General features: G+C 42.8%; 1 protein-coding gene across 2 annotated transcripts; it reads left to right on the top strand.

Moving 5' to 3' along the window:
• Positions 1-18862: 18862 nt before the first annotated feature.
• LOC311111931 (malignant fibrous histiocytoma-amplified sequence 1 homolog) lies at positions 18863-31821 on the top strand. 2 transcript variants are annotated; one of them, XM_084154856.1, is made up of 10 exons: positions 18863-19382; positions 20546-21431; positions 23218-23515; positions 23617-23803; positions 24076-24257; positions 24635-25134; positions 25292-25446; positions 30937-31111; positions 31261-31328; positions 31419-31821. In XM_084154856.1, exons 1-10 carry the CDS (start codon positions 19367-19369, stop codon positions 31445-31447), a joined length of 2496 nt encoding a protein of 831 aa, XP_084010982.1. In that variant the 5' UTR covers positions 18863-19366; the 3' UTR covers positions 31448-31821. The 2 variants fall into 2 exon arrangements, with proteins under 2 accessions (XP_084010982.1, XP_084010981.1); XM_084154855.1 differs by having other exon boundaries at positions 19314-19382; positions 30934-31111.
• Positions 31822-72089: the final 40268 nt, after the last annotated feature.

Here is a 72089-nt window from a genome sequence, read left to right as displayed (position 1 = left end):
ATTGTCATGCTGGAATACTGAACAAGGAGCTGAGGCAGTGTAACCCATTTTCAATGCCTGGCTGAGGGAAGGAGGTTCTCACCCAAGATTTGATTGTCCCTTTGATGCAGTGAAGTTGTCCTGTCCCCTTAGCAGAAAAACACCCCCAAAGCATAATGTTTCCACCTCCATGTTTGACGGTGGGGATGGTGTTCTTGGGGTCATAGGCAGCATTCCTCCTCCTCCATACACGGCGAGTTGAGTTGATGCCAAAGAGCTCGATTTTGGTCTCATCTGACCACAACACTTTCACCCAGTTCTCCTCTGAATCATTCAGATGTTCATTGGCAAACTTCAGACGGGCATGTATATGTCCTTTCTTGAGCAGGGGGACCTTGCGGGCGCTGCAGGATTTCAGTCCTTCACGGCGTAGTGTGTTACCAATTGTTTTCTTGGTGACTATGGTCCCAGCTGCCTTGAGATCATTGACAAGATCCTTCCGTGTAGTTCTGGGCTGATTCCTCACCGTTCTCATGATCATTGCAACTCCACGAGGTGAGATCTTGCATGGAGCCCCAGGCCGACGGAGATTGACATTTATTTTGTGTTTCTTCCATTTGCAAATAATCGCACCAACTGTTGTCACCTTCTCACCAAGCTGCTTGGCGATGGACTTGTTGCACATTCCAGCCTTGTGTAGGTCTACAATCTTGTCCCTGACATCCTTGGAGAGCTCTTTGGTCTTGGCCATGGTGGAGAGTTTGGAATCTGATTCATTGATTGCTTCTGTGGACAGGTCTCTTTTATACAGGTAACAAGCTGAGATTAGGAGCACTCCCTTTAAGAGTCTGCTCCTAATCTCAGCTCATTACCTGTATAAAAGACACCTGGGAGCCAGAAATCTTTCTGATTGAGAGGGGTTCAAATACTTATTTCCCTATTTAAAATGCAAATCAATTTATAACATTTTTGACATGCGTTTTTCTGGATTTTGTTGTTGTTATTCTGTCTCTCACTGTTCAAATAAACCTACCATTAAAATTATAGACTGATCATGTCTTTGTCAGTGGGCAAGCGTACAAAATCAGCAGGGGATCAAATACTTTTTTCCCTCACTGTACATATACATATATATACATATCCTTAAAAATATGTATATATTTCCCTTTATTACTTTCCAACCCCACCACCCCTTCCATAATTGGAGTAAACTAGTGAACAACAACACTTAGGCCTCTACTTCCAGCTTATACATACTATATACATTTAATGGACACAGTGAATTTTACAATAATTCTATTTAGTTGGTTTTTACTCCTGAACTTCCTCTACCCTCAACCTCTCCAATCATTTATGATGTCCATCCGGTTTGCTTCTATATGCCATATCTTTCGAACTGTGCTCTTTCACAAAAGCTCTCACCTGTAACCTATATACTTATTATGGACACAGTATGCTTTACATTAGTTATCTTGTTGTTATTAGTTGTTGTTAGTTGTTATTAGTCCCATCCTTCAGCTCCATTCAACACCTCCCATCTACAGTGGGGAAAAAAAGTATTTAGTCAGCCACCAATTGTGCAAGTTCTCCCACTTAAAAAGATGAGAGAGGCCTGTAATTTTCATCATAGGTACACGTCAACTATGACAGACAAAATGAGAAAAAAAATCCAGAAAATCACATTGTCCCTGGCGGCGTAGTGTGTTACTGATGGTAGGCTTTGTTACTTTGGTCCCAGCTCTCTGCAGATCATTCAGTAGGTCCCCCCGTGTGGTTCTGGGATTTTTGCTCACCGTTCTTGTGATCATTTTGACCCCACGGTGTGAGATCTTGCGTGGAGCCCCAGATCGAGGGAGATTATCAGTGGTCTTGTATGTCTTCCATTTCCTAATAATTGCTCCCACAGTTGATTTCTTTAAACCAAGCTGCTTACCTATTGCAGATTCAGTCTTCCCAGCCTGGTGCAGGTCTACAATTTTGTTTCTGGTGTCCTTTGACAGCTCTTTGGTCTTGGCCATAGTGGAGTTTGGAGTGTGACTGTTTGAGGTTGTGGACAGGTGTCTTTTATACTGATAACAAGTTCAAACAGGTGCCATTAATACAGGTAACGAGTGGAGGACAGAGGAGCCTCTTAAAGAAGAAGTTACATGTCTGTGAGAGCCAGAAATCTTGCTTGTTTGTAGGTGACCAAATACTTATTTTCCACCATAATTTGCAAATAAATTCATTAAAAATCCTACAATGTGATTTTCTGGAGAAAAAAAATCTCAATTTGTCTGTCATAGTTGACGTGTACCTATGATGAAAATTACAGACCTCTCTCATCTTTTTAAGTGGGAGAACTTGCACAATTGGTGGCTGACTAAATACCTTTTCCCCCCACTGTTTGTTCTTTAATGCTGTGCCGACAGACAAGTTACTTACTTTTTCCCCTTCCACTTTCCTCTTCCATTTTTGCGGTAATGCTGCAATTATTTGGTTGTAATTTTGGGTAGAGCAGACATGTTCATATGTTTTTGTTAGCCGCATGTGCGACATAACTCCACCAGTCCTACCTATGATATCATTTACGAAGATTATACTTGGTTTATTTTATTCAAAAAATGATGGTTTTTTATCAATTAGTATATTTGAGTTTAACCACAATATTTGTTGCATTATTTGTTCTCTCGTTTCTGTAGGATTAAATTGAAATTGCAACCAACTTTCTATGGCTTGTTTTAGAAATTGTGATATTTGGGAGATTATTTCCTTTTCAAATAACTGAAAGTGAGAGGTTGTAATCTGAATAAAGGGAAAAAATTATCATGTGCCTATGAACCAGAGTTATAATGTTAGCACTGAGGCGGTGTGCCTAGTAGGAAGTCCACTGTGTGCAGCTCACCCTGCACTATCAGCTCAAACATAAATGACATGAGCATGTCTACTTCTGATACGCTTCCCAGTAAAGCAATAAGAACAACCAAGCATCCCAGAATAGAGCTAAAAATAACCCACATGAACATATGTAGCCTAAGAAACAAGGTTCATGAAATCAATAACTTGATGGTGATAGATAACATTCATATTCTGACTATCTCTGAATCTCACTTAGATAATACCTTTGAAGATACAGTGGTAGCAACACATGGTTATAACAGCTACAGAAAACACAGTAATGCCAATGGGGGCGGTGTTGTGGTCTATATTCAGAACCACATTCCTGTAAAGCTCACAGAGGGTCTCATGTTAAATACTGTTTAAGTAATATGGCTACAGGTTAATCTGCCTCACCTAAAGCCCATTCTTGTGGGAAGCTGCTACAGACCACCAAGTGCTAATAGTCAGTATCTGGATAATATGTGTGAAATGCTTGATAATGTATGTCATATCAACAGAGAGTTATAATTTCTCGGTGATTTCAATATTGACTGGCTTTCATCAAGCTGCCCACTCAAGAAAAAGCTTCAAACTGTAACCAGTGCCTGCAACCTGGTTCAGGTTATCAGTCAACCTACCAGGGTAGTTACAAACAGCACAGGAATGAAATCATCAACATGTATTGATCACATTTTACGAATGCTGCAGAAATGTACTTTAAAGCAGTATCTAAATCCATTGGATGTAGTGATCACAATATAACAGCCATATCTATGAAAAACCAAAGTTCCAAAGTCTGGGCTTAATATAGTGTATAAGAGGTCATACAATAAGTTTTGTAGCGATTCCTATGTTGATGATGTAAATAATATTTGCTGGTCTGTGGTGTGTAATGAAGAACAACCAGACGCTGCCCTTGACAAAAATAAATGATATAAACAATGAGCACCTTAAATGACATTTTGGGAAAAAAGACAAACTCAGCTTCATGTCACGACTTCCTCCGAAGCTGCCTCCTCTCCTGGTTCGGGCAGGCTTCGGCGTTCTTCGTCACCTGCCTTCTAGCCACTGCCGCTCCTCATCTCATCATTCCATTTGTTTTGTTTTATTTATTACACACACCTGGTTCATATCCCCTCATCAGTACCTGTATAAGTGTTCCCTCTGCCCCCTTGTTTTTGTGTGTGATTGTTTATTGTGAGGAGAGTGAGGCTCGGTTGAGCTCCTTGTATTTTGTATTGCCGGGTTATTTTCCCTGTGTGCCTTGTTGGTTCCAGTGCGCCTGTTTTGCGCACTGGACTGTTTTGATGCATTACTGCGTAACTCTGTATTCCGGAATATATCCTGTTATTCTGTGATTTACCCTCCTGCGCCTGACTCCTTCAAACACCCATCACACTTCATCATTAATTGAATCAGATGGCTCATTCATCACAAAACCCACTGATATTGCCAACTACTTCAATTACATATTGATACAACAGTAGCTAAGATGGGGAGAAGTCTGTCCATAATAAAGCGCTTATCTGCCTTCTTAACAACACTATCAATAAGGCAGGCCCTAGTTTTGTCGCACCTAGACTACTGTTCAGTAGTGTGGTCAGTTACCACAGTTGCCACAATGAAGCAAATTGCAGTTGGCTCAGAACAGGGCAGCACGGCTGGCCCTTAAAAGTACACTGAGAGCTAACATTAATGATATGCATGTCAATCTCTCATGACTCAAAGTGGAAGAGAGATTGACGTCATCACTACTTGTTTTTGTATGAAGTGTTGACAAGCTGAATGCACCAAGCTGTCTGTTTAAACTACCAGCACACAGCTCGGACACCCATGCATACCCCACAAGACATTCCACCAGAGGTCTCTTCACAATCCTCAAGTCCAGAACAGACTATTGGAGGTGCACTGTACTACATAGAGCGATGACTACATGGAACTCTATTCCACATCAGGTAACTGATGCAAGCAGTAGAATCAGATTTTAAAAACAGGTAAAAATACACCTTTTGGAACAGCGGGGACTGTGAAGAGACACACACAAAGGTACACGCATATGCATACATTGACACACGCATACGCATACATTGTAATGTTGTTGTATGGTGGTATTATACATTTTGTAATGTACATTTTGTATTGTAGATATGTAGTAGTGTAATAATGTTATATGTACTGTTTTATATTTTGTTTTATATATCATGTAATTGCTTTAATGTGTTTGGACCCCAGGAAGAGTAGCTGCTGCCTTGGCAGCAGCTAATGGGGATCCCTAATAAATACAAATACAAACATCTAATTCCAAAATCATGGGCATTAATATGGAGTTGGTCGAACCATTTCTATTTGGACCTCGCTTTGTGCACGGGGGCATTGTCATGCTGAAACAGGAAAGGGCCTTCCCCAAACTGTTGCCACAAAGTTGGAAGCACAGAATCGTCTAGAATCTCATTGTATGCTGTAGCGTTAAGATTTCCCTTCACTGGAACTAAGGGGCCTAGAATGAACCATGAAAAACAGCCCCAGACCATTATTCCTCCTCCACCAAACTTTACAGTTGGCACTATGCATTCAGGCAGATAGCGTTCTCCTGGCATCCACCAAACCCAGATTTGTCCGTCAGACTGCCAGATGGTGAAGCGTGACTCATCACTCCAGAGAACGCGCTTCCACTGCTCCAGATCCCAATGGTAGCGAGCTTTACACCACTCCAGCCGACATTTGGCATTGCACATGGTGATCTTAGGCTTGTGTGCGGCTGCTCGGCCATGGAAACCCATCATGAAGCTCCCGACGAACAGTTATTGTGCTGATGTTGCTTCCAGAGGCAGTTTGGAACTCGGTAGAGAGTGTTGCAACCGAGGACAGACGATATTTACGCGCTACATGCTTCAGCACTCGGCAGTCCCGTTCTGTGAGCTTGTTTGGCGCTGAGCCGTTGTTGCTCCTAGATGATTCCACTTGCCAATAACAGCACTTACAGCTGACCGGGGCAGCTCTAGCAGGGCATAAATTTGAAAAATGGATTTGTTGTAAAGGTGGCATCCGATGACGGTGCGACATTGAAAGTCACTGAGCTCTTCAGTAAGGCCATTCACTGGCAAAGTTTGTCTCTGTGTGATCGATTTTATACACCTGTCAGCAACGGGTGTGGCAGAAATAGCCAAATCCACTCATTTGAAGGGGTGTCCACATACTTTTGTATATATAGTGTATCTGTGACCAACAGATGCATATCTGTATTCCCAGTCTTGTGAACTCTATAGATTAGGGCCTAATGAATTTATTTGAATGAATTTATACATCATTGTTGCATGTGTATATTTTTCTGCATATCTAAGTGTACCTCTTGAGCTGTCTGTATCGTCCTGACTGGTGGTTCTTTTTTAAAGAAACTAAATATGCATCTCTGCAAACATCTGGGTAAAATATTGAATTTTTGCTTGCTTTTCTAAAGTCATTGCCAGCAGGCATGCCAGCTAAGATAGTTAGGCAAGCTAGCTACTCAACTTCATTGATTGCCTGAAATGGCTTCTTGGTAGCTAGTTATGAAATAAAATTGCTAAGTGGCTTGTAGTATTACAGAGAAAAAACTATGTGCCCCTGTGCCCCCTATTGGCATTTCACCTCTGCCTAGGACATAACATAATAATAATAATAATATGCCATTTAGCAGACGCTTTTATCCAAAGCGACTTACAGTCATGCGTGCATACATTTTTGTGTATGGGTGGTCCCAGGGATCGAACCCACTACCTTGGCGTTACAAGCGCCGTGCTCTACCAGCTGAGCTACAGAGGACCACCATGTAAACATAAATATTTGTCATTACAGCTATTCCGTATGTTTTGTAGTGGATTTTGATGTTTTTGGTATCTTCAGAAAGCCAAATCCTGTCCAGTGGATTGGATTGGATTCAGTGTGATCTACCAAAGACAGTCCAGGAGGGGACATCAGCCCAGTTAGCAATGAGCACTCGGCAGGTAGATTGCGGTGCGACAGCTGAGTTGCCCATCGGCCTCTCTGGTGGGGCGCCTGCTACAGGCCACTTTTATTCAGGCGGCAGCCATGCTCTTCCCGCCGATGGAGCACAAAGCCTAGCCGTCCTTCTCCCAACTGAGGGCACTACATCTGCACGTCGGGGCAAATAGCTTTATTCAGCATCGATCCTGCTCCCCATAGCTGCTTATTTTACATATGTATGTTTATTTTATTGTACATAAATTGGATGCAGTGCCCATTTTAATAAATGTTTGTGGAAAAGGCTACTGTAAATTATAATGTGTATACAAAATTATATCAGATAACAATGAGGGCCAGTCCTGGTCCTCTGGGTCCACAGGTCATGAAAAATAAATCCAACCAAATTATATCACATTTATTTGTCATATACAGCGCCTATAGAAAGTCTACACCCCCTTGAACATTTTTCACATTTTGCTGCCTTAAAATTACATCTATAAAAGGATTAAACTAGATTTTTTCTTACAGATCTACACAACCTACTCCACATTTTCAAAGTAAAAGAAAGTTATAGAACATTTTCCAAATTAAACAATTAAGAAAATGGAAATATCCTAATTGGATAAGTCTCCACCCTGAGTTAAAACTTGGTGGAAGCACATTTGGCAGCCATTACAGCTGTGAATCATTTTCAGATACTGTACTACCAAATTTGCTCTTAGGACAACATATACAGTTGAAGTCGGAAGTTTACATACACTTAGGTTGGAGTCATTAAAACTCTTTTTCCAACCAATCCACAAATTTCTTGTTTACAAACTATAGTTTTGGCAAGTCGGTTAGGACATCTACTTTGTGCATGACACAAGGAATTTTTCCAACAATTGTTTACAGACAGATTATTATAATTCACTGTATCACAATTCCAGTGGGTCAGAAGTTTACATACACTAACTTGACTGTGCCTTTAAACAGCTTGGAAAATTCCAGAAAATTATGTTATGGCTTTAGAAGCTTCTGATAGGCTAATTTACATAATTTGAGTCAATTGGAGGTGTACCTGTGGATGTATTTCAAGGCCTACCTTCAAACTCAGTGCCTCTTTGCTTGACATCATGGGAAAATCAAAAGAAATCAGCCAAGACCTCAGAAAAAAAATGGTAGACCTCCACAAGTCTGGTTCATCCTTGGGAGCAATTTCCAAACGCCTGAAGGTACCACGTTCATCTGTACAAACAATAGTACGTAAGTATAAACACCATGGGACCACGAAGCCGTCATACCGCTCAGGAAGGAGACGTATTCTGTCTCCTAGAGATGAACGTACTTTGTTGCGAAAAGTGCAAATCAATCCCAGAACAACAGCAAAGGACCTTGTGAAGATGCTGGAGGAAACAGGTACAAAAGTATCTATATCCACAGTAAAACGAGTCCTATATCGACACAACCTGAAAGGCCGCTCAGCAAGGAAGAAGCCACTGCTCCAAAACCGCCATACAAAAGCCAGACTACGGTTTGCAACTGAATATGGGGACAAAGACCGTACTTTTTAGAGAAATGTCCTTTGGCCATAATGACCATCGTTATGTTTGGAGGAAAAAGGGGGTGGCTTGCAAGCCGAAGAACACCATCCCAACTGTGAAGCGCGGGGGTGGCAGCATCATGCTGTAGGGGGGGGTGCTTTGCTGCACGAGGGACTGGTGCACTTCACAAAATAGATGGCATCATGAGGAAGGAAAATTATGTGGATATATTGAAGCAACATCTCAAGACATCAGTCAGGACGTTAAAGCTTGGTCGCAAATGGGTCTTCCAAATGGACAATGATCCCAAGCATGCTTCCAAAGTTGTGGCAAAATGGCTTAAGGACAACAAAGTCAAGGTATTGGAGTGGCCATCACAAAGCCCTGACCTCAATCCTATAGAAAATGTGTGGGCAGAACTGAAAAAGTGTGTGTGAGCAAGGAGGCCTACAAACCTGACTCAGTTACACCAGCTCTGTCAGGAGGAATGGGCCAAGATTCACCCAACTTATTGTGGGAAGCTTGTGGAAGGCTACCCGAAACGTTTGACCCAAGTTAAACATTTTAAAGGCAATGCTACCAAATACTAATTGAGTGTATGTAAACTTCTGATCCACTGGGAATGTGATGAAAGAAATAAAAGCTGAAATAAATCATTCTCTCTACTATTATTCTGCCATTTCACATTCTTAAAATAAAGTGGTGATCCTAACTGACCTAAGATAGGGAGTTTTTACTAGGATTAAATGTCAGGAATTGTGAAAAACTGAGTTTAAATGTATTTAGCTAAGGTGTATGTAAACTTCCGACTTCAACTATATCCATCGTTTTTGTCAAAATTGCTCAGGTTCAGTAAATTTGGTTGGAGATTATTGAGGGAGAGTGACATTTAAACCTTTTAAGCAGATTTAAGTCAGCCCTGAGACTAGACAATTTAGGAACATTCAACACTTCTTAGAAGGCCATTATATGTAATTTGCATAAAAGTTTGTGTAATTGTCCTGCAGAAAAATAAAGGTTAGGTTTTCAGAAGACTGATTCCGGTGAGGTTTGCATGTAGTTTTGAACTGTTTGCTCAACCCACAACTCAGCACCTGAAATAATTTGGATGTGCATATAATGTGCTTGAAGGAGAGGAAGAGAATTGCCAATAAAATGAGCTGTTCTTTATTCTTCCTGACAAAGGAACTAACGATCATGTGACTGAAACTGAAACTGTCATCAAAATTGTTAAAAGGTTTAAAAAACAATTATAATAAATGCATACTATTTTTTTAATCCATCAGGGATTGACTGAATTATGGCACATTTTACTGGCACGGACAAATAATGAATGGAGTTCAGGAATTTTGGTGGGAATTCAAGTGTTCAATTTATTTTAAAATGTCACTATTTTTTCCTTGGAATGCACTCATATAATAATGTTCTAATGGTATCAGGTATTTATTTTATATTTTGTGTTAAAGTAAAGAAAATTACATGCCTCATTTCCATAAATACACTAGGTGTATTTGTATACATGATAACATTAACATAAAGGGGTGGAACACGGCTGCTACCACAAAAACGTCCTCTGTCTTGGCCAGGGATGGGCAACTGGCGGTCTGCGGATCAATTTCTCCCCAAAAGATAATATTCTTATAGATGCAACGAAAGACAATGGGCACGTTTGAGTTGTAAGCCGAAAATAGCTGGCTGTAGACGGAAGATGACGAGTAAAGTTGGGGGAGGTACATATGCACCGACAGCAAGTCGGACAACTTCTGTTATTTCTAGAAAACACGACAATGGCAGACATGGCATTTGCCTTTGTTATTACCAATGAAGTGGATACTTTCGAAATTCCACTTCTCCTACACGAAGCTGAACATGATCAACATGGTCCAAGGAATTAATATCCTGATGATAAGAAAAATGTGATACCAGCCCAAGCTCTTTCTAACATTCACAAGACTTGTTTTCTATTTTTGTGATGGTTTTCTCAAAATATAAACAGGCAGTGAGTGCATAGGCTACTAGACTGAGAACACGTGTTTTTTTTGCCATTAATACAGTGCATTCAGAAAGTATTCAGACCCATTCCCTTTTTCCACATTTTGTTACGTTACAGCCTTACTCTAAAATGGATTAAATTATCATTGATTTCTCATCAATCTAGACACAATACCCCATAATGACAAAGCGAAAACAGGTTTTTAGAAATGTTTGCAACTTCATTAAAAATAAAAAACTGAAATACCTTACTTACATCGGTAGTCAGACCCTTTGCTATGACACTCGAAATTGAGCTCAGGTGCATCCTGTTTCCATTGATCATCCTTGAGATGTTTCTATAACTTGACTGTAGTCCACCTGTGGTAAATTCAATTGATTGGACATGATTTGGAAAGGCATACACCTGTCTATATAAGGTCCAACAGTACACGTCAGAGCAAAAACCAAGCCATGAGGTCGAAGGAATTGTCCGTAGAGCGCCGAGACAGGATTGTGTCGAGGCACAGATCTGGGGAAGGGTACCAAACAATTTCTGAAGTTTGGAACCACCAAGACTCTTCCTAGAGCTGGCCGCCCTGGCAAACTGAGCAATCGGGGGAGAAGGGCCTTGGTCAGGGAGGTGACCAAGAATCCGATGGTCACTCTGACAGAGCTCCAGAGTTCCTCTGTGGAGATGGGAGAACCTTCCAGAAGGACAACCATCTCTGCAGCACTCCACCAATCAGGCCTTTATGTTAGAGTGGCCAGACAGAAGCCACTCCTCAGTAAAAGGCACATGACAGCCCGCTTGGAGTTTGCCAAAAGGCACCTAAAGGACTCTCAGACCATGAGAAACATTCTCTTGTCTGATGAAACCAATATTGAACTCTTTGGCCTGAATGCCAAGCGTCACGTCTGGAGGAAACCTGGCACCATCCCTACGATGAAGCATGGTGGTGGTAGCATCATGCTGTGGGGATGTTTTTCAGCAGCAGGGACTGGGAGAAATAGCTGTGCAGCGACGCTCCCCATCCAACCGGATAGAGCTTGAGAGGATCTGCAGAGAAGAATTGGAGAAACTCCCCAAATACAGTTGTGCCAAGCTTGTAGCGTCATACCCAAGAAGACTTGAGGCTGTAATCACTGCCAAAGGTGCTTCAACAAAGTACTGAGTAAAGGGTCTGAATACTTATGTAAATGTGATATTTCCGTTTTTTATTTGTAATACATTTGCGACAATTTCTAAAAACCAGTTTTTGCTTTGTCATTATGGGGTATTGTGTGTAGATTGATGAGGAAAAAAACAATTTAATCCATTTTAGAATAAGGCTGTAATATAACAAAATTTGTAAAAAGTCAAGGGGTTTGAATACTTTCCAAATACACTGTACATGCACTTGTACCTTCCTCATTATTATTTGTGTTTATGCAACATGGAATTGTAACGTGATTAAATGTCCACAAATATTCTTACTGTACGGTAACTGATTGCATGTCAGCATCACTACAGCCTGCAGTGTATGGAATTGTTTTAAGAAGGTCCTACCATGGATAATTTAGCTATTTGAGTTTGAATTTTAGGATCCCTTTATGTGTCTAAAAAAATATATACTTTTATTTACTACTATAGGCCATAGAAACGCATTGAATAACACATTCATAAATGGCAAAAAAAGACAGTCAAAGAATAAATCATAAGAAATAAGGTTTTGAAGTGTATCCTATATCTAGGAGATATCATGACATTTTTATTTTTCTACTTTTAGACTAGTCCCGTGACACTTTTAGAGCAAAATGGAGAACACCATCTTGTTCGTGAAAGTCTCCCCTTTCTACAATGGGTCATATTACTGTAGTCTGTAGCTCAAACGGTTCAGATGCTACAGACAAACGTTGACACACCAGCATTACTTTGTGTAGCTTGTAAAGCAAATCGGAGAACACCATCATGTTCGTGAGAGCCTCCTCTTTCTATTGTAACCATTTGGATGCTACATACATTTATGTGAGAAGACCAATTTTCAGGATGTCTCCTGGTCTGACAAACAGAGCTGTAGCTCTGTCACTTCAAATCAAATCACATTTTATTTGTCACATACACGTGTTTAGCAGATGTTATAGCGGGTGTAGCGAAATGCTTGTGCTTCTATCTCCGGCAGTGCAGTAATATCTAACAAGTAGCATCTAACAATTTCACAACATATACCTAATACACACAAAACTAGTAAGGAATGGGATTTAAGAATATATACAGTGAGGGAAAAAAGTATTTGATCCCCTGCTGATTTTGTCCGTTTGCCCACTGACAAAGAAATGATCAGTCTATAATGTTAATGGTAGGTTTATTTGAACAGTGAGAGACAGAATAACAACAAAATAATCCAGAAAAACGCATGTCAAAAATGTTATAAATTGATTTGCATTTTAATGAGGGAAATAAGTATTTGACCCCCTCTCAATCAGAAAGATTTCTGGCTCCCAGGTGTCTTTTATACAGGTAACGAGCTGAGATTAGGAGCACACTCTTAAAGGGAGTGCTCCTAATCTCAGCTTGTTACCTGTATAAAAGACACCTGTCCACAGAAGCAATCAATCAATCAGATTCCAAACTCTCCATCATGGCCAAGACCAAAGAGCTCTCCAAGGATGTCAGGGACAAGATTGTAGACCTACACAAGGCTGGAAGACCATTGCCAAGCAGCTTGGTGAGAAGGTGACAACAGTTGATGTGATTATTCGCAAATGGAAGAAACACAAAATAACTGTCAATCTCCCTCGGCCTGGGGCTCCATGCAAGATCTCACCTCGTGGAGTTGCAATGATCATGAGAACAGTGAGGAATCAGCCCAGAACTACACAGGAGGATCTTGTCAATGATCTCAAGGCAGCTGGGACCATAGTCACCAAGAAAACAATTGGTAACACACTACGCCGTGAAGGACTGAAATCCTGCAGCGCCCGCAAGGTCCCCCTGCTCAAGAAAGCACATTTACAGGGCCGTCTGAAGTTTGCCAATGAACATCTGAATGATTCAGAGGAGAACTGGGTGAAAGTGTTGTGCTCAGATGAGACCAAAATCGAGCTCTTTGGCATCAACTCAACTCGCCGTGTTTGGAGGAGGAGGAATGCTGCCTATGACCCCAAGAACACCATCCCCACCATCAAACATGGAGGTGGAAACATAATTTTTTCTGCTAAGGGGACAGGACAACTTCACCGCATCAAAGGGACGATGGACGGGGCCATGTACCGTCAAATCTTGGGTGAGAACCTCCTTCCCTCAGCCAGGGCATTGAAAATGGGTCGTGGATGGGTATTCCAGCATGACAATGACCCAAAACTCACGGCCAAGGCAACAAAGGAGTGGCTCAAGAAGAAGCACATTAAGGTCCTGGAGTGGCCTAGCCAGTCTCCAGACCTTAATCCCATAGAACATTTGTGGAGGGAGCTGAAGGTTCGAGTTGCCAAACGTCAGCTTCGAAACCTTAATGACTTGGAGAAGATCTGCAAAGAGGAGAGGAACAAAATCCCTCCTGAGATGTGTGCAAACCTGGTGGCCAACTACAAGAAACGTCTGACCTCTGTGATTGCCAACAAGGGTTTTGCCACCAAGTACTAAGTCATGTTTCGCAGAGGGGTCAAATACTTATTTCCCTCATTAAAATGCTAACCAATTTCTAACATTTTTTACATGCGTTTTTCTGAATGTATTTGTTGTTATTCTGTCTCTCGCTGTTCAAATAAACCTACCATTAAAATTATAGACAGATCATGTCTTTGTCAGTGGTGAAACGCACAAAATCAGCAGGGGATCAAATATTTTTTCCCTCACTGTACATATATGGACAAGCAATGACAGAGCGGCATGACTTCGGGAAAGTTCTATTCCTGGTCGTAATGCTGGTGAGTTACCGCTGCTCTGATATCCAATTGTTTATCCCGGCTGTATATAATGATGCAAAACACTTTCTGAGCTAATAATGTAAAAAATAATACATAAAAAACTAAATACTGCGAAGTTTCCTAAGAGCTAGTTGCAGATGCGGAAGGGCGACATAGGCGGATGCGTTGGATTGAGATGCAGCCCATGCAAAAAAACGGATATCTCTAGCTTAAATTGACAGATTTTGATGGGGATGTTTTTTATTATGTTACTTAAATTGACGCACCGGTGCGTCAATAGACTAGGGGGTTTAAGGGCCGGTTTCGCTGACACAGATTAAGCCTCTAAAATTGCCAGTGTAGAAATCCCCTACCATAACCCATGTGTAGCCTACAACATGTATTCCATTTTATTCACACTTAATAGACAATTGTACATCAACTATTGTGAATTTGGTGACAGTAATATTACAAGCAAGACAATTTGTAGGCTATAACATGGGACACAACATTACAGTAACATCTAGATAAATTGTTGCAAGTAGGATATTGCATTTATTTATGTTAGAAATTTGGATCACATGTAGGCCTATGTAATTCGATTGTAAGGATGTAAGGATAAAGATGTACAGTGGGGGAAAAAAGTATTTAGTCAGCCACCAATTGTGCAAGTTCTCCCACTTAAAAAGATGAGAGAGGCCTGTAATTTTCATCATAGGTACACGTCAACTATGACAGACAAATTGAGAAAAAAAAATCACATTGTAGGATTTTTTATGAATTTATTTGCAAATTATGGTGGAAAATAAGTATTTGGTCACCTACAAACAAGCAAGATTTCTGGCTCTCACAGACATGTAACTTCTTCTTTAAGAGGTTCCTCTGTCCTCCACTCGTTACCTGTATTAATGGCACCTGTTTGAACTTGTTATCAGTATAAAAGACACCTGTCCACAACCTCAAACAGTCACACTCCAAACTCCACTATGGCCAAGACCAAAGAGCTGTCAAAGGACACCAGAAACAAAATTGTAGACCTGCACCAGGCTGGGAAGACTGAATCTGCAATAGGTAAGCAGCTTGGTTTGAAGAAATCAACTGTGGGAGCAATTATTAGGAAATGGAAGACATACAAGACCACTGATAATCTCCCTCGATCTGGGGCTCCACGCAAGATCTCACCCCGTGGGGTCAAAATGATCACAAGAACGGTGAGCAAAAATCCCAGAACCACACGGGGGGACCTAGTGAATGACCTGCAGAGAGCAGGGACCAAAGTAACAAAGCCTACCATCAGTAACACACTATGCCTCCAGGGACTCAAATCCTGCAGTGCCAGACGTGTCCCCCTGCTTAAGCCAGTACATGTCCAGGTCCGTCTGAAGTTTGCTAGAGTGCATTTGGATGATCCAGAAGAGGATTGGGAGAATGTCATATGGTCAGATGAAACCAAAATAGAACTTTTTGGTAAAAACTCAACTCATTGTGTTTGGAGGACAAAGAATGCTGAGTTGCATCCAAAGAACACCATACCTACTGTGAAGCATGGGGGTGGAAACATCATGCTTTGGGGCTGTTTTTCTGCAAAGGGACCAGGACGACTGATCCGTGTAAAGGAAAGAATGAATGGGGCCATGTATCGTGAGATTTTGAGTGAAAACCTCCTTCCATCAGCAAGGGCATTGAAGATGAAACGTGGCTGGGTCTTTCAGCATGACAATGATCCCAAACACACCATCCGGGCAACGAAGGAGTGGCTTCGTAAGAAGCATTTCAAGGTCCTGGAGTGGCCTAGCCAGTCTCCAGATCTCAACCCCATAGAAAATCTTTGGAGGGAGTTGAAAGTCTGTGTTGCCCAGCGACAGCCCCAAAACATCACTGCTCTAGAGGAGATCTGCATGGAGGAATGGGCCAAAATACCAGCAACAGTGTGTGAAAACCTTGTGAAGACTTACAGAAAACGTTTGACCTGTGTCATTGCCAACAAAGGGTATATAACAAAGTATTGAGAAACTTTTGTTATTGACCAAATACTTATTTTCCACCATAATTTGCAAATAAATTCATTAAAAATCCTACAATGTGATTTTCTGGATTTTTCTTTCTCATTTTGTCTGACATGGTTGACGTGTACCTATGATGAAAATTACAGGCCTCTCTCATCTTTTTAAGTGGGAGAACTTGCACAATTGGTGGCTGACTAAATACTTTTTTCCCCCACTGTATTTAAGCTCTGTCACGATCGTTTATGAACGGGACGGACCAAGGCGCAGCGTGATATGCATATATGTTAATTAACGAATAAACACAACGACAAAAGAATAAACAAACGAAACGTGAAGTCCAAGGCAGCACAACAAAACATACCTTAACACAGAACAAGATCCCACAACCCACTAGTGCCAATAGGCTACCTAAGTATGGTCCCCAATCAGAGACAACGAGCTACAGCTGCCTCTGATTGGGAACCACCCCGGCCAACATAGATCTACACATACTAGATCTAACATAGAAAATCAACAAGGCAAAACACAACACAGAAAATACACACCCTGACTCAACAAATACGAGTCCCTTGAGTCAGGGCGTGACAGTACCCCCCCCCCCCCCCCCCCCCCCAAAGGTGCGGACTCCGACCGCGCCACATAAACATAACAGGGTAGGGGCCGGGTGGGCATTCCGCCTCGGAGGCGGATCCGGCTCCGGGCGTGACCACCACTTACTCTCCACCTCCCTGTTGCGCCCCTGGTCTGGTCTGGACCTCGGCGCGCTGCTTCCCCTCTCCTTCCTCCCACAACGTACCAAGTCCTGTCTGGACCCTGGTGTGGGAGACCCCGAACCTGGAGAGGGGCTGACGTCTGGGTCTGGACTGGAACCGCTGACTGGAGCTGGACCCGACGACGGTGGATCGAACTGCTCTGGCTCCGGAGTGGAGCCGCTGACCGGAGCTGGATCAGGCACCGGTGGAGCGGACTGCTCTGGCTCCGGAGTGGAGCAGCTGACCGGAGCTGAACTGGGCACCGGTGGAGCGGACTACTCTGGCTCCGGAGTGGATCCGCTGACCGGAGTTGGACCGGACCCCGGTGGAGCGGATTGCTCTGGCTCCGGAGTGGAGCCGCTGACCGGAGCTGGACTGGACCCCGGTGGAGCGGATTGCTCTGTCTCGGTGCCGGACCAGGCACCGGTGGAACAGGCACGGGCCGTGCCGGACTGGACACACGACACCACTGGCTTGGTGCGGGGAGCAGGAATGGGCCGGACCGGGCTGACGACGCGCACCACTGGCTTGGTGCGGGGAGCAGGAACGGGCTGTACCGGACTGGCGACGTGCACCACTGGCCTGGTGCGGGGAGCAGGAACAGGCCGGGCCGGGCTGGCGACGCGCACCACTGGCTTGGTGCGAGGGTCAGGAATAGGCCGGACCGGGCTGGCGATGCGCACCACTGGCTTGGTGCGAGGGGCAGGAACAGGCCGGGCCGGGCTGGCGACGCACACCACTGGCTTGGTGCGAGGGGCAGGAACGGGCCGGGCTGGCGACGCGCACCACTAGCTTGGTGCGAGGGGCAGGAACAGGCCGGGCCGGGCTGGCGACGCGCACCACTGGCTTGGTGCGAGGGGCAGGAACAGGCCGGGCCGGGCTGGCGACGCGCACCACTGGCTTAGTGCGGGGAGCAGGAACGGGCCGGACCGGACTGGCGACACGCACCACTTGCTTCCTTCTGCTGCCTAACCAGCTCCTCTCGCCGTGCCTCTACACTTTCCTTCTCCCTTTTAGCCTCCTGTAGCCTCGTCATCCAACATTTTTTCTTGGGGTTGCCTCTCGGGTCTCCGTCGTCGGCACGGTTGGCGCCGTTTCACCTCTACTGTCCTCGTTTGGTGGGATCTTCTGTCACGTTCATTCATCGACGGGTCAGACCAAGGCGCAGCGTGATATGCGTACATGTTTATTAAATATTAAACACAACGACAAAAAAAACTAAACGTGAAGTCCAACACAACACAACACAACACAACACAACACAACACAACACAACACACCTTAACTGGAACAAGATCCCACAGCCCACTAGTGCCAATAGGCTGCCTAAGTATAGTCCCCAATCAGAGACAACGAGCGACAGCTGCCTCTGATTGGGAACCACACCGGCCAACATAGATCTAGACATACTAGATCTAAACATAGAAAATACAACACAGACAATCACAACAAGGAATATACACACCCTGACTCAACATATAAGCGTCCTCTGAGTCAGGGCGTGACAGTATGAAAGGGTCACAGGAGTAAAATGAAAGGAATCAATCCAGCGTGATTTAAGTGACAAGTGGAATTTGCACCACTCAAATGCAGAAAATAGATAGCTGAAAAAGACAGATCCTCAGGTGGGCTGGGAATGCGCGTTGCTACTGAAACTAATAGAGATAAAAAGTAATGACGTATTTTTGTAGGCACTGTCTCCGTTATGGTTCGTTGGACAAAGCCTATACGGAAATGAATGCCGTTTTAGTAGTTTTTTTTTATAAATTCAGAAAATAAGGTCTTATGATATTATCTCATTGAACAAAACGTATAAGATCTCTTAAGCCTGTTTTAACTTCAGACTTAATTTTCGGCAAACCAGAGGTTACTCATTTCCGGTTTTTAGGACTACAAGCTGGCGAGCTCTATACTCGGGACCTTTAGAGTAAACGTAAGTAAAGTATGACACAGGATATCGAAACCAAAGCTTTCTAGGTTATTGAATGTTAATTAGATATATTGTCTATACTTTATCCAGTGTGCATGGAGTATTTTAAACGCATAATGCCACTTTTTTCCCTTTGATTGTCACAGAACCGCACTAGGTTCTTTATAGATGCAAAACATCTGTACAATCTTACTATTTAGATTATCAGAAGACTTGTATATGGTTTGAAAATGTTTACACAGTTTAAATGTGTATCTTGTAAGCCCCTGTATTCTTTTTTTAATACCTATTCTGTTTTGTACTTCAGAGTCTATACTTTTCTTTTATAAAAAGTAGCAATAATCTTGCATGAATGGAATGAGAAGTGAATTGTTTGGACCCACCTATTAGAGACAACCAGGAAGTAAAAAGAGTGGTGAACCCGCCTGTGTGCAGAGCTGCTGGCATACTGGTTGAGGAAGTGGGTGAGACAACGCACCACAAATACTGTCTGGCAACATGTCTCGACCTAATGGCAAGTACCATGAAGCTCTTCATAATAAACTAGCAATAGATAATAATTATATGGCTGCCTATGTAACTCATTGATGAGAGAGAGGATTGCAGCTTTTAAATGGAATTATGAAAAGCAGAGTGCTCTCTTTACTTTAGTCTCTTTACTTTCTCTTTTGCCATTGTCAAATTCAGTTTATTGTATAACTGACAACTATTATCAAATGAAGGATTGCGTAATACAAAGGTAAATAGATTAAATAATACGTGTCAGAGTCACATTCAGGAAGGTAATGCTGACTTTAACCCAGTCATAAATTATTGTAAGTGTAAAATCATAGTTCCTGGTAAGGACAACTGGGTGAACAAGAGTGAACTGATGAGTCATACACTGAGTGTACAAAACATTAGGAACATGCTCCTTCCATGACAGACTGACCAGGTGAATCCATGTGAAACCTATAATCCTTCACTCAGTGTAGATGAAGGGGAGAAGACAGGTTAAAGAAGGATTTTTAAACCTTAAGACAATTGAGACATGGATTGTGTATGTGTGCCATTCAGAGAGAGGGTGAATGGTCAAAACAAAATATTTAAATGGCTTTTAACTTTTATGGTAGTAGGTGCCAGACCCACTGGTTTGAGTGTGTCAATAACTGCAACGCTGCTGGGTTTTTCACACTCAACAGTTTACTGTGAGTATAAAGAATGGTCCACCACCCAAAGGACGTCCATCCAACTTGACAAAACTGTGGGAAGCATTGGAGTCAACATGGGCCAGCATCCCTGTGGAACGCTTTCAACACCTTGTAGAGTCCATGCCCCGACAAATTGAGCCAGTTCTGAGGGCAAAAGGGGGTGCAACTCAATATTAGAAAGGTGTTCCTATTGTTTTGTAAATCAATGAGTCATACATTTTCTCCTTATTTGTTTGTGTGGAAACCTCACACATTAATTCAGTCTTGTAACTACTGTTGATAGGAGATGTCATAGATGTTGATGCTGTTGTGGCCTTACATAATCTGTTTTAATTGTGGATAGATTACAGATTAGATTAGAAAAGTGTATTAAGTGCAACTCCTCAATATAACAACATTTCATTGTTTGTCCTGAATATATACTGTTTTAACAATGAGAAGGAGATGCCTTCTTGGCAAGGTTTCTCTAACATGTATGTCATTTTAGGTACTGGGCAGAGTAAGAAAGATTGGGACCTATCTGGTAAAAAACTGAAGTCCCTCCCTCAGAGTCTCCTGGAGCAGGCTGAGGAGGCCAGAAGGTTGGACCTCCAGAGGAACAAACTGAGACAGCTCTCTGGGATCTCCAACCTGGTCCACCTGAGAGAGCTCAACCTCTCCAGGAATGAGCTGGTGGACTTTCCCCTGGAGATCAGATCTTTGAAACTTCTGGAGCGGCTCTACATGAACCAGAACAACATCAAGGTTATCCCTGAAGACATCTTCCCTCATCTGGGGAAGCTACATTTCCTCAAACTCAGCACCAACCGTCTGCCCAAACTCCCATTGGACCTGAGTCAATGCCACAGCCTCACCTACCTCAACCTGTCCAATAACTGCCTGAAGGACCTCCAGGCACTGGTGGGGCTACCTAAACTCAAGGAGCTGTTAGTAGAACGGAATAGCCTGACTGAACTTCCAGCCCAGCTGTTCCAGAAAGGGAACTCGGAGCTGACCCTGTTCAAGGCCACGGGGAACCCGCTGAGGACCCCCCCAGAGGAGGTGTGTGACGGAGGGGTGAGGGACATTCAGAGCTACTTCGCCATGATGGAGGAGGAAGGCCCTGACACACACACCACGGCCTGGACAGTCAAGACCATGTTCCTGGGTTCCTCCATGGCTGGGAAGTCCACGCTGTGTCGCAGCCTGAACAAGGGGGTGCCCATGAGGGTAGAGGAGGAGGACAGAACGGAGGGGATAGAGATCAGTGAGATGGAAATGGAGGGGGTCCGGTTCCTATTCTGGGACTTCGCAGGGCAGGAAGAATACTACCTGACACATCATGTCTTCATCACCCCCAGAGCCCTCGTTATCCTCGCTGTTGATTTGGCCAGGTAAACATGTCAGTTGAGGGAGATCACTGTGCAGTTCGTGTTAATTTGTGGGAAACTGACATTTGTAATTTAACATTATAGTCTTTTACATTCTTCTAATATTTTAATCAACAGATAGTTTCGAAGATCATTGATAATGTTTTATTGATAGTACAGTATATTGATACATACAGTCGGAAGTTTGCATACACCAACTCAGTTTTTCACAATTCTTGACATTTAATCCTAGTAAAGATTCCCTGTCTTAGGTCAGTTAGGATCACCACTTTATTTTAAGAATGTGAAATTTCAGAATAATAGTAGAGAGAATGATTTATTTCAGATTGTATTTCTTTCATCACATTCCCAGTGGGTCAGAAGTTTACATACACTCAATTAGTATTCGGTAGCATTGCCTTTAAATTGTTTAACTTGGGTCAAACGTTTCGGGTAGCCTTCCACAAGCTTCCCACAATAATTTGGGTGAATTTAGGCCCATTCCTCCTGACAGAGCTGGTGTAACGGAGTCAGGTTTGTAGGCCTCCTTGCTCGCACACGCTTTTTCAGTTCTGCCCACACATTTTCTATAGGATTGAGGTCAGGGCTTTGTGATGTCCACTCCAATACCTTCACTTTGTTGTCCTTAAGCCATTTTGCCACAACTTTGGAAGTATGCTTGGGGTCATTGTCCATTTGGAAGACCCATTTGCGAACAAGCTTTAACTTCCTGACTGATGTCTTGAGATGTTGCTTCAATATATCAACATCATTTTCCTTCCTCATGATGCCATCTATTTTGTGAAGTGCACCAGTCCCTCCTGCAGCAAAGCACCCCCATAGCATGATGCTGCCACCTCTGTGCTTCACGGTTGGGATGGTGTTCTTTGGCTTGCAAGAGTACCCCCTCTTTCCTCCAAACATAACGATGGTCATTATGGCCAAACAGTTCTATTTTTGTTTCATCAGACCAGAGGACATTTCTCCAAAAAGTACGATCTTTGTCCCTATGTGCAGTTGTAAACCGTAGTCTGTCTTTTTTATGGTGGTTTTGGAGCAGTGGCTTCTTCCTTGCTGACGGCCTTTCAGGTTGTGTCGATATAGGACTCGTTTTACTGTGGATATAGACACTTTTGTACCTGTTTCCTCCAGCATCTTCACAAGGTCCTTTGCTGTTGTTCTGGGATTGATTTGCACTTTTCGCACCAAAGTACGTTCATCTCTAGGAGACAGAATGCGTCTCCTTCCTGAGCGGTATGACGGCTGCGTGGTCCCATGGTGTTTATACTTGCGTACTATTGTTTGTACAGATGAACGTGGTAGCTTCAGGTGTTTGGAAATTGCTCCCAAGGATGAACCAGACTACAATTGTTTTTCTGAGGTCTTGGCTGATTTCTTTTGATTTTCCCATGATGTCAAGGAAAGAGGCACTGAGTTTGAAGGTAGGCCTTGAAATACATCCACAGGTACACCTCATTTTCTGGAATTTTCCAAGCTGTTTAAAGGCACAGTCAGTATGTAAACTTCTGACCCACTGGAATTGTGAGACAGTGAATTATAAGTGAAATCATCTGTCTGTAAACAATTGTTGGAAAAATTACAAGTGTCATGCACAAAGTAGATGTCCTTACCGACTTGCCAAAACTATAGTTTGTTAACAAGAAATTTGTGGAGTGGTTGAAAAACGAGTTTTAATGACTCCAACCTAAGTGTATGTAAACTTCCAACTTCATCTGTATAGTTTGTTGGTTTTACTGACTTGGGCATGACCTTGCCTTACATGTGAAAATGTATCTTTGTAATGTCTCAGCTACAACATGGAAGACCCCCAGTCTTACAAAGAGAAGGTGTGTTTCTGGATCAATAACATCCAGCTTCGCGTCCCTGCCTCTGTGGTCTTACTGGTGGGAACTCACTGTGACCAGTGCCAAGACCAAGACGAGGTGAGGGAGAAGAAGAGACACATTGAGGAGAATGTTCGAGTCATGCTCGAAGAAAGGAAGGAGGTTTTACAACTACAGCAGAAGAACCTGAAGGACAATGCAGACCCCTCTCTGTTTTCTGAACAGATGAGCGAACTTGACCGGCTTATGGAGTATCATTTACAGGTATTGTGTCCTAATTTGAGTTTTGTAAAGAGTGTTTGATCTTTGAAATGGCCTACGGTTTGATCTGTGAGTATATTAATTGGTTTCTAATGTGTTTGCAGGTCCTGGAACTTGTACCTATTGACTGCACTAAGCATGAGGATATTGTCAAGCTCAAGGAGCACATTGTGAGGCATATCTTAACAAAGGATACATTCCCATGTGCTGAAAGGACCCTGCCCAAAAGCTACAAAGAAGTTGAGTTAGCCATTCATGACCTGGTGGGACAAAACCAAATACCTCAACACGGTAAGTTATTTGAAGTAAAAAACGGAAAAATCCTTATTGAAAGTTAAAGGCTCTTGAATTGTAATTTTATATAATTCACTTTCTCAAATTACTGAATTGAAATTAAATCAACTTCAACCCTGTTAATTACATTTTTAATAATACTATTATCAATTCTGACATCTGTCCATGTCAGGACAGTCTGAAACTGTGGTTGTCCTAATATGGACACAATGAGGTATTATAACTCGGTCACATGACTCTAATCAGACATCTCTTTTCCTCAACACCAGGAATAGTTTCTTTTGATGACCTTCTGAGTGACCTCATTCCGCACCTTGAGTTGGGCGAGGAGAACGTCCACTCCATCCTACGTTACCTCCATCGTATCGGCATCATCGTGTGGTATGAGGAGATCCCTGCTCTGAAGGACAGGGTGTTCGTTCAGCCATCTTTCCTCATCTCACTCTTCAAGGTGAGACCTGAGGGTGACAGAGGGAAAACCTTTAAATTAGTGATCAGCGACACCTGGTCCAGGAGAGCTACAGGGGTGTGGAGGCTTTTGCTACAGCCCAGAATTTTAAAAATCTACTGACCACCTAATAATTTCCTGTCCCTGTAGCTCTCCAGGATCAGGTTAGGTGTGTTTTGAGTAGTGAGCACAATTAAGTAGCAAAGAGAATATGCTGTATTCTATTTGAATTACGGTGTTGTCTTTAAAGTCTTCTCCAGTACGGTGTCCATATTAGGACATCATATGTCCATGAAAGTTGCGTCAGAGTCACTCTGACTGCTGTCCTAATATGGACACCGTACTCCTATAACCAACGTCTCTCCTTTCCCCCAACCCAGACCATCGTGAGACACGACCTGGTCAAGCAGCTGGAGGCCATCCCCAGAGACGCGCTGCGGCAAGAGGGCAACCTGTTGGTCCACCGGGGCACGTGGGTGGATGACTTCAGGGAGAAGGGCACCCTGCATAACGCGGCCACACGGATCCTGGTACGCAGAGAACTGAGGCGGCTGGGGCTGGACGATGAAGACCTGGTGGAGGAGGTGGTGGGGAGTAAGACTAAGGAGGGGACCCTACTCAGCCTCCTGCAGCACTTTGAGGTCTGTCTCCCGGCTAAGGTGGGTAGTCCCCTGAACCCGGCAGCCCCAGAGTTCAAACCTGGGGAGAAGCAGTGGAAGTCATCCAACTTGGCCAGGGGTGATACGGACGGAGCTTGTCTCTTCCCCAGCTACCTGCAGGACAATCGAATGGTGGTGCAGATGTGGGGAGAAGACAAGCTGGACGATATAAATGTCTATGTTTACTTTCTACCTGAGGTCCCTCATGGCTTCTTCCACAGGTAGCATTGGAATCTACAGTAGTCTACCATTTCACTGCTCTGATGTTTCATTTTAATTGTCACACATTTTCTAAAATAAATATTTATGTTCTATTTATATTGGTTTTACAAATAAAAGATGTGGTTATTTAGGAAATGTATTTTATTTGTATTTCAGGCTGATCATCAAGACGTGCTCCCTGTACCCGACTCACTGGATAGGGAAGGACCACTGCCTGCTCAGCTCTGGAGACAAACTGGTGCTGATGAGAGAGAACAATAAAGATGGAGATCCATACATACAGATCCGCTGCAAGAGACCTGAGACCAGCGGTACAGTATGCTATTCATCTATTTCATCTGGAGAGGCAAATTAATGAGAATATGGGGTAAATTCAATCAATGTCTGCATAGTAAGAAAAGTGCTTGTGAGGACCTTGGTCTATCTAGCGCCCAGCTGATCACTTTTGGTAAAAAAAAAAAATCCCATACTTGGTGTTCAGAAACATTTCCCAAACCGTCTTTTGCAACACTTTGAAGATGTCTTCAAACATTCTGAAACTTTTGAAGGATGACTGCGCTTCCTGATTTTGCCTTGTTTTAATCCATGCTCATGAAGAAATGGCTGAAGGCAAATAAGAGTTGTCTTGGGGGTGTGGTTTGATGTGGGTGTGCTTTGGGTGTGTCTTTGCCATTCAATCACAATAAACAAGCGCAGTAGTGAGTACAGCTAGGCAAGTTAAGCTAGCTTTGCTATGGAGAGAACACAGTTTTGAAGTTGAGGACTTCTCCCCTCCCGACTGACTCGCCATCTCAAGATAGTCAGCTAATTCAGTTCTATGTGTAGGCTAAAGTCTGCGCTTACCTTGTGTTTAGCCAAGCTGAGGGCCGCTACCTAGCATAGCTTGGTGATAGCTGCAGCTGGCTATCCTATCTAGCTGATATTTCTCTGTCAAATCAGTTATGGCAAGATAGCAAGCGCCAGTGTATGGAATGTGTTTCATAAGACACTCGTTCTACAACGCCTTGCTACGAAAGTAGCTTGTAACTTAGTTTCAACGTTTCATCACATCATGTAAATACATGTTACGTGGAAACGATATCAACTACTGCGAGTTGAATGCCCGCGCACGGTCTTCAGTCAGTTTAGCTGTTCTACAACCCAATATTCTATAACTGGCTAGTTTTGTCTCTCCTTATGTCCACTGTTAGATCATTCCCGGGAGACAAATCCCAGAACTAATATCCCTACAGGTGTTGGCTACATGTGGACATTGCACAAACATCGCCTAGCTTGAGTGTACATACAGTACATCAACAAAAAATCGATGGATGTGTTCGTGTTACAAAGACAAAACAGTTCCTGCTGTAAATATCATATTGATGTTCTTATAAAGACAGTATGCCTACACTTTACCTAACAAATCAATATCTGTTGTGTGTAGAGTACAACTTCAGCTGTGTAACCAGAACTAGAAAGGCATTTCTATTTCTATGGTCTATTTGCCAAAATGTAAGGATTTGGCTGTCTAACACACTGACATGCACAGCTCTCTGGGTGAGGTTCTGTCTTCAAGTTTCCAGAGAGTAATGAAGACCCTTTCATCTGTGTAATGTATTACAGGTTATGAACATGTGCAGTCAGGTGGCAGGAGGGGTGGAGTGCATGACACTCCATCCTGGATATGTCAGAGTTTGCCTCATGGGTCCAGCAGGCAGAGTTCAATAACTACAGGCAGATGTGAGATGCGGGAGGATGGCACTCTTCTCATACTGAGTAGCCTACAGAGTAATATGAGAAGAATGCAATTGCTAAACTCATGTAGATATTCTAAAGAAAGTGTTTTGATAACGTTGAAGTGTAACAGTTCCATGTAGAATAAACCATTCTTCACAATACTGGAGAAGCAGTGTTTTGCTAATATAACAATGTGCAAATATTACACGTCTTTCATCTTTTATTGTCATTCACAGCCGATACAGATTCTGTACCTATCAACATTTTGTTTGGTGGTGCTGGGGCTACCTTGCCAAACATGTCAGCCGTCAGACACTACATGACCAAAAGTATGTGGACACCTGCTCGTCGAACATCTAATTCCAAAGTCATGGGCATTAATATGGAGTTGGTCCCCCCTTTGCTGCTATAATTATCTTCCACTCTTCTGGGAAGACTTTCCACTAGATGTTGGAACATTTCTGCGGGAACTTGCTTCCATTCAGCCACAAGAGCATTAGTGAGGTTGGGCACTGATGTTGGGCGATTAGGCCTGGCTCGCAGAGTGCATTCCAATTCATCCCAAAGGTGTTCGATGGGGTTTAGGTCAGGGCTCTGTGCAGGCCAGTCAAGTTCTTCCACACTGATCTTGACAAACCATTTCTGTATGGACCTCGCTTTGTGCACGGGGGTATTGTTATGCTGAAACAGGACCTTCGCCAAACTGTTGCCACAAAGTTGGAAGCACAGTATCGTCTAGAATACCATTGTATGCTGTAGCGTTACGATTTCCCTTCACTGGAACTAAGGGTCCTAGTCCGAACCATGAAAAACAGCATGACCATTATTCCTCCTCCACCAAACTTTACAGTTGGCACTATGCATAGGGGCAGGTAGCATTCTCCTGGTATCCACCAAATTCAGATTCATCTGTCAGACTGTCAGATGGTGAAGCGTGATTCATCACTCCAGAGAACGCGTTTCCACTGCTCCAGAGTCCAATGGCGGCGAGCTTTACACCACTCCAGCCGACGCTTGGCATTGCGCATGGTGATCTTAGGCTTGTGTGTGGCTCCTTGGCCATAGAAACCCATTTAATGAAGCTCCCGACGAACAGTTCTTGTGCTGACATTGCTTCCAGAGGCAGTTTGGAACTCTGTAGTGAGTGTTGCAACCGAGGATAGATCATTTTTACGGCTACACCCTTCAGCACTCGCCGGTCCCATTCTGTGAGTTTGAATGGCCTACCACTTCGCAGCCGAGCCGTTGTTGCTCCTAGACATTTCCACTTCATAATAACAGAGCTTACAGTTGACTGGGGCAGCTCTAGCAGGGCAGATATTTGACGAACTGACTTGTTGGAAAGGTGACATCCTATGACGGTGACATGTTGAAAGTCACAGAGGTCTTCAGTAAGGCCATTGTACTGCCAATGTTGGTCTATGGAGATTGCATGGCTGTGTGCTCGATTTTATACACCTGTCAGCAACGGGTGTGGCTGAAAGAGCCAAACCCATTCATTTGAAGGGGTGTCCACATACTTTTGTATATATAGTGAACCTTCCTGTATGGTGTTGCCAGCGCCAGTAGCTCATCACAGATACTGGTCATGAAGGAGTCCGACTTACAGATCCGACCCAGCTCCTATCACAGAGAAAGAGAGGGAGAGAGAGAAAGACTTTCACCATATGATCATGGAAGCCAACAGTAAACACACAGTTGAACATAGCCAATCAGAGATTATGATTCACAGCTAATTCACAAGGGACATGTCCCAGCATGGTACTAACTGGTTGACATTACTAACCCTGGCCCAGGAGTAGTCCATTGCGGCACCATGGATGGAGGGCACATCCTTACAACGTACAAGACACAAACACACACAGCACATATCGGTGGTTATTTCCTCCATTATTCTGGAACGAGACTGGTGTCTGACCGTTGCCTCCTTTTCTGGTAGTTTGCTAAATGATTTAGCAGGGATCTTACAGTAGCTAGTCAGTTTAAATAGTTGGATGGTGAAGTCGATGTGCTTGGTGTACATATCCTGGAAAAGTTGACCGATCTTCTAACTATTATCTTCGATAGAAAAACTTAGCTAAATAGATAGAATCTTGAAACCGTGGAGAGCGAAACACCTATCCATTTATGGGTAGATTACCCTGATTAATTATCTATTGATTTCACAGTTTACATATTTATTAATGTCTCTACTGACTCCAGGAGAATCCTTTTTCAAATCATGCAAGAAAAAAACATTTCACTTTATTTGGAATTGCAAACCAGATGAAGTTAAACAAGATTATTTATATAACGAACATGAGTTTGGAGGGTTAAAACGATTAAATATTAAGGCATTAAACCTCTCTCTAAACGGATATATAAAACAACAATTGACACATCAATCCATTAGTTTCAATTTAAATTATTACTGTATATAAAATACTTGCTACAAAACAAATGCTCAATACATGGGGCATTGAACAGTCAGCCTTGTGCAGACTGCCACGAGGAAACAGAATCAATACAGCATATTTTTCTGCATACGGTACTGTCCATCGGTGGCTCGCTTTTGGAGTCAGGTCAAGGAATGGTTCTCTCATAATATCAGGGTTCAGATGGACCTGTAAACTGTATTGCTAGGGGATCTGAAAAAACATGATCAATCAATGGGAAATATCATTATAGTCTTGGGTAAAGTATTTATTTTTAGGGCAACATCGGTAGAAGTGTTACAAATAGGGAGGTTCAGGACCCTCATAAGACATCACAGTAAAATGGAGGGATGTATTGCAAAATGAAAAATGGCATTATACTGGGAAAGATGGGTTAATCTGTGGACATCGGCAGGTTGGAGTTAAGATCAGAATGGCTGGTGGATTGGCCGCTGTGGGTGAAAATCCAACACTTGCAGAAAGAGGAAATTAGGAATTAGGAACACCTTACTAATATTGAGTTGCACCCCTTTTGCCCTCAGAACAGCCTCAATTCGTCGGGGCATGGACTCTACAAGGTGTCAAAAGCGTTCCACGGGGATGCTGGCCCATGTTGACTCCAATGCTTCCCACAGTTGTGTCAAGTTGGCTGGATGTCCTTTGGGTGGTGGACCATTCTTCATACACACGGGAAACTGTTGAGCGTGAAAAACCCAGCAGTGTTGCAGTTCTTGACACACTCAAACCGGTGTGCCTGGCACCTACTACCATACCCCGTTCAAAGGCACTTAAATCTTTTGTCTTGCCCATTCACCCTCTGAATGGCACACATACACAATCCTGTCTCAATTGTCTCAAGGTTTAAAAGTCCTTCTTTAATCTGTCTCCTCTCTTTCATCTACAATGATTGAAGTGGATTTAACAAGTGACATCAATAAGGGATCATAGCTTTCAACTGGATTCACCTAGTCAGTCTAGACATTTAGCTAGCTAGATATTAACAAAACATAGCTACTTACCAACAACATTCCAGTCTCAGTTTTGACGGTTGACTGCCCAAGTAGAAGCTAGTTGGATGTAATCCATATTCTGGACATCTACCCAAGATTGTTGAACAACTTTATGGAAGCCCATTTTCACTAGAATAGCTATTTCCCAAGTTTGTTTTGCGTGACCCGGTGCCCTGGGTGCACAGGGTTTGCTCTATTTTGACAATTCCATTGGGCCTCTTAAGTAGAGGTCTCCACCCGCCCGGGGCACCGAGCCATGCAAAGCGAACTCGCCCAGTCTTTTCTCAAAAAACACATCGCCACAATGTGTTGGTAGGCAAAAGAGGGCATGAATTGTTGACATAATTGTAATCCAAACCAAACCCTCAAGTACAGTAAGTAATGTCGCAGTCACTTACCAAACTCCGTTTTGGATGAGACTTCATAACCAAAATTATCCTATATAATAAATGTTTCTGACTCATATCAATGCCATATAGGCCGTTCTTCAAAAAGAGAAGTTGGTTTTCAAGGGCAGATGACCTTTGAGCTCAAACTATATAGTTCTGCTATGAAAACCAAATATTTAGTCCTAATGAGGAAGAATATTAAAAAGTAGTCACTAATGTGTTGTAAACAACTTCATCTCATTGACATCAGCATATTTCTCTTTTGCCAGCAGAGTTCCGTCGTTCTTGGGATCTCTTCCTGTCGGTGATGTATAAGCTAGTGGTGCTGTCTAGACAATGGCCTGGCCTATCCCAACATGTCCACACCCCCTGTAAGGAGAAAGGTTGCACAGCCTACTTCGTCTGGAGAGACTGGCAGGACCTCACAGAAACAGACATCTATGACCTGTAAGCCAAATGTATCTAATGTAATTGTTACTTGTCTATTTGTCAATGCACAACTGTATTGTAATTATATTATTGCACTTATTTCAAATTATAAATATGTTGTTTCTCTACCAATATACTATTAAAACTGAAGTGTGTGTGTCGAACAGTGTGCAGGAGGAAAAACAACTCTGCCGAAATGGACACACGCGACGGACCGAGTTGCTTTTCCCAAAAGGTACAGTATGTTTTTAATGTTAAAGTAAGCGGGATTACCTACTGTTTACAATAAATGCTTCCCATTCAAATACTGTGTGTGTTTTTTTAGATCCTGTCATCAACAAATCAGAAGGATAATGACCAGAAGCTAGAAAGAGAACTTCATCAGAGGGAGATGTTTTCTTTTTCAGTGACGTCTCCAAGTTGACTATCTTACTATCAAAAACATGTTCCTTATTTGCAACATCAAAATCTTCACTCATTACAGTTTGGGTTTAGGCTTGAGGTCTCATTTATAAATACAAGTGCACAGAGGGAGCAACCATATTCATGTTTCTCTCTCAATATTATGAAAATGTTACTTTTCATATCCTACCACAGGGCTGCGCTCTTGCTCCATAATGAGAAAACAATTATACTGACGTACAGCTACACAAAACTGTTCATTGCAGTCCAGATATCCACTTTCTGATGCCTTACCCTCATACCAAATAAATAATATCAAGCCCCTGACATGACATACTCCTTTTTGTATTTGTAATGTATTTAATTTATTTATTCAATACTTCATTCCAGATGTAGAATGTAATGGGTTACTTGATATCCAATTAATACATTCAGAGTGCTGAACGTTTTCTATGAGGATTGTACAATTCAAGAGTTTGAGGACTGAATTGAAATGGAGTTGACCCCAACCCTGGCTATAATGTTTTTATACTGAAGGAATTCTCTGTATGTTCTATCGTGGGGAAGGGGTGTACCTAACTGAATTACAGTGCCTTCAGAAGGTATTCACGCCCCTTGACTTTTTCCACATGTTGTTCTGTTACAGCCTGAATTTAAAATTGATTACATTTAGATTGTGTGTCACTGGCCTACATACAATATCCCATAATGTCAAAGTGGAAATATGTTTTTGAAATTTTTACAAATTAATTACAAATGAAAAGCAGAAATGTCTTAAGTCAATAGGTATTCAACCCATTCAACCCAAGCCTAAATTAGTTCAGCAGTAAAAATGTGCTTCACATGTTACATAATAAGTTGCATGGACTCACTTTGCGAGCAATAATAGTGTTTAACATGAATTTTGTATGACTACGGAGGTATCCCAATGCCTCGCAAATAAGGGCACCTTATTCCAAAACATGCATCCTGTTTGCAATAAAGCACTAAAGTAAAGCTAAGCACAGGCAAAATCCTAGAGGAAACCCTGATTCAGTCTGCTTTCTAAAAGACACTGGGAGATAAATTCACCTTTTAGCAGTGGTGAGAAAACTACCCAATTGTCATACTTGAGTAAAAGTAAAGATACCTTAATAGAAAATTACTCAAGTAAAAGTGAAAGTCACCCAGTAAAATACTACTTGAGTAAAAGTCTAAAAGTAGTTGGTTTTAAATATACTTAAGTATCAAAAGTAAATGTAATTGCTAAAATATACTTAAGTATCAAAAGTAAAAGTATAAATCATTTCATATTCATTATATTAAGCAAACCAGACAGCACTATTTTCTTGTTTAAAGTTTTTTGACGGTTAGCCAGGGGCACACTCCAACATAATTTACAAACGAAGCATTTGTGTTTGGTGAGTCTGCCAGATCAGAGGAAGTAGGGATGACCAGGGATGTTCTCTTGATGTGTGTGAATTGGACCATGTTCCTGTCCTGCTAAGCATTCTAAATGTAACGAGTGCTTTTGGGTGTCAGGGAAAATGTATGGATAAAAAGTACATTATTTTCTTTAGGAATGTAGTGAAGTAAAAGTTGTCAAAAATATAAATAGTAAAGTAAAGTACAGATACCCAAAAAAAGTACTTAAGTAGTACTTTAAAGTATTTTTACACCACTGCCTTTTAGCAGGACAATAACCTAAAACACAAGGCCAAATATACACCAGTGTTGCTTACCAAGACGACATTGAATGTTCCTGAGTTGCCTAGTGTAATGGGTGATTTTGGACGGAGTCAGGCGCAGGACGGTAAATCACAGAATATATGGTTTATTCAGGAACACAGCGGTAAAACACTCCAGTGCGGGAAATACGGCGCACTGTAGAAAAACAAGGCACACGGGTGAATATCCCGGCGATACAAAATACAAAGAAGCTCCACCGAGCTAGAGTCACCTCCACAATAACTAATCACACACAAAGACAGGGGGGCAGAGGGAACACTTATACAGGTACTAATGAGGAGATATGAACCAGGTGTGTGTAATAAACAAGACAAAACAAATGGAATGATGAGATGAGGAGCGGCAGTGGCTAGAAGACCGGTGACGACAAACGCCGAAGCCTGCCCGAACAAGGAGAGGAGGCAGCTTCGGAGGAAGTCGCGACACCTAGTTACAGCTTTGACTTAAAATCGGCTTGAAAATCTATGGCAAGACTTGAAAATGTCTGTCTAGCAATGATCAACAACTAACTTAACATAGCTTGAATAATTAAAGTGCAAATATTGTACAATCCAAGTGTGCAAAGCTCTAAGGGACATACCCAGAAAGACTCACAGCTGTAACTGCTGCTAAATGTGATTCTAACATGTATTTACTCAGGAGTGTGAATACTTATGTAAATTAGATATTTCTGTATTTCATTTTCAATACATTTGCAAAAATTTCTAAAAACATGTTTTCACTTTGTCATTATGGGGTATTGTGTATAAATGTTTGAGAAAAAAAACGAACAATTAAATCCATTTTGAATTCAGGCTGTAACACAACAAATGTGGAATAAGTCAAGGGGTATGAATACTTTTTGAAGACACTGTATATCACATTTCTATTTTCTTATTAATCTTTCCTTATTTCCCCATTGACCTGCTAAATTCCCATTTCTATCAACCAGTTGCCTCTGACCCACTTGTGTCCAACAGCAAAAGAGAGACAAAGAAAGTGTGAGAGAGAGGGTAGACGAATGAAGGTGAAAACATCTGTGAGGTTGCTAGAAGTTATCAACAGACCAGTGCAGTCAAAAACTTCCTTTTCCTGTGTTATATGTATTTCCACACTATGAGGTTGGAATAATATTGTGAAATTGTGAAAATGATCAGACCACCTGAAATTTCAAGCTGTGTTGGTGGGATGGAGTTTTAGCCTGCCTGGTGACATAACCAGGCGGTATATTTTTTATAGACCAGTAAGAAAGAGAGTTCCAAACCTCTTTGCATATAACAGCTCGTTTTCCGCTCCCCACTCAGACCACTCCCAGTCCTAGTTTAATTATAAATGTTTGTTTCTTTTGACCATTAATGTACTTAATTGTTACCCAGACCTTTTGACCAGTAATGTACTTAATTGTTACCCAGAAATGATTTGATATTGAGATAAAAACATCTGCATTGGACCTTTAATGGGCTTTGTGTGTGTGTGTGTGTGTGTGTGTGTGCGCGCGCACGTGTACGTGTGTAAGAGAGATGTGTGTAGGCAGAGGCGTCATGCCCATAGGGGGCACAGGGGCACGTGCACCCTCAGATTTGTCCTGTTTTTTTAAAAAGCCACTTAGCAATTTTATGAAGTTGGCTTTAGTTAGCCTAAATAGGTTCCCAATCTCCCAACCTCATAACTAGCTAGCAATCAGGTTATCAATCAAGTTATGAGTAGCTAGCTTGTCTTACTATCTTAGCTGGCATGCCTGCTGGCAAGGTTCGTAGACTTCAGAAAAGCAAATCATAACTAAATGTAGCAGAGATTAGGGCTGTTGCGGTGACCGTATTACCGCCACACCGGCGGTCACAAGTCATGAAGGCAGTCAAATTCCACATGTAATTAGGCTTCTCCAAGCTCTGATGCTGCTGCTGGTCATTAGTAGCCTACCAAACTTGCTAACTGCCTGGTACTCAGCACTCTATTGTCCCTCTAATCACTCTGACATCAATGCAAATGTTTTCGAAAATCGAATCAAACACTTCATGAGAGGACATGAGCTCATGTTGCGCAACATTTCACATTTACATTTTTGTCATTTAGCAGACGCTCTTATCCAGAGCGACTTACAGTTAGCGCATACATTATTTTATCAAACCCACAACCCTGGCGTTGCAAACGCCATGCTCTACCAACTGAGCTACATCCCCTGCCGGCCATTCCCTCCCCTACCCTGGACGACGCTGGGCCAATTGTGCGCCGCCCCATGGGTCTCCCGGTCGCGGCCGGCTACGATAGAGCCTGGATTCAAACCAGGATCTCTAGTGGCACAGCTAGCACTGCGATGCAGTGCCTTAGACCACTGCGCCACTCGGGAGACTGGCGCAGTGCATAGGCTATGCAATTGTGTGAGAAAACAGAGTGGTGGCCGCTAATAACAAGATGAGGACCCCATCAGCTTTCTATAGGCTAGGCCAACTATATTTATTTCTCAACTATGCTAATATTGAGCACATTGCTTATATTTACAACAGGAGTATAGCCTACTTGACTGGCATGAAAATAAACCACGGGGAAAAGCGTCCTCCATTCGCTATTTCAGTGCATAGATGACATATGTTTTCCCGCTGCCCCTGTTTCGATACAGGTGCATGATAATGGTCCATTCTAAATCAAAACAAATTTCACACATACTGTATATTATTTGGTATATGTGTGACAAGTACTGAGCATATGAAGAGGCAGGCATCAACAATTTAAAGGTTTGCTTAACACTGAGCAAGAGAACAACCAACGCACCTGTCTACTCAGCATGTCTCGGAACACATCATTGACGAAGGACTGGAACACGGAAGGTGCGTTGGCGAGGTCGTAAGGCATAACGCAGTATTCATAGTGGCCTGAGGTAGTGCTGAATGCCGTCTTCCACTCGTCTCCTTCCTGGATTTGGATCAGGTTGTAGGCAATCCTCAGGTCCAACTTGGTAAAGTACTGGGCCCCTCTCAGCTGCTCGATGGCCGACGGAACCAGAGGGAGGGGGTACCGGTACTTGGTGGTGACTGCGTTCAGCCCCCGGTAGTCAATGCATGGCCTCAGTCCTTTTTGGCCACGAAGAAGAAGCTGGTGGAGACAGGAGAGGTAGAGCATCTGATGAACCCGTTTCAGGGTCTCCGCCACATACTTCTCCATGGCCTCAGTCTCCGCTATGGAAAGGGAGTAAATGCAACTCTTGGGGGGTGTTGTCCCTCCAGCAGGTCAATGGCACAGTCCCAGGGCCTGTGAGGAGGGAGACACTTAGCCTTGGAGGCAGAGAAGACATCGGAGAGATCTGCATACTCACGTGGAATGTTGGGCTGGAGGGCGGACTCCGGACTCTCCACTGACCTGGAACAACAAACCACCGGCAGGCAGGTCCTCCGGCAGGAGGGGGACCAGGCTGTGATCCTCTTGGTGATCCAATTGATGGTGGGGTTGTGTAGTCTGAGCCAGGGCAATCTCAAGACGATCCGGTGAAGGGGTGACTTGACGTGACGCACTGAGGATCCGAAGAGGCAGGAATCAACAATGTAAAGGTTTACTTAACACTGAGCAAGAGAACAACAAAGAGCGAGTATTCGACAAGACACTAACAATCACACACAACACAACACTGAACAGTCCAGGGCTATATAGGGGTGGTGATGAGATGATGAGGTGCAGGTGCGCTGGAGGTGATTAGGGTGTGTTGGGTTTCCATTCCGGTGTTGCCGAGGTGGTGCGCTCAGACCGGTGGCTCAGTAGACCGGCGAATCAGAGCGCCGGAGGGGAGCAACGGGAGGAGACGTGACAATATGTAATGACAAGATTAAATCAAGAATAGTCTGATGGGTGACAATATTAGCCTATCACATGTGAATTATATATTATCACTTGTGAATGATGCCCAGAATAAGAAACAATGCCTTTCTTTTGCGACTTTTTCAAATCATTGTCGCACACCTCATGTAGCCTAGCCCATAGGCCTATATGTTTTGATAAGGTTTGTATCAGAACTAAAGTGGCCAAATAACTTCTTAAAATTAAGCACATTAATCTGCTTTACAAGGGGTGTAGAGCCTACCTGGCATATCTAAGCAGCATGTGAGTTTCAAGTTTGGGGAAGATAATTTTCACCATAAAAATGCACCTTTATAATAAAAGCATTACATGCATAATTGCATTTGTGGTCACTTTTGATAATGGTATTTTCTGCTGAATGGAACATTTGCGCTTATAGCCTACTACCATGTGTGCATTGCTGCGCTTATAATGTGAAGAAAGCTAAACGTTCTGATCTGTTGCGTCAGCCACATTGCATTAAAAAGGTTTTTTGATGCTAGTGGTTGCATTAATTTGGGATCTATCGCATCCAACAACTGTCCCAGACTATATTTGGAATATTTATTTATTGCACAGAATAGAATAGGTTGACTTTTGTACTATGGGGGATAGTAGATTGACATAGGCTAGTGCTTTTTCTGAATTGGATAAGGACGCGCGCAGTTGCGTCACCAATATGACTGTCTTCACTTATAGCCTGTGAGAAAGTCCCGATCACGTGAAGGTCACAATGCAGCACTCCGGGCCGCAAAAGGCATGGATTATTTTAGGGTGCATTATGGCCACAAAGGGGATGCCGCTGTGAAATTCGAGGCATTATCAAGTGCTTGTCAAATGGTGAATGAGAGACTATTGGAGTGTGTAAAGCCTGCGCAAAAAACAAAGCAGAGCTCATGCCTTTCAAGCAACTTTTTTCAAATCATCATTAGATTCTCATCATGCAGCCTCACAATGTATTAAAAATCAAAACAATTAGCCCCACGTTTTTAGAACAACTAAAATTCCATTAATAACTCTACATTAAGCATATAGGAGTACCTCTTTTTTTGTTAACCTCTCAACACAGAATGTGCGCACTCCCTCAAAATATATTTTTATTTTATTCAGCTTTGTTCAATTGTATTCTTCATACTATAAAATAATATAAAATAATGCCACGGAATTATAAGCAAATCTTGTCTGCTAAATTAACTAGCGTAGCCCAAAGCCATTTGGCATAGCCACATCAGGACCTAACATAAGGACAACTCAGAGTATGCTATTATTTTCTTCTGAAATAGACTACATTTTCTTCATATCATGCTTCTTTAGACCTGTCTAACATAAATAATGGATTTATTGTGAAGGTGTAGGCTATATTACATGGATTTATTAAACTTTTTAAAATGGCTTGGAGATGCTAAATGTGTTTATGTTAATTAACGGTCAATTACCGTGAGACCAGCAGTTATTTGCTTGACAATCACCGGCTGACTAAATTTCCTGACCACGACAGCCCTAGCAGAGATGCATATTTATTTTCTTTAAAAATAAGAACCTCCAGTCAGGAGGATGCAGACAGCTCCAGAGGTATGCTTAGATATGCAGAAACATATAAATATTTTTTACATAGAATTAAGCATAATGATTATGGCTCTAGATTGTAGAAAAAATCTGGTTCATGTGTTTGAAAAATGCAAAATTCTCCAACTTACGGGGGGGCCTAACCTTTCAGCCATCCACACTTACTTTGTGCCCCCTTATATTTTTGGGGTGCTCGACACCCCTGTGTGTAGGGGTGAACGAATACAGGCAGGGAACTACCACTAAAGTGGGACACCTCTTTTTCATGACTTAAAACTAAGGGGTCTTAGCCAGATGAATCTAACACTAAGGAAGTCTCGAGGTTTTGCTTGCCGGAGGTAGAGTATCTCATGATAAGCTGTAGACCACACTATTTACCATATTTTCCGTAGCTGTCTATCTACCACCACAAACCGATGCTGGAACTAAGATTGCACTCAATGAGCTGTATAAGGTCATAAGTAAACAGGAAAACGCTCATCCAGAGGCAGCGCTCCTAGTGGCCGGGGACTTTAATGCAGGGAAACTTACATCCGTTCTACCTAATTTCTACCAGCATGTTAAATGTGCAACCAGAGGGAAAAAACTCTAGACCACATTTACTCCACACACAGAGACGCATAAAAAGCTCTCCCTCGCCCTCCATTTGGCAAATCTGACCATAACTCTATCCTCCTGATTCCTGCTTATAAGCAAAAACTAAAGCAGGAAGCACCAGTGACTCGGTTAATAAAAAAAAGTGGTCAGATGACGCAGATGCTAAGCTACAGCACTGTTTTGCTAGCACAGACTGGAATATGTTCCGGGATTCTTCAGATAGCATTGAGGAGTACACCATATCAGTCACTGGCTTCATCAATAAGTGCATCAATGACGTCGTCCCCACAGTGACCGTACGTACATACCCCAACCAGAAGTCATGGATTACAGGCAACATCCGCACTGAGCTAAAGGGTAGAGCTGCCGCTTTCAAGGAGCGGGACTCTAACCCGGACACTTATAAGAAATCCCGCTGTGCCCTCCGACGAACCATCAAACAGGCAAAGAGTCAATACAGGACTAAGATTGAATCGTACTACACCGTCTCTGACGCTCGTCGGATGTGGCAGGGCTTGAAAACTATTACAGACTACAAAGGGAAGCACAGCCGCGAGCTGCCAATTGACATAAGCCTAGCAGATGAGCTAAATCACTTCTATGCTCGCTTCGAGGCAAGCAACACTGAGGCATGCATGAGAGCATCAGCTGTTCCGGATGACAATGTGATCACGCTCTCCGTAGCCGATGTGAGTAAGACTTTTAAGCAGGTCAACATTCACAAGGCCGCAGGGCCAGACAGATTACCAGGACGTGTACTCTGAGTATGCGCTGACCAACTGGCAAGTGTCTTCACTGACATTTTCAACATGTCCCTGACTGAGTCTGTAATACCAACATGTTTCAAGCAGACCACCATAGTCCCTGTGCCCAAGGACACTAAGATAACCTGCCTAAATGACTACCGACCCGTAGCACTCACGTCTGTAGCCATGAAGTGCTTTGAAAGACTGGTCATGGCTCACATCAACACCATTATCCCAGAAACCCTAGACCCACTCCAATTTGCATGCCACCCCAACAGATCCACAGATGATGCAATCTCTATTGCACTCCACACTAGCCTTTCCCACCTGGACAAGAGGAACACATACGTGAGAATGCTATTCATTGACTACAGCTCAGTGTTCAACACCATAGTGCCCTCAAAGCTCATCACTAAGCTAAGGATCTTGGGACTAAACACCTCCCTCTGCAACTGGATCCTGGACTTCCTGACGGGCCGCCCCCAGGTGGTAAGGGTAGGTAACAACACATCTGCCACACTGATCCTCAACACGGGGACCCCTCAGGTGTGCGTGCTCAGTCCCCTCCTGTACTCCCTGTTCACCCATGACTGCATGGCCAGGCACGGCTCCAACACCATTATTAAGTTTGACGACGACACAACAGTGGTAGGCCTGATCACCGACAACAATGAGATAAGGAGCCACCCCTTTAGGGAGGAGGTTGGAGACCTGGCCGTGTGGTGCCAGGATAACAACCTCTCCCTCAACGTGATCAAGACAAAGGAGATGATTGTGGACTACAGGAAAAAAAAGAGGACTAAGCACGCCCCCATTCTCATCGACGGGGCTGTAGTGGAACAGGTTGAAAGCTTCAAGTTCACATCACCAACAAACTATCATGGTCCAAACACAACAAGACAGTCGTGAAGAGGTCACGACAAAGCTTATTGCCCCTCAGGAGACTGAAAAGATTTGGCATGGGTCCCCAGATCAGGCGGTGTCGGAGGAAGGCCCTCAAAATTGTCAAAGACTCCAGCCACCCTAGTCATAGACTGTTCTCTCTGCTACCGCACGGCAAGCGGTACCGGAGCGTCAAGTCTAGGTCCAAAAGGCTTCTCAACAGCTTCTACCCCCAAGCCATAAGACTCCTGAACAGCTAATCATGGCTACCCAGACTATTTGCACTGCCCCCCCACCCCACCCCATCCCCCTCTTTTACGCTGCTGCTACTCTGTTTATTATTTATGCATAGTCAATTTAACTCTACCCACATGTACATATTACCTCAATTACCTCGACTAGGCGGTGCCCCCGCACATTGACTCTGTACCGGTACCCCCCTGTATATAGCCTTGCTACTGTTATTTTACTTTACTGCTGCTCTTTAGTTATTTGCTTTTAAAAAAATTACTTAACACTTTTTTCTTTAAAAAAAACTGCATTGTTGGTTAAGGGCTTGTAAGTAAGCATTTCACTGTAATGTCTACACCTGTTGTATTCGGCGCATGTGGCAAATACAATTTGATTTGATTTGATTTATTAACTACCATTGACCACAATCCCAAGTGATTCATGCAGGTGTTGAACACAAACATATTAGCTTTGGTCCACAGTATCACTCCTTGTACCTACTCTAAGGTCAGATACTGCATACAAGACTTGTTTTAATCTACTATCACATTTACATTTGTATATCCTTTGGGGGGAGGGGAAGGTCATGGTAGGTGGCTGCAGAACAAGCCAAATGCAGAGCCAGTGGATGGTAGGGAGGATGGGGGGAAGGTTACTCATACAGCGTAGACACTCGATAGAAAACTTCCCAAAATGCTACATCACAGTCCAATAATGTGTTTACATGTGTATGTTTGCTGTACCTGTGTTTTGGCCATGCCTCTCTCTGTGTATGTGTGTCTGTTTGCCATGTGTGTGTGCACGCTCTGGGTTTTAGGGTGAAGACATGCCGTTGTCTTCTGACTCTAAACTCTGCCATGGATCTGTTATCGTTGGCTGCTCTTTCTCTTTTACACAGATTTCTGTGTGCCCTATATAGTATCCCAGTTTAAAATTAGGTCTGTCTCCACTGTGTAGGAGTGCAAGGACAGTGACATGCAGATTGCTACTGTAAAACTCCTGGGGTGACAGTGTCAATCCTGTGCAATGTCTTATCGCATACACTATTACAGATAGAAGTGAGCATTGCACTGGCACATACCAGTTTTCATACACAGAAATGGACCCAGTTCCCTTTCAGTCAGTGAACTTCAGAACAACATTCTATGGGGAGTCACACTCTCGCGACTTCAGTTGAAGGAACTAAAATCACGCCTGACAAGGCCAATGAAATCCAGGCCTCCCTGGAAGCCCAGCCTTTCACAGGTGATAAGTGTGAGGCTCAGATCCATTCCTTCAATTATACCGCACTTCACCTCGGTGTGAACAGGAACGATTCACACTTCTAAAACAAGTTGAACACGAGACTGTCTTACGTTGCACTAAACTGTACCTTAGTGGTAGAGCGTGCTCACTCCCTGGACATTGTGTGCTGAAGTATGCATGAATCTCATAAGTTTCCTAATCACAGACAATTATTTATTCTTCGGATTGCTTGGCTTGGCCATAGCAATAAGTAAGATGCTAACGCGACAGAAAGATACTCACGTTTGTTGTCTTGTATGTCTCGGCTCGGTGCATGCATGCTCAGACTGCCCTCACTCAAATCAGTTTGTGTGCGGGACTAGGGGACGGCTGGCACTGTTACCCTAATAGTCCGCGGCGCAGGTTCTCTTGACAGTCGTGTAGCATTCTTTAGGGGGCGTTTTATATAATGACTTACTCTCCCGGGTGTCCTTACCTCGGCTGAGTCTGAGTTGTGGGACGTGGAGATGGATTGGGTCGTTGGTCGGGTCAAATGTCTCCTTGCTCCTGTGCACTCTGTCGCCGGTTACTGGAGGCTGCTTGTAGAGAGAGGGTGACTAGGTTCTGTGGGTATCCCCTTGCCGACTGTGTCTGCCTTGGTTAAGCAACGCTTGCCTCTCTTCCCAGACTTATCGATACAGACTTATCAATGATCCGGTCCTACATAGACTTTCGAGACCAGGCTAGCTAACAAGCGCTGCATAGCGTGCTAGCCAGGTTAGCTAACTCGGTTCACGGAGATCTTTCGCCTGTTGTCGGGGTCCCGTGGCAACTCCCACTGTGCAGAGTTCTGTTGTCCCAGGCACACGGGCAGGTTTGGCACCCTCGGTAAGAGATTTGGGATCTGTGGGCTTGGCCGCTGAGAGATCCAATCTGACGGCTAGAGGTTTACCGCCGAACGTGATTGCTGCTATTCAGTCCGCAATGCTTTTGGATGCTCTGTGTGAGGCCCCCTTTGGATCCACTGGAGGCTGTGGATCTAAAGATCCTCTCCTACAGGACCACCCTGCTCGTGGCTTTGGCTTTGGCTTTGACTAAACGCGTTGGGATCTCCATGCGTTATCCATACACCCTTCCTGTACCCAGTTCGCCCCTGGCGACACTTAAGGTGACGTTGCTTTTTGTCCGTTTTGCTAATCCAGCTGTCTAGGCAGTGTTTCTCTCACTGGATTGTGGAGGCTATCTCCCTGGCGTATAGCAGCAGGGGGCAAGGGTTACCCAGCGGTGTACCCACTCCACCATTTACATTGTAGTCATTTAGCAGAAGCTCCTATCCAAAGCGATTTACAGGAGCAATTAGGGTTAAGTGCCTTGATCAAGAGCACATTGACAGATCTTTCACCTAGTCGGCTCAGGGATTAGAACCAGCAACCTTTCGGTTACTGGTCCAACACTCTTAACCGTAGGCTACCTGCCGACAGATGTCTGGCAGCATCCTGGGTTGACTGTTGGGGATATTTGTGCTGCGGCGAGTTGGGCATCACCACACACTTATCGCTTGGAAGTCACTGCTCCCAGTGTAGCCCACAGTGTGCTACAGCTGGGAAAGGTGAAGATCACTAGGCAGCGCGCTATGTGCGCAATACCCAGACTGCTGCATTTTGCGGGGTCAGGTCTGGGTGGTCTGCCATGGGCCATTTCATTTAGTATGCGTTGGGGTCGGCTTGGGGCGGGATTCCATTTCCCCATAGTATGTTGTACCAAAGTTGACTGACTGAAAGGAAATGTAAACGTTATGACTATAAGTACTGTTGCCTGATGGCCCTGCACTCAGTGAAGAGCGGTATTATATTGAAGGAATGAATCCCAGCCTCATGCTTATCACCTGTGGAAGGTGGGCTTCCAGTGTGGCGCAGATTTCATTGGCCTTGTCAGGTGTGATTTTAGTTCCTTCAACAGAAGTCGCAAGAGTTAGACTCCCCATAGTATATTTTAACTCCTTCAGGGATCAGTAGTAATAGTCATAACGTTACGTTTTCCTAATGGCTATGCGGATTGAAGATATTGCTTGTCCCTTGTGACTAGTGTGTGTGGTGTGTGTGTGTGTTTGTGTGTCTGTGAGTCTGTGTGTGTGTGAGCCAGCACTTCATCTTGCATTCCTAGTTTTAATTGTTTATTTACGTGGCTGTTAGCTGCCCAGTCAAACTCATTTTATCAGCAGTTTAAAGGGAGTTGGCTAGAGAACAACAATGCTGGTGGGGATCCTTAAGCTTACCACAAGCTCTACTGAGACGCAAGATTCGGAGCATAGCACAGTGTTGCGATGTCATTTTTCGTCACAAAAGGGGTGGCTCCTTATAATACACTCTGGCATTCAACATACTTTTTTACTACCTGAAAAGACATGCCGTATCATTCCTTCCGCAGCCGTGGGGGCAATGTTGTCGCTTGGTTCCTTGATATGATCTATATAATTAGCATTGATAACCAAATATAATCTCAGTGACTGTTCAAACAGTAAACCAAGATTCCACCCAAAAAGCTATTTTGTTTAGAAGTAATAACTAGTGATTACAGGCTATTGTGAAATGGTAGAACCTGTTGAAGCCAACTAGCTAGCCATGTGTTTTTTTCTCTGTGACTAAAAGATGATGACGTTCTATTTTTTAGCTGATATGGGAATGAATACACAAGCAGAAAACCAACTGGGAGAATGTTTTAGGTTGCACCGTCAAGTGTAAAAATATTAGCCAGGGCTTATTTTTGTATTATAAATCTGATTATGTCACATGGATATGTGGGAAGCTAAAAAGGCTAGCTAGCGTGCTATGTTTTTAGTCAGGCTAAAACCAGCTAGCCAGGCTGCCAGCTAGCTACTACCATAGACATTAAAACCAGTGATAGCGCTGACATCATCCACATATTGATATGGAAAACTCCCGATGCTACATGAAGCCGGAATTATTTGAATTTGAAGCGTGCCATATAGCTGAATAGGGCTGAATGGCACAATATTTTGTTGGTCACAGATACCTTTTTTTTTAAAGGTAGGGGCGTGGATCAGAAAACCAGTCAGTATCTGGTGTGACCACCATTTGCCTAATGAAGCGTGACACATCAGGCTGTTGATTGTGACCTGTGGAATGTTGTCCCACTCCTCTTCAATGGCTGTGCGAAGTTGTTGGATATTGTCAGGAACTGAAACACGCTTTCCTACATGTCAATCCAGAGCATCCCAAACATCAATGAGTATGCAGGCCATGGAAGAATAGGGACATTGTCAGCTTCCAGGAACTGTGTACAGATCCTTGCAATATGGGGCCATGCATTATCATGCTGAAACATCAGGTGATGTATGGCACAACAACGGGATCTCGTCACGGTATCTCTGTGCATTCAAAGTGCCATCGATAAAATGCAATTGTGTTCGTTGTCCGTAGCTTATGCCTGCCCTACCATAACCCCACCGCCACTATGGGGCACTCTGTTCACACCGTTGACATCAGCAAACCGCTCGCCCACCCAACACCATTTGCCCGGTACAGTTGAAACAGGATTCATGCGTGAGACGGTTTCTGACAGTTTGTGAATAAAGTATTTTATTGTGCAAACCCACAGTTTCATCAGCTGTCCGGATGGCTGGTCTCAGTCGATCCCGCAGGTGAGGAAGCCGGATGTGGAGGTCCTGGGCTGGTGTGGTTACACGTGGTCTGCGGTTGTGAGGCCGGTTGGACGTACTGCCAAATTCTCTGAAACGACATTGGAGGCGGCTTATGGTAGAGATATTGACATTAAATTCTCTGGCAACAGCTCTGGTGGACATTCCTGCAGTCAGCATGCCAATTGCATGCTCCTTCAAAACTTGAAACATCTGTGGCATTGTGTTTGTTGTGTGACAAAACCACACATTTTAGAGTGGCTTTTTATTGTCCCCAACACAAGATGCACCTGTGTAATGATCATACTGTTTAATCAGCTTCTTGATATGCCACACCTGTCAGGTGGATGGATTATCTTGGCAAAGGAGAAATGCTCACTAACAGGATGTAAACAAATTTGTGCTCAACATTTGAGAGAAACAAGCTTTTTGTGTGTATGGAACATTTCGGGGATCTTTTATTTCAGCTCATGAAACATGAGACCAATGCTTTACATGTTGCGTTCATATTTTTGTTCAGTGTACATAGATTTTCAAGGGCAGATCAGGTCTTTTGGGACCGCTAGGATGCTACGCAGTAGCCTGACCAGCAGAGCTCATGTCTTCACGCTCCTGACTGGACACTGGGGGCTGGTTAACACTAGCAAGGGAAGGCGACTCTTCTTTGTTTTTACCAAATGGAAATAAAAAATAAAAAACGTTACTATCGTCCACTTGTGAATGGAAGTTTGACCGTCGAGGATATCATGTTACCAAAAGGTGTCTGCTGCTCCAAAAATCCCACTCCACACAGACGCACGCACAGATGTAGATCAATGAAGTGAAGCTTGTAGTAACCCTTAGGTAACTCTATTTGTCATATAAAAATGACATTTTATCCACATATATCAAAGTTGCAACTTATTACGTCATTTACAGTAACTGGTGTTTTAACCCCTCTTCTCACACCTTTGGATAGAACTTTGAATAATAGTAGAATGTTGATTTGTGAAACAGTGTTCTGTATATTATGAGTGCATGGGAGGATCTTAGTGGTTGATCCGACCAATGATTGCGCTCAGATTCCCCCTCCTGGTTGTCATGGTGAGAAAGACTCCCCTGCACCCTTGCTGCGGTCTGGAGTCTCCCTTTTCTCTCTTTTTTCTCTTTTCTATCTTTCTACCTCTTACTCTCTACTTCCCCACTCCTAATGGCACTCAATATCTCTTCCCAACTGTAATGTAACTAAACCACCTCAAATCAAATTTGACATTTTGTCCATTGATCAGACCTATTCTGATACAGCCAAGCCATGATAACATTGGAGGGGAAATGGTGCCCCAACAGAATGGTGGCACAACAAACCAGGCATGATGATTCAACATCAATGCCAGTTAGTGAACTCAACAAAGCATTTCCTAGAGCAGTCAATTATTCAACGGCTTCCCACTGAAAGCACAACAGAATAGAAAACACCTAACAGGTCCCAGTTTGTTCTGAGGTAGACAAACCTATACACCAACCGTGGTGTTGGGGGGCTTTACAGTGCTCCCTGTATCCCAGGACCCATTCACCCGAACTGGGTTGTATGATGGGTGACATCCCCTGGTCTGCTGGATAAGTGGAGTAAGTGCGAAGGGGGAAGGGTGGTTGGTGGTGGGGGGTTGGCTTGGATGGATTTCACTTTTTCACTGCCACGTTTTACATCCCATTTCAGTGTATAGGCTGCTGGTTGCCATGGTGATGATGGTCATTAATTTAGAAGAAGTCGGTCCAAACTGTTTATGGAATGGGTGACTTGGGGTGGGTGGATCACATCTTTGAAAGGAAGAAAAACACATACAGTTGAAGTCGGATGTTTACATACACCTTAGCCAAATACATTTAAACTTTTTTCACAATTCCTGACATTTAGTCCTAATAAAAATGCCCTGTCTTAGATCAGTTAGGATCACCACTTTATTTTAAGAATGTGAAATGTCAGAATAATAGTAGAGAGAATGATTTATTTCAGCTTTTATTTATTTCATCACATTCCCCGTGGGTCAGAAATTTACATACACTCAATTAGTATTTGGTAGCATTGCCTTTAAATTGTTTAACTTGGATCAAACATTTCGGGTAGCTTTCCACAAGCTTCGCACAATAAGTTGGGTGAATTTTGGCCCATTCCTCCTGACAGAGCTGGTGTAACTGAGTCAGGTTTGTAGGCTTCCTTGCTTGCACACGCTTTTTCAGTTCTGCCCACAAATGTTCTATAGGATTGAGGTCAGGGCTTTGTGATGGCCACTCCAATACCTTGACTTTGTTGTCCTTAAGCCATTTTGCCACAACTTTGGAAGTATGCTTGGGGTCATTGTCCATTTGGAAGACCCATTTGCGACCAAGCTTTAACTTCCTGACTGATGTCTTGAGATGTTGCTTCAATATATAATTTTCCTTCCTCATGATGCCATCTATTTTGTGAAGTGCACCAGTCCCTCCTGCAGCAAAGCACCCCCACAGCATGTAGGGGATATTTGACCAAGAAGGAGAGTGATGGAGTGCTGCATCAGATGACCTGGCCTCCACAATCACCCGAACTCAACCCAATTGAGATGGTTTGGGATGAGTTGGACCGCAGAGTGAAGGAAAAGCAGCCAACAGGTGCTCAGCATATGTGGGACCTCCTTCAAGACTGTTGGAAAAGCAATCCAGGCGAAGCTGGTTGAGAGAATGCCAAGGGTGTGTCACACCCTGATCTGTTTCACCTGTCTTTGTGATTGTCTCCACCCGCCTCCAGGTGTCGCCCATCTTCCCCATTATCCCCAGGGTATTTATACCTGTGTTCTCTATTTGTCTGTTGCCAGTTCATTTTGTTTCGTCAAGCCTACCAGCGGTTTTCCCCTTGCTCCAGTCTTTCTCAAGTTCCTGTTTTCGAGTTTTCCCGGTGTTGACCATTCTGCCTGCCCTGACCCTGAGACTGCCTGCTGTTCTGTCCATGTCACACCACCCTGGATTATTGACCCCTGACTGCCCTGACCCTGAGACTCCCTGCCATTCTGTAGCTTTTGGACTCTGATCTGGATTACTGACCTCTGCCCGCCCTTGACATGTCTTTTGCCTGCCCCTTGTTTTTGTAATAAACCTTTGTTACTTCAACACTGTCTGCATCTGGGTCTTCTCCTGAAACGTGATAGAGTGTGCAAAGCTGTCATCAAGACAAAGGGTGGCTACTTTGAAGAATCTAAAATCTAAAATATATTTTGATTTGTTTAACACTTTTTTGGTTACTACATGATTCCATATGTGTTATTTCATAGTTTTGATGTATTCACTATTATTCTACATTATAAAAAATAGTCAAAATAAAGAAAAACCCTTGAATGAGTAGGTGTGTCCAAACTTTTGACTGGTACTGAACATTCACATTTACATCTATTACATGTTGGAAATGTTCAAAATAGACATATACAGTACTATATACATTCACATTTACATGTTGGCTACTGTAGGTTACTGTACATGTCAGTCATACTGTGAAAATACTGAATATGGACATAATGCATACACTATGACATCAGTTAGGCATAAGTAGTCTTACAGCTAGTCCCACTGTAATGTAACAACGTTATCTAGTCCACTCTACATCACTATGTAATAGTATGCTTGATCCGCTAAATGTGGTCGGAGGCGCCGTATGGATGGTGTGATGCAATTGCCAACACAATTGCGGAGCCTCCGGAAGGCACCCAGAGGCCAAATTGAGCTCCATACTACATCACCGTGCGCCTCTCAAATGTTGTAACAATTCTGAGGTCTCAGTATAGCTCTGCAATGACATGATTGGTTGACGGTAGGTGGGGGCGGGAGGTCCCCTAAAAACACAAACTCTCTTCCATGACAACAGCTCTGCACTGCTCCATGAAGCGCAAGAAGTATGAATGCCCTGACTTCTGCAGAGGCCGTATCACCATACATGCTGCACAGCCAATGCAGACGGCGGAATGACCATGCAGCGCCTTTAAGAACTGCTACCAGTCGTTAACTGGCGCTACTGTGTCGTATAGGTGGCTACTGTAAAAGACACCTATGCCTGACAGGAGGTATCCGTTACCGCGTCCGCCAACTTGAACATTATACCGGTTGTCAGGTGCACGTTCCTTTATCGAAGTCTCTCTCTCTCTCTCTCTCTCTCTCTCTCTCTCTCTCTCTCTCTCTCTCTCTCTCTCTCTCGCTCTCTCTCTCGCTCTCTCGCTCTCTCTCTCTCTCCAGTGTCTCGCTCTCTTTCGCTTTAGGTGCCTACCTTTCCTCATCAGCTTGCCAAGCGCGAGAGCTGTGCGTAAAAGCAGCGCTGGGTGTCTGTCGCCGCGTATTGAATTACATCACGCTTCAGAGTTCCTCTCCGGGAGTCCCTTCACCCTCCTCCTCCTCGTCGCCACCTCCGTCAACGTCCACAGAGCAACGCCGACTTTGAGAGGAAGTTTCCCCGCCAGTATTGGCGTCGGCGGAGGCGAAACGGAATAAAACATTGTTCCTAAAAAAAGGACCGGGTAAAACCTTCAAGGTAAGACTCGTTTGTTTGTTTACTTTTTTTTAAAGTTTAGCCTCTCTCTTTTGTTAAACTCGAGCACGCGATGTTTGTTGCAGTGGACAGGTGTTCTCGGGTTATTCGTAGCGGGTATGGATAAGAAGCCCAACAGGCATCAACAGGGCCGGCTGGTTGGGATAATGGAGATTGGCTAATGGAGAAGTAACGGGGTAGGCAATAGGCATTTGTCATCTTGACATAGCCTAGTTTTTGCATGTTAAATGTTAACCATTTCGAGTTAATTAGGCAACGGGAATACACTGTTTATGCAGAGGTTGATTCTGAGAGAGGGTGCACTTGCACCATACTTTCAGTCGTAAGTCCTATTCACAATTAATTATCTCCCTGTATGTAACTTTGACAGTGATACACACAGACACACACACACACACACACACACACACACACACACACACACACACACACACACACACACACACAGTTGCGTGTATTCATGGATGCCAAGGGAAGCCAGGCTTCCCAAAACAATTGACCAAGAAAAAATAAAAATACATAAAATAATGTATATTTTGTCTCTCTGTGTTTCATAATTTTCCTTCAATTCACAAGAGGCTGAATGTATCTCACAGGAGAAAGCATCCAGGCGAGTGAAACCCCTCTGTCTCTCTATGTGTAGGCCATCTATCTGATGCTGTCTGGTCCAAACAAATATGACATTGTTGCCGCCCCTAGCATTGAAGGCAAAGGAAGCCAGCGAGCATTTGGCCTCCCTTGATAAAATAAAATAAAATAATAGCCAATCAGCATTGAGCTTAACTGAGCGAGCTCAACTGTGAATGGTCCTGGCGCACCAAAAAAAAGTGTCAAGGGAAGCCAGCTTGGATTTTGGTGTCACTCCTATCAAATCCCATTGAGAGCATACATCATTGACAAAAAACCTTGATTTGTTGTATCTCGTTGTGTTGTTGTCCTCCGGTGGCTAGCTAGCTAGATGAAATTGTCCCTTTCCTAAATTAGCCATGGATGGAGATTGGGATTTTGCTTTGTGGTTTTACTTAATTCTCCATACTGGCCAATGATTATAACGGCGATTCTGATCCAACCATTAATTCATACATTGTTGTGCCCCTGGCCTGAGAGGATGGAAGTTTAATATGTAGCTAGATGTACAGTGGGGAAAAAAAGTATTTAGTCAGCCACCAATTGTGCAAGTTCTCCCACTTAAAAAGATGAGAGAGGCCTGTCATTTTCATCATAGGTACACGTCAACTATGACAGACAAATTGAGAATTTTTTTTCCAGAAAATCACATTGTAGGATTTTTAATGAATTTATTTGCAAATTATGGTGGAAAATAAGTATTTGGTCACCTACAAACAAGCAAGATTTCTGTCTCTCACAGACCTGTAACTTCTTCTTTAAGAGGCTCCTCTGTCCTCCACTCGTTACCTGTATTAATGGCACCTGTTTGAACTTGTTATCAGTATAAAAGACACCTGTCCACAACCTCAAAAAGTCACACTCCAAACTCCACTATGGCCAAGACCAAAGAGCTGTCAAAGGACACCAGAAACAAAACTGTAGACCTGCACCAGGCTGGGAAGACTGCATCTGCAATAGGTAAGCAGCTTGGTTTGAAGAAATCATCTGTGGGAGCAATTATTAGGAAATGGAAGACATACAAGACCACTGATAATCTTCCTTGATCTGGGGCTCCACGCAAGATCTCACCCCGTGGGGTCAAAATGATCACAAGAACGGTGAGCAAAAATCCCAGAACCACACGGGGGGACCTAGTGAATGACCTGCAGAGAGCTGGGACCAAAGTAACAAAGCCTACCATCAGTAACACACTACGCCGCCAGGGACTCAAATCCTGCAGTGCAAGACGTGTCCCCCTGCTTAAGCCAGTACATGTCCAGGCCCGTCTGAAGTTTGCTAGAGTGCATTTGGATGATCCAGAAGAGGATTGGGAGAATGTCATATGGTCAGATGAAACCAAAATAGAACTTTTTGGTAAAAACTCAACTCCTTGTGTTTGGAGGACAAAGAATGCTGAGTTGCATCCAAAGAACACCATACCTACTGTGAAGCATGGGGGTGGAAACATCATGCTTTGGGGCTGTTTTTCTGCAAAGGGACCAGGACAACTGATCCGTGTAAAGGAAAGAATGAATGGGGCCATGTATCGTGAGATTTTGAGTGAAAACCTCCTTCCATCAGCAAGGGCATTGAAGATGAAACGTGGCTGGGTCTTTCAGTATGACAATGATCCCAAACACACCGCCCGGGCAACAAAGGAGTGGCTTCGTAAGAAGCATTTCAAGGTCCTGGAGTGGCCTAGCCAGTCTCCAGATCTCAACCCCATAGAAAATCTTTGGAGGGAGTTGAAAGTCCGTGTTGCCCAGCGACAGCCCTAAAACATCACTGCTCTAGAGGAGATCTGCATGGAGGAATGGGCCAAAATACCAGCAACAGTGTGTGAAAACCTTGTGAAGACTTACAGAAAACGTTTGACCTGTGTCATTGCCAACAAGGGGTATATAACAAAGTATTGAGAAACTTTTATTATTGACCAAATACTTATTTTCCACCATAATTTGCAAATAAATTCATTAAAAATCCTACAATGTGATTTTCTGGATTTTTTTTCCTCATTTTGTCTGTCATAGTTGACGTGTACCTATGATGAAAATTACAGGCCTCTCTCATCTTTTTAAGTGGGAGAACTTGCACAATTGGTGACTGACTAAATACTTTTTTTCCCCACTGTAGAAGGCTAATGTTAACTAGCTATCTTTGCCCATGAATGGAAGTTAGGCTAGCGAGCAAGCATTTTAGCCAGGAAGCCTAGGACAACAAAACATAAAAGTGTGTACTGTATGACAGAGTGATAGACTGTTTCCTCAACATGAAAGAGAGGAGGATGGCATTGGCATTTCTCTACAAGTAGGGTGAGTCAACATGTTTTTCTACTTGCACGAACGCAAACGCACACACACACACACATATACACACACACACACACACACACACACATACATACGCATGCAGAAATCAGAACCATGAACAGCCACATCATATTTAGAATTACGTTGATAGGACTAAATTGTTTTTGGTATCTTTTAGTTGTCACTGTATTAGACTAAGCATAGGTGATTTGATGATGTTGAAATGTTGAAGTTGAAATGGTGCTGGAATAGTGGAGGCAGCTCCTGTTTTCTTTGCGACTTGCGGTAACTCTCTGTGGTTCTAAATTGATAGTTGTTTAGTGGTCCGAAAATGTCGGAAACATTAACTTGCTTTTCCATGCTGTAGGTCATGTAACTGTCTGTTACTGTACATGCAATATGCTTTGTGGACTTCACTGGACAGAGGTTGCTATCCGGTTTTGTGATAAAACAAAGCTGTGGTTGAATTTATTCTACCACTGTGTCTTCTTATTGTCTCGCCCTTTAGGCCAATAATATATATCATGGTCACAAGGCATATGAATTAACAGGTTATAGAGCAAACAACGCAATTATCACAACACATAGGTTGTAATATGTTTTTTTTTTGGGGGGGGGGGGGTGGGGGGGGACTGGCTTCCCCAGTGATTTTACCCACGCACCGCTACTGCACACACACACACACACACTAGACGAGAGCATTGAAAACCAATTAGGCTACATAGCTGCCTGCTGCTGTTCACTCATCAGTTTGCTGCTGTTGCTCAGTCATTGAGCTTTTTTAATGGCTCAATTCTCCATGCAATTGATTCTCCCTCTGGACTCAAAGAGCTGATACTTTTTTCTCAATATTAGGCTACTATTTTCTAAAGTTTTCCTAGTTTAAAATGTTTCCGTTGTAAATTTGGGTTCTATTTTTGTTATGAGAAATAAAGACTAACGGACATGGTTGTGTATCACTTGTTGAGAAACTTGAAAAGATGGTGGACACTGCAAATGTTCAAAGAGCGTGTAGATATACGTGCCTTAGTTTATCCAAAGGGTTGCTTTCTCATTAACGTTTATGTACACACACTTTAATGAAGCAACTCACAATAATGTCAGTGGTTTTTGCAGCAGCCCGTTATTGCTATGCTGAAATGTTGGCCTCTTCTTCTAATGTGCATAAAACGCGCATGGCTGTGCGCCACACCCCAGTTGTTGATGTTCATTTCTCCACTCTTTCAATCTCACTCATGAGAACTTGAGAGCACTGTGCCTCTGTGGGTGTATGTGTCCGCAGGTGTGTGTCTGTGCCCATCCCATTCCTCCCTTCTCTCTCACACAGTTTATGTGATCTGTGACTGGCCTATTATTACAGGACATCATCGATGATTCTTACCTGTCTGTAATTTACACAAACATACAGTATGTGGGAGGGCCTCCTCCTCATTTACATAGAACATGCTCTATTACCTCCTGTCAATTTTACAGGCTGCACCTGCTAGCTTTGTCTGCACTGTCAAGGTGTTGGCTTCTTTCTACCCCTCCTTTCATTTGTCACAAACGTCACAGCTAAATGCCCCCCGTTATGGCTCTGGATTTGGACTAATCTCTTCCCCATTATGTCTCTTGTATATAGCCTGGGCACCAGTTTGAGTTATCATTCCTCTCCTTGCCACTCTCCTTGGGAAGCCTGGAATGTTAGAAAAACAGGTTCTGGATTTCAGGCCATCTTGTATAGGCTGTGAGGCTATGTCTTATAAGCCCTAAATTGCCTCCATTAAAGGGACCATTCAGGATCCTTTAGTAAAGGTAAATCCCGGTCTTGTGAGAATAATAAAGCATCAGGAAGATAAGGAGAGTTAGCCCATCTTCCTGATGCTTCATAATGTCATACCAAGGAGGGTTGGGTCCAACTCAGTGGGTACCTACTGTGAATGCTGTGATAGGCCTATGAGATTCCACCTCTTCAATCTTATCAATTCCTACATACTAGCCCCACCCCTTACTCACCACCAACAAGAAACTGGGCCTTATTTAGGAGGAATGTGGTAGGAAATGAGAAGAGGAAAGGAAATCCCTTTACACCATTGAGATACACCCTCTTTAAGACACTATGTGAAGTTTATAGGAGCATGTCAAATTGGGTGTAAAATGAAAGCTAAGAGCCTATATTTTTTAGAAATTAAGGCATATATCATTTTTTTCAACCATTTTCCATCCTAGAAATTTGGAATAAGCGAAGGCTTTGGTTTCTGGTCAAACAGATGGAAAAGGGGTCTTAGAAAACATCTACCAGAAAAAGTCTTAAAAGGTATTAGCAATACATCAAGACACAATAATGTTGAAGTAAAGACCTGTGTCAACTAATATCAACACATATTTAGTTTTGGGGGAAAACATTCTGCCTTCTGTAAGCAGCATGGGGGAAGCTACTCAGAAAATATAGTTTACTAATACCCTGAGTCTGAATTGCTCATTAAACAGGTGCACCTTGTGCTGGGGGACAATAAAAGGCCACTCTAAAATGTGCAGTTTTGTCACACAACACAATGCCACAGATGTCTCACGTTTTGAGGGAGCATGCAATTGGCATGCTGACTGCAGGAATGTCCACCAGAGCTGTTACCAGATAATTTAATGTTAATTTTTCTACCATGAGCCGCCTCCAACGTCGTTTTAGAGAATTTGGCAGTACATCCAACCAGCCTCACAACCGCAGACCACGTGTATGGCGTTGTGTGGGTGAGCGGTTTGCTGATGTCAATGTTGTGAATAGAGTGCCCCATGGTGGCGGTGGGTTTATGATATGGGCAGGCATAAGCTACGGGCGACGAACACAATTGCATTTCATCGATGGTAATTTGAATGCACAGAGATACCGTGACGATTTCCTGAGTCCATTGTTGTGCCATTCATCCGCTGCCATCACCTCACGTTTCAGCATGCTAATGCACGGCCCCATATCGCAAGGATCTGTATACAATTCCTGGAAGCTGAAAATGTCCCAGTTCTTCCCTGGCCTGCATACTCACCAGACATATCACCCACTGAGCATGTTTGGGATGCTCTGGATCGTCGTGTACGAAAGCATGTTCATGTTCCCGCCAATATCCAGCAACTTCGCACAGCCATTGAAGAGGAGTGGGACAACATTCCACAGGCCACTATCAACAGCCTGATCAACTCTATGCGAAGGAGATGTGTCGCGATGCATGAGGCAAATGGTGGTCACACCAGATACTGACTAGTTTTCTGATCCACGCCCCTAAATTTTTTTTTGTAAGGTATCTGTGACCAACATATGCATATCTGTATTCCCAGTCATGTGAAATCCATAGATTAGGGCCTAATGAATTATTTGAATTGACTGATTTCCTTATATGAACTGTAACTCAGTAAAATCTTTGGAATTGTTGCATTTATATTTTTGTTCAGTATACATAGAGCCATGACAATATGGAACTCTATTCCACATTAAGTAACACATTAAATGCACCTTATGGAACAGCGGGGACTGTGAAGAGACACACACAGGCACAGACACACATACACACAGACATGATAAGATGCACATTGTGTTGTAGATATGTGGTAGTAGAGTAGGGGCCTGAGTGCACACATTTAATGAGTTGTGAAATATAATGTCATGTTTTTAATTGTATACAGCTGAATTAATTTTGCTGGACCCAAGGCAGCAGCTAATGGGGATCCATAACAAATACAAATACAAAACAAGACTGCTAAATAGCTAATCAAATGCATTGACCCTTCTTTGCACAAACTCTCTTGCACACTCTAACCACACACTCACACACACACACACACACACTACATATGCCCACACACACATAGCAGGCACACACGCATACTGACGACACACACACACACAGACATTTTACTGCTTGCATTACTTAATGTGGAATAGAGTTCCATAATGACGGCCTAACAAAAGGCAAAAGGCCTCCTGCAGGGACGGGGGCTGGGATAAACATTTTTTAGATAGGACAAAACACACATCACGACAAGAGAGACACCACAATAATACATAAAGAGAGACCTAAGACAACAACATAGCATGGTAGCTGACAACACATGACAACAACATGGTAGCAACACAACATGGTAGCAGCACAAAACATGGTACAAACATTATTGGGCACAGACAACAGCACAAAGGCAAGAAGGTAGAGACAACAATACATAATGCGAAGCAGCCACAACTGTCTGTAAGAGTGTCCATGATTGAGTCTTTGAATGAAGAGATGGAGATAAAACTGTCCAGTTTCATTGTTTTTTGCAGTTCGTTCAAGTCGCTAGCTGCAGTGAACTGAGAAGAGGAGCGACCCAGGGATGTGTGTGCTTTGGGGACCTTTAACAGAATTTAATTGGCAGAACGATAATCTACTTGACTGTACTCTACTGTTCTGTGCTGTACTGTACTCTACGAGCTCTACTGTGCTGTACTTTGATGTCCAAACTTGTGAAACATAGACATCTATGATTGGTTCAGATTTTGTCCAGGTCTGGACCAACCAAATGTGGCGGAGCTCATTAAAATAATAGCCAGTGTGTAGAATAATACCCAAATATGCAAAGGAGGATATTGCATAGTACCTTTGTGTACCTATTTAGGATATATCACCATGAAGATAATTAAATTCATATCTATAATTCTGCATTTCTGTGTAGTACAGATCAGGGACCAGTGATAATTCTGTTGCCGCAATTCTGTACCGGGTGTAAATCCACTTCACTTACTGTAGTTCAATAACCAAAATAGATTTTTTCTAACTGATGGCATCATGTCATAACTGACACCCCATTCTTTCTGCAGACACCTTTGAATCTTAATTTGGAGCAGACATGTGAACACCTCTTCAAATTAGTGTATTTGGCAATTTCAGCCACACCCGTTGCTGACAGGCAGTGGTGTAAAGTACTTAGGTTAAAATACTTGAAAGTACTGCTTAAGTAGTTTTTTTGGGTATCTGTACTTTACTATTTATATTTTTGACAACTTTTACTTCACTACATTCCTAAAGAAAATGATGTACTTTTTACTCCATACATTTTCCCTGACACCCAAAAGTACTTGTTACATTTTGAATGCTTAGCAGGACAGGAAAATTGTCAAATTCACACACTTATCAAGAGAACATTCCTGGTCATCCCTACTGCCTCTGATCTGGCAGACTCACTAAACACATGCTTCGTTTGTAAATTATGTCTGCGTGTTGGAGCATACCCCTGGCTATCCGTAAATAAAAAAAACAAGAAAATGGTGCGGTGTTGTTTGCTTAATATAAGGAATTTGAAATGATTTACACTTTTAATACTTAAGTATATTTTAGCAATTACATTTACTTTTGATACTTAAGGATATTTAAAACCAAATACTTTTAGACTTTTACTCAAGTAGTATTTTACTGGGTGACTTTCACTTTTAGTTGAGTCCTTTTCTATTAAGGTATCTTTACTTTCACTCAAGTATGACAATTGGGTACTTTTTCCACCACTGCTGACAGGTGTATTCAATCGAGCACACACCCATGCAATCTCCCAACTCCATATTAATGCCCTATATTTTGGAAAGAGTGTCCACATGCTTTTGGCCATGTAGTGTATCTACCAGAGTTTTTGGAAAATGTGGTCTCAAAAATCAAATGGAGATTTTACCAACATTTTGATTTGATTTCCAGTAAATGTGTTTTTGTAAAATGTTCAGTGTAAAGAAGTAGTCCTTGTGCATAGAGTTGTATGGTTTGTTAAACTTTGAAATCAATGTTTTTTGTTTGGCATACATTTTAAGTGAAAATGTATGAAATTATATGGTAAATTCCAGTTACCATGGAATTGCCCACTAGCTCCTTGTCTCCTCCATGACGTCATCATTTATCTCACCCTATAGACACTGAGGAAAGCTAATACAATACCACAATACCTCTGGATAGTGAACAGGATAATAACCATGTAGCAGTCTGCCGGTCTCAACCTTTCAGAGACTAACACAGTAAAACCTTAGCACTCCTCCAGCGCTAATTCAACCTTAAGCTACAGCCAGCCCCCAGAGAGCAGTCTCTGTCCTGCACTTCATTTAACTCTCCATTATAATCCAGGGTATGTGTGTGTGTGTGTGTGTGTGTGTGTGTGTGTGTGTGCATGCGTGTGTGTGTGATCAAAGTCAACTTTACATCTAAGTTCCGCCACTCCCTTAGCCCTTGGGGACTGAAGCTAGAGAGAGAGAGAGAGAAAGAGAAGTAGAGGGAGCAGTTAGTGTTTATTTACTTTCCCTCTCCTCCTTGTGTGGTTATGATCAGCCAAGGGGTGCTTCTCTCTTTCTCTCTCTGTCCTCCTCATCCCGTCTTCCACCAGTTTATCTCTCTTATCTCTCCTCCTCTACCGCCCCCTCTCTTTTTCCTCCTCTCTCCTTCTAACTAACCCCCCCCCCCCCCTCCCCGCTCTCTTCTCTCTGTCTGTGTATCTTATGAGAAAAGGGTGCTCTTTAATGTTGGCTGGAAATCAGTGCCACCGGCTGCAGTGGATTGGAGACATAATACCAGGCAAGGCCAGGTGGAATAGGACTGGCATTATAGCTGGTTACAAATGTTATTTGTCTCTCTTGACAAAGCCTCTGTCTTTGGTAACAACACCTGGTGTGCATTGTTCCATATCAAAGATAGTACAATAGGAAGATAGCAAGATACTGGACTCGGGGACCTGCCCATTGAGAAAAGTGACCGGTCTGCCTAAGCTGGCATGTATTCTCATGTCTGATTATGCTCTTATCCAGAGTTACCAAAAGCACACCCAAGTCTGGGATGGGCAACTCGAGCTGCGTGGTTGAACCTTGACATGGCAATGTGTTGAGTCCAGTTCACTAGCACTGAAATAGCAGCCATTTTTATACACCCTCCCCTTCCTTTCCCCACTCTGTGCTTCAATCCCCCCACCACAGTCAGTGCCATCTCCCTAGAAGTCGTCTGTGTTGCACAAGCCTTTGGCTCAGAATGCAAAGAGAGAGATGAATGCTGGGCCTCCTGTTGGCGCTGCCATCTGTGCTGCCTTGCCTCCCAGTATTCCATTTCACCCCCTCAACCCCTCACCCTCTTGTCCACCTCATACCAACCTCCCCATTCCTCCTCACAACACCCCCTCTTCATAATTCCTAACACACACACACACACACACACACACACACACTCCAAAAAACAATTGTAGTGGCCTTGCAGCATTGAGTTTGATCTATCTTATTTACTTGTGAAGTAGAACACAAAAACCCCTTAAGAGAATAAACAGTTGAGCATGGAGATGGGTCTGTGAAGTGAAAAGGCTCCTTTGCTTTTAGGAAGAAAACTACACTGATCGCATATCCTCTGTTTCCTTCCCTCCCCTCCCCCTCTCGATGTTCCTAAAATACAGCCACAATTAACAAGAAGAAGAGCAGGCTGGGGTAATTAGTAGAGAGAGAGAGAGAGAGAGAGAGGGACTTTATGTAGAATGGAAGGTGACAGCAGATAGCCTAGCGGTTAAGAGCGTTGTGCCCTTTAGCATGTCACCCTAATAGCTCCAGTAAGTCGCTCTGGATGTACCGCAGGGGTCGGTACTGGGATTTGTTCTCTTTACTATTTATATAAATAATATTGGTCCATCTGTTAAAACTTGTAATATTCATCTGTATGCGGGCGACACTGTTATGTATGCCATTGCCCCAACTGTTGACCAGGCTATGTTAGAGCTGCAATCTGACATTTATTTATTTATTTTATTAACCCATCCACCACCCCCCTTCTTCTTCGGACACATATCTTTTTTGTTTTTTTTACAGCTTTCCTGCTACATATACATTTTACATATACATTTTGCATACACATTTTACATACACATTCTACATACATGCTACTTTTATATAAAGCAATCACATAACAATAATCCATTACCAAACATAAGCTCTTTAATCCGACCCCTCAGCCCATCCCACCTATCAACGTAGACCACCCGTGTTTGGTTTCCATGTGCCATATATCATTCAATTGTGCTGTGATGTTTTACATACATTTTGAACCTTTATAATCGTATAGTATCCACAGATTGTGAGCAAAAGATAAACCTTACCTACGAGTATTATGATATTATTTATTGACTGATTATAGCTTTCCAAATCAACAAACACTGCTATTTGTAAGGTACATTTTAAGTGAATGTTGTGATTTGTTTAACCATTCCTGAACCTGTGACCAGAAACAAGCTACATAGGGGCAATACCATAATACATGATCTAGTGATTCTCTCTTTACAGCAAAATCTACAGAGCTGAGATTGTTGTATGCACCATATATATAGCATTCTGTTGGTGGCAAGCATTTTGTATAATAATTTAAATTGAAAAACTCGAAGTGTTGAATCAAGTGTTGTTTTTTGTACCAGTTCATAAACCATGTGCCATGGAATCGGTACATCGAAAATCTCTTCCCATTTATTTTACAAGCTGTATGGCGCAGCTGTCAACATTTTTGTCCTCAAATTAAACTTGTTTATTGTTCTATTTATACCAATTCCTTTCAGCCAATTTGTATCTTTAATATATGGCAAGCAAACAAGTGCCCTACCTTCCCCTTTTCCACTTGCCTCCTCCATTTTTGTGGTAATGCTGAAATCAGTTGGTTATAAGTTTGGATTGAGCAGACATTCCCATATATTTTCGATAGCTGCATATGTGACATAACTCTGTCGTTTATATTCATAATATCATTAATAAATATCATACTTTTTTTTTTAATCCATAAAGATAAAAAAAAAAGAATCAGTATATTTGAGTTTAACCATAACATTTGTTGTAATATTTGTTCTATCTTTTCTGTAGGATAAAACTGAAATTGTCACCAGCTTTGTATTGCTTGTTTAAGAAAGGGCAATACATTAAATTCTCGAGTGGCGCAGTGGTCTAAGGCACTGCTAGCTGTGCTGCTAGAGATCCTGGTTCGAATCCAGGCTCTGTCGTAGCCGGCCGTGACCGGGAGACCCATGGGGCGGCGCACAATTGGCCCAGGGTAGGGGAGGGAATGGCAGGGATGTAGCTCAGTTGGTAGAGCATGGCGTTTGCAACGCCAGGGTTGTGGGTTCGATTCCCACGGGGGCCAGTATGAAAAATAAAAAAAATAATTTATGCACTCACTAACTGTATGTCGCTCTGGATAAGAGCATCTGCTAAATGACTAAAATGTAAATGATGTAAACAAAATTTCAGGGGTAGAAGGATTACTTTTATACTATTCCAGGTATTCCTTAAAGAGGTAGGGTTTCAAGTGTCTCCGGAAGGTGGTCAGTGACACCGCTGTCGTGGGGGAGCTTGTTACACCATTGGGTTGCCAGAGCAGCGAATAGCTTTGACTGGGCTGAGCAGGAACTGTGCTTCCGTAGAGGTAGGGGGGCTAGCAGGCCAGAGGTTGATGAACGTAGTGCCCTCGTTTGGGTGTAGGGTCTGATCAGAGCCTAAAGGTAAGGAGGTGCCGTTCCCCTCACAGCTCCGTAGGCAAGCACCATGGTCTTGTAGTAGATGCGAGCCTCAACTGGAAGCCAGTGGTGAAGCCAGGGTGACATGAGAGAACTTGGGAAGGTTGAACACCAGACGGTCTGCAGCGTTCTGGTTAAGTTGTAGGGGTTTAATGGCACAGGCAGGGAGCCCAACCAACAGCGAGATCCAGTAATCCAGACGGGAGATGACAAGTGCCTGGATTAGGACCTGTGCCGCTTTCTGTGTAAGGTAGGGTCGTACTCTGCAAATCTTGTAGAGCATGAACCTGCAGGATCGGGTCACCGCTTTGATGTTAGCGGAGAACGACAGGGTGTTGTCCAGGGTCACGCCAAGGTTCTTTGCACTCTGGGAGGAGGACACAATGGAGTTGTCAACCGTGATGGCGAGATCATAGAGCGGGCAGTCCTTCCCCGGGAGGAAGAGCAGCTCCGTCTTGCCGAGGTTCAGCTTGAGGTGGTGATCCGACATCCACACTGATATGTCTACCAGACATGCAGAGATGCGATTCGCCATCTGCTTATCAGAAGGGGGAAAGGAGAAAGTTAATTGTGTGTCGTCTGCGTAGCAATGATAGGAGAGACCATGTGAGGATATGACAGAGCCAAGTGACTTGGTGTATAGAGAGAATAGGAGAGGGCCTAGAACTGAGCCCTGGGGGACACCAGTGGTGAGAGCACGTGGTGCGGAGACAGATTCTCGCCACGCCACCTGGTAGGAGCGGCCTGTCAGGTAGGACGCAATCCAGGAGTGAGCAGCGCCGGAGATACCCAACTCGGAGAGGGTGGAGAGAAGGATCTGATGGTTCACAGTATCAAAGGCAGCAGATAGGTCTAGAAGGATAAGAGCAGAGGAGAGAGAGTTAGCTTTAGCAGTGCGGAGAGCCTCCGTGACACAGAGAAGAGCAGTCTCAGTTGAATGACCAGTCTTGAAACCTGACTGGTTTGGATCAAGAAGGTCATTCTGAGAGATAGCAGGAGAGTTGGCTAGAGACGGCACGCTCGAGAGTTTGAGAGAAAAGAAAGAAGGGATACTGGTCTGTAGTTGTTGACATCGGAGGATCGAGTGTAGGTTTTTTGAGGAGGGGTGTAACTCTCGCTCTCTTAAATAGGCACGTTTAATTTTGTCTGGCATAGCATTTGAAATAAAATTAAATATGTTTTGCTCATGTGATTTAAAAAATGAGTCGTCTGGAGTAGGCAGCGCCATTAGTAAGTAAGTAAACTGTGATAGGACCAAAGAGTTAATCAATGTGATTTTCCCATAAATAGACAAGTATTTACCTCTCCATGTTTGCAGAATTGTATCTATTTTTGTAAACTTTCTATTGAAATTGATTGTAGTAAGCTCATTTATATTAATTGAAATGTGAATACATATTTTTTGAGTGTCTACTTCACCATCCGCCCAGTTTATTGGTCAACTACAAGGTAGTGTAAACACTGTCTTTTAACAATCCAATACGTAATATGGTACACTTGTCATAATTAGCTTTTAGTCAATGAGACTGTGCAAGAAAAAACCTGAGTCATCGGCATACATTGACACTTTTGTTTTTATCCCCTGGATTTCTAACCCCTTGATGTTCTTGTTGGATCTAATTTTAATAGCTAGCATTTCAATGGCCATAATAAATAGATATGTAGACAACGGACAGCCTGGTTTTACTCCTCTTAAAAGATCAACGCTTTCTGAGAAGTAACCATTATTTACTATTTTACATCTTGGGTTGCTGTACATACAGTTGAAGTCGGAAGTTTACATACACTTAGGTTGGAGTCATTAAAACTTGTTTTTCAACCACTCCACACATTTCTTGTTAACAAACTATAGTTTTGGCAAGTCGGTTAGGACATTTACTTTGTGCATGACACAAGTAATTTTTCCAACAATTGTTTACAGACAGATTATTTCACTTATAATTCACTGTATCACAATTCCAGTAGGTCAGAAGTTTAATACACTAAGTTGACTGTGCCTTTAAACAGTTTAGAAAATTCCAGAAAATGATATCATGGCTTTAGAAGCTTCTGATAGGCTAATTGACATCATTTGAGTCAATTGGAGGTGTACCTGTGGATGTATTTCAAGGCCTACCTTCAAACTCAGTGCCTCTTTGCTTGACATCATGGGAAAATCAAAAGAAATCAGCCATAATTGTAGACCTCCACAAGTCTGGTTCATCCTTGGGAGCAATTTCCAAACGCCTGAAGGTACCACGTTCATCTGTACAAACAATAGTACGCAAGTATAAACACCATGGGACCACGCAGCCGTCATAACGCTCGGGAAGGAGACGCGTTCTGTCTCCTAGAGATGAACGTACTTTGGTGCGAAAAGTGCAAATCAATCCCAGAACAACAGCAAAGGACCTTGTGAAGATGCTGGAGGAAACAGGTACAAAAGTATCTATATCCACAGTAAAACGAGTCCTATATCGACATAACCTGAAAGGCCGCTCAGCAAGGAAGAAGCCACTGATCCAAAACCGCCGTAAAAAAGCCAGACTACGGTTTGCAACTGCACATGGGGACAAAGATCGTACTTTTTGGAAAAATGTCCTCTGGTCTGATGAAAAAAAATAGAACTGTTTGGCCATAATGACCATCTTTATGTTTGGAGGAAAAAGGGGGACTTGCAAGACGAAGAACACCATCCCAACCATGAAGCACGGGGGTGGCAGCATCATGCTGTGGGGTGCTTTGCTGCAGGAGGGACTGGTGCACTTCACAAAATAGATGGCATCATGAGGAAGGAAAATTATGTGGATATGTTGAAGCAACATCTCAAGACATCAGTCAGGAAGTTAAAGCTTGGTTGCAAATGGGTCTTCCAAATGGACAATGACCCCAAGCATACTTCCAAAGTTGTGGCAAAATGGCTTAAGGACAACAAAGTGAAGGTATTGGAGTGGTGATCACAAAGCCCTGACCTCAATCCTATAGAAAATTTGAGGGCAGAACTGAAAAAGCATTTTCGAGCAAGGAGGCCTACAAACCTGACTCAGTTACACCAGCTCTGTCAGGAGGAATGGGCCAAAATTCACCCAACTTATTGTGGGAAGCTTGTGGAAGGCTACCCGAAACATTTGACCCAAGTTAAACAATTTAAAGGCAATGCTACCAAATACTAATTGAGTGTATGTAAACTTCTGATCCACTGGGAATGTGATGAAATAAATAAAAGCTGAAATAAATCATTCTCTCTACTATTATTCTGACATTTCACATTCTTAAAATAAAGTGGTGATCCTAACTGACCTAAGACAGGGAATTTTTACTAGGATTAAATGTCAGGAATTGTGAAACTGAGTTTTAATGTATTTGGCTAAGGTGTATGTAAACTTCCGACTTCAACTGTAACTGTAACCCATTGTATAAGAGATTCACCTAAATTAAAGTAATCCAGGCATTTATATATAAATTCTAGTCGTACTTTATCAAACGCCTTTTCAAAAAAGACCAGGCCTGGTATCTTTGATGTTTCATAATATTCAATTTATTCAAGTAATTGTCGTATATTATCTCCAATATATTGTCCATGTAAAAAACTGTCTGATCAGGATTAACAATATCTGGTAAAACCTTTTCTATTGGCATCCCGAGTGGCGCAGCGGTCTAAGGCACTGCATCGCAGTGCTAGAGGCATTACTACAGACCCGGGTTCATTTCTGGTCTGTGCCACAACTGGCTGTGGTCGGGAGTACCATAGGACGGTGTAAAATTGGCCCAGCGTCATCTGGGTTAGGGTAGGGTTTGGCCGGTGGGGCTTTACTAGGCTAATTGCGCTCTAGCAACTGCTTGTGGCGGGCTGGGTGCCTGCAGGCTGACCCCGGTTGCCAGTTGAACAGTGTTTCCTCCGACAAATTGGTGCGGCTGGCTGGCGCGTGTTAAGGAGCACGGTTAGGCGGGTCATGTTTCGGAGGACGCATGCCTCTCCCGAGCCCGTTGCGGCGATGAGAAAACGGGGGTAAAATCTATGTGCTATGCATTTCGCCAGGATTTTCGCATCAAAACGTTGAAGTGTAAGAGGCCTTCCGTTTTTTTTAATGGAGTGGATCTTTATACTTACCACCTGGGTCCTGTTTTAGTAGTAATGAAATCAGACCTTCTTGTTGAGTACCTGAAAGTCTACCATTTTTATAGGCATAATTATAACATGCTAATAATGGATCTTTGAGTACATCAAAAAAGGTCTGATATACCTCTACTGTTATACCATCAAGCCCTGGTGTTTTTCCAGACTGAAAATATTTAATTGCCTCAAAAAGTTCCTCTTCTGTAAATTGGCCTTCACACAGGTCTTTCTGTAAATTAATTTTACATTATTATTATTAGGAAAGAAATCCTTACAGATATCATCATTCAGTGGAAATGTAGGAGACTGAAAAGAAAACCTATGCTTAAAATATTTTGCTTTCAAAATATAATTTAGTGAATCATGACTGTAACGAGTTTCTGTAAATTATTTTTAGTAGCATTTCTATGTTGAAGATTCCACCCCAAAATTGTGCATTTTTCACCATTTTTCATCCAATTCGCAATCTGACATTGTGACCTTACTAAAAGCCCTGGTTGGTTTATAACTTGTACCTTTATTTAGACAGGGAGTCAATGCTGAGACCAAGGTCTATTTTCCAGATGAGCCCTGTATAGCACCACAATACACATCAAAATACAATCAACACATTAAACTACACCTTCATAATACACGTTATTATACACATCAATACAAAAAAAGCAAAACACAATAATAAAAAACAGACACATTCTTCAGTAAAAAGGTCCCCTTACAACCGTCTGAAATGCCCTAGAGGCACCAATTCCTCAAATTTTAAAGTGTATTGTAGATCATTCCACATGTAAGGTGCAAGGAAATTAAAGGCTGATTTACCTAACTCTAGACACCAAAGGAGTCTCCAGAGTTAAACAACCCTGTGAACAGGTTTGGTAACTTGTCATTTTAAATCTTAACAGTGATGTTAGGTAAGTCGGAAGTTTGTGGAGTAGGGCTTTGTAAACAAAAAGAGCGTAATGGTGTGATCTATGTGACTTCAAAGAGATCCAGCCAACCTTTTGGCAAAGTATACAGTGATGAGTAATAAAAAACTGTCTCCTGTGATAAAACAAAGGGCCCTGTGAAAAACAGCATCCAAGGCTTTAAGAGTAGAGGCAGCTGCACTTTGATCAATAGTATCACCTCAATCAAGAACAGGTAGAAAGGTTGACTGCACAATCTGCTTCCTGCTGACTAGAGAGAGACAAGATCTGTTTCTGTCAAAAAAGCCCTCTTTAAATCTTAGTTTCTTAACAAGCTCAGTCATATGTTTTTTAAACAATAAATCATTGTCAATCCAAATACCAAGGTATTTGTATGCAGGAACTAATTCGATTATTGAACCATCCGATGAGTAAAGATGTAATCCATTTGAGACAATCTTACGAGAACTTGAAAACAACATGTATTTAGTTTTGCTCGCATTAAGTACGAGTTTTAAATTGACCAATAGCATTTAAATAAATAGTGAAAAGAACAGGTCCTACTTAATGCGGGCAAGACTAAATACATGTTGTTCTCTAGTTCTCACAAGAATGTTTCTGATGGACTACATATTTATTCATTGAATGGTTATCCCGTGTACGTCTTTAGTGTCGCTGTAGATGGCTGCTAAGATATGAGATAGCAGGCAGCAAAGTTTGACAGCAGGGTCTCTATGGCCCAGCTTAGTGAAGAAGGGGGAGGAGGGATGAGAGAGAGATTGAACAGGAGGAAAAGGAAATAAAAGACATGGAGAACAACTTCAGTTCAGGAGTGAGAAAGAAAGAAAGTGAAGATATTTTTTATATATATTTATTTTTTGTTATGGATCCCCATTAGCTGCTGCCAAGGCATCAGCTACTCTTTCTGGTGTCCAGAAAAATGAAGACACTTATATACAATTAAAAATATTTAATTACATTTCACAACAGATTTCACAACAAATTAAGTGTGTACCCTCAGGCCACTACTCTACTACCACATTCACTACATGACCAAAAGTATGTGGAAACCTGCTTGTTGAACATCCAAAATCATGTGAAATAATATGGAGTTGGTCCCCCCTTTGCTGCTATAACAGCCTTCACTCTCTTGGGAAGGCTTTCCACTAGACATTGGAATATTGCTGTGGGGACTTGCTTCCATTCAGCCACAAGAGCATTAGTGAGGTCGGGCACTGATGTTGGGCGATTAGGCCTGGCTTGCTTCAGCACTCGGTGGTACTGATCTGTGAGCTTGTGTGGCCTACCACTTTGCGGCTGAGCCGTTGTTGCTCCTAGACATTTCCACTTCACAATAACAGCACTTACAGTTGACCGGGGCAGCTCTAGCAGGGCAGAAATTTTACAAACTGACTTGTTGGAAAGGTGTTATCGTATGACGGTGCCACGTTGAAAGTCACTGAGCTCTTCAGTAAGGCCATTCTACTGCCAATGTCTGTCTATGGAGATTGCATGGCTGTGTTTTCGATTTTATACACCTGTCAGCAACGGATGTGGCTGAAATAGCTGAAACCACTCATTTGAATGGGTGTCCACATACTTTTGTGTATATTGTGTACATGTGTGTATAGTGCGTATGTTATCAATTGTGTGTGCGTTGAGTGTGTCTGTGCATGTGTGTGTGTCTCTTCACAGTCCCCACTGTTCCATACAATGCATTTTTATCTGTTTTTTTAAATCAGATTTTACTGCTTGCATAAGTTACTTGAAGTGGAATAGAGTTCCATGTAGTCATGGCTCTATGTAATACTGTGCGCCTCCTATAATCTGTTCTGGACTTGGGGATTGTGAAGAGTCCTCTGGTGTCATGTCTTGTGGGGTATGCATGGGTGTCTGAGCTGTGTGCTAATAGTTTAAACGGACAGCTCGGTGCATTCAACATGTCAATACTTCTCACAAAAACAAGTAGTGATGAAGTCAATCTCTCCTGTACTAGCCAGGAGAGATTGACATGTATATTATTAATGTTAGCTCTCTGTGTACATTTAAGGGCCAGCCCTGCTGCCTTGTTCTGGGCCAAGGCACCTGACCACACGACTAGACAGTAGTCCAGGGGCGACAATACTAGGGCTTGTAGGACATGTCTTGTTAAAAGCGTTGTTAAGAAGGCAGAGCAGCGCTTTATTAGCTACTGTTGCATCAATATGTTTTTACTATGACAGTTTACAATCCAGGGTTACTCCAAGCCGTTTAGTCTCCTCAACTTGCTCAATTTCAACATTATTCATTACAAGATTTAGTTGAGGTTTAGGGTTTAGTGAATGATTTGTCCCAAATACAATGCTTTTAGTTTTTGAAATATTTAGGACTAACTTATTGCTTGCCACCCATTCTGAAACTAACTGCAGCTCTTTGTTAAGTGTTGCTGTCATTTCAGTCGCTGTGGTAGCTGATGTATATAGTGTTGAGTCATCAGCATACATAGACACACAGGCTTTGCTAACAGAATGACAGCACAAACAGCACAAACCGTCATTCTGTTACCAAACTTTGTATCTGCACTGTTCTTCAAGTAAATGTTTTTTTTAATGATCTTTTGTGGTAATTGTTAAAGTCCTTGTGCATAGTGTTGTATGGTTTGCAATCATAGGGTTTTATTTACATTTTAAAGTGAAAAGTGTGTCTCAGTGTTAGTCTCTTGCTGTGGAATTTCCCCCACACACGTTATTTTCTATTAACTCCTACTTTCTTCATGTTTTCTTTACTCTAGTGGTCCTAGAGCCACCCATCTGGACTACTATACACTACTATAGTAGGCTACCATACTACACGGCCTATATACGTTCTGACTGTTGGCGGAAACAACGTACTGCACTTTGATGCACAGTGACCCATTTTCCTGTTTTTTCCGTGAGTGGATTCATAATTCATATATCCTCTTGTCTCGCTGGAGTATTGATAGTTGTGTGTGTGTGTGTATGTGTTCCACATACTGTAATATATAAGCACTGTCAATTTCACCACAGGCTCAGAGGAATGGGGAAAGCTTTGTGTGCAACTCCGAGACCTAGGAGCATAGATCTAGTGTTGCCATGATGTGAAATAAGACGGTGTGTGAGCAGAGAGAATGACAGAAATTCCCCCAGACCCCCAAAAGCAGCCATTATAATGAGTCAGAGGGCTTTTAAGAAGCCAATTATGCCTAATGAGCTACTGTTTCTGCTCACCCTGGGGAGAGGCCAAAACACTGCTACACAAACACACACTGCTATACACACACACACACACACACACTGCTATATACACACACACAACCACTTCTCTCAATCACACACAATCTAAAACACACAAACACACACACATATGCTTGCAGGGTTGCCTGCCCCAGTGAGTCCTCCCAGGAGATGGTTGCCGGGTCCGTGATGGCCAAGGCGACAGATATCGATCCAAAGACGATCACAGCGTTTGATCTAGGGAGGCTAGTTCGTTTCAGTGGAACAGGATGAGGGTGGAACGGTTGAGGTGGGGGAAGGGGGGTACTCTAACCTCCCACACTGCTGTCTTCCCTTCTGTGGGTGGGTGGATAAGAGAATCCAAGTCTCCTTAGATGACTGTCATCTTTCACTTTACTTTGTCTGGTGGCATCCTAAGACACCCAACTGTCAGAACATTCTGGGAATAAGGTAGAAGTTGTTTACCCTAATCGTTAGCTCAACTATTTTCTAGGGCTGGGAATTGCCAGGGACCTCACAATATGATATTATCACGATACTTAGGTGCTAATACGATATGTATTGCGGTTGTCACGATTCTATATCTGTTGCGATTCGATACTGCGATTTTATTTCGATTTGATGTTCTGTACATATTGCTTACCATATGTCTGCTTATTATATGTAGTATAATATATACATATGTGTGTGTGTGTGTGTATAAATCGATACTTCATTCAAATATAATAGAGATAAATAGTATTGGCTTCTTTTTGTAGGAACTAACTCCACCATGGTTCGTTGGAGAAAGCCTGTTGGGAAATTAGTGGGGGTTTTGGATAAACGCCGAAAATAAGGTCTGTGGTAAACACAGGCTCAGGAGATCTTATATGTTTTGTTCTATGAGAAAATCATCATCAGCTAACGTCACTTTTTTGAATTTTGAAGCATTTATGTAATTTAAAAAAAAGAACAAAGCACATTCATAATTC

This window comes from Coregonus lavaretus (assembly GCF_964263955.1).
Source record: "Coregonus lavaretus genome assembly, chromosome: 37".
Lineage (NCBI taxonomy): Eukaryota > Metazoa > Chordata > Actinopteri > Salmoniformes > Salmonidae > Coregonus > Coregonus lavaretus.
Note: the sequence above shows the minus strand (reverse complement) of the source record. Positions and strands in the feature narration are given on the sequence as shown.

What these genes read in the sequence shown, in the direction of transcription:
- LOC311111931 (XM_084154855.1), top strand. An exon ending in CTCGCTGTTGATTTGGCCAG is followed by an intron (nt 21,432 to 23,217) that starts GTAAACATGTCA and finishes GTAATGTCTCAG; the next exon opens with CTACAACATGGAAGACCCCC. An exon ending in GAAACAGACATCTATGACCT is followed by an intron (nt 31,112 to 31,260) that starts GTAAGCCAAATG and finishes TGTGTCGAACAG; the next exon opens with TGTGCAGGAGGAAAAACAAC.